The following is a 72,089-nucleotide window of genomic DNA, read 5'->3' on the forward strand; positions in this document are numbered from 1 at the left end:
GAGCCAACCCTGTTAAGGTTTACATACACATTTTTAAGATGTAAACCTATTAGGGAGTTTTCACCAAAGATCATCTAGACCTTTTCACCCTTCAATGAATGGCCTATATAAAGGACTTGCAAACATTCAATGAAACATTACCTTACAAAAGAATTTACAAATAGAACTATTAAGTCCACTCCATTAAGGTAGTTTCTACTACAATAGTTAAAGAGAAATAGAGAAATCATCGGATAAATATGTAACTACTTCTTTCTTGTTCAAATATCCATTCCACTCATATCATTCATTACTAAATTTCCATTACATCAACTTTTCACACCACTTCACTTTGCACTTCAGATTTTCTCGATATGAACTCCGTTAGCAACTTTTCCACCAACTCAATTAACAAATAAACTAGTAGCATTTGCCTTCTTGTATTGTCCTTATATAAAATTCATTTTTCTACTTCATCCTATTACTTAGGTTTTCATGAATTCCTCTCATCCACATGATCAATAACCAACTTAGGTTCATTGCATCTAGCACTAGGTAAAACATTTTTCAAATCTTTCTAGTAGTATCTTTACCTTGGAACTTGAACTTTTCTTGGATCTCAAAACACATCTCAAATATTCACTATAATATTTTACCTTGTTTTTCTAATCTATTGATCTTTCTAACTAACTTTGTCCTTATCTTAGAATCTTCTAGAATAGTCTAGATATTTTCTTAATGTTGTTCTTTACTCAATCTTACAAAAATTGTTCTTCTTTACCAAGTTGTATTCTTCCTTCATCGAACACCTCTATCACTCAGTTAATACTATTCTTAGTTAACACTAAAGCTCTCTTGATAACTATATTTTATCGATTATAAATTGTGTTATTACTTAACCTTTCTCTATCTTCTTTTACTAACCACCATTTATAGCTTGTAACTCAATGATTCCTTTTCTTTTCACTTTTTAACTTTACTCCTTTATTTCCAACCTAACTAACTTATTTGTGCTCCATCTCAACACTTCATCAATTCATGTAACAATTAAATCAATATTATCTTTCCATTTACTAGATCATTAGTTTCCCAATTAAATTCACATACTTGGCATCACTTTTGCATCTCATCTTCTATCTTTTCCATGCATTCTCTATTCAACATCACATCCTTCATATGATTTGAAACTTCCATGAATTGGTATTGTCAATAAACTTGACATCAATGACAACATAACAACTGATCTAACTCTTCTGCATACACTTCATAGCTCGATTATGATCTTGTTCCTCATCAACATCACTTATGTCCAATAATATGTAGTAATTCCAAAATATGTTTAGTTGATGGAAGAAAGTTTCTAAAAGATATGAAGCATGATCATATGTGCTCTTCTTTAATTTAAAAAGTTGATAAAGAGGAAGTAGAAGATGTTCCTTTGGAAGTTAAAAAATTATTGGATGAGTTTTAGGATATTGTGTATGATAATATACATGATCGATTTCCACCTGTGAGAAAGGTCACTCATTAAATGGACTTTTTTTCAAAATAAGGTGACACATAGAATGAAACAAGAAAAAAGTGAAGAGTTGAAAAAATAAGTTCAAAAATTGTTGCAAAAAGGGCTTGATTTGAGAGAGTTTGAGTCCATGTGCTATACTAGAATTATTAGCACTAGAGGAAGATGGAGAATAGATTATTGTATAGAATATGTATCTATCAAAAATGTCACTATCAAATACAAATCTCCCTTTCCGAGGATTGATGATATTAAGAATTTTTTAAGTGTATCTATGGATTTCACAAAGATAGATATGAAGAGTGGATATCACCAAATCTATATTAGATAATGATATTAATGGAAGACAACCTTTAATTTAGAGGAGGGAGTCTATGAGTGGTTATCCATGCCCTTTTGGCTAACCAATACACTAAGCACATTTATACAACTCATTAATGAGGTATTGAAAGATTTTATAGATAAGTTTGGCATTTCTTAGCTAGATGATATTTTGATCTTAAATTAGAAATTAGAGGAGCATATAATGAATATTCATAGGGTCTTTGAAAAGGTTAAGGGAGGAAAATTTTTTGATTAATCTGAAGAAGTGCAAATTTGTGAGTATATTTGGGATTTATAGTTTTAGCTAAAGCTCTTAAAATAAATCTAGATAAGGTTAAGGTTATCCTCTAATGCTCTACTCTAAAGAGTGGTAGTGAGGTAAGATCTTTTCATTGTTTGGCTAGCTTTAATAGAAATTTTATCGAGTTTTAGTAGTGTCTGTGAACCCTTAAGTGAAACAATGGGAAGAGATAGGAAAGATTTTAAGTGGACTATAGGAGGAGAGAAGAGTTTTGAATTGTTGAAAAAGAAAGTTAAGGAACATCCTATTTTAGTATTTATAGATTTCAATACATTGTTTCAAGTAGATTGTGATGCTGGTGGTAATCCCATTGGATCTTTTTTGAGTCAAGAAGGTAGACTTGTTACTTATTTTAGTGAGAACTTAAATGATTCCAAAAGAAAATATTATGTTTATGATCATGATTTCTATGTTATAGTTCAAAAATTGAACAAATGGAGACATTATCTTTTACCTAATCATTATGTTTTATTCATTGATCATCAATCTTTGCAATATTTTAATAATCAAGGAAAGTTGAATTAGAGACATTTGAAATGGGTTGAGTTTTTATATAGTTACATATTTCTTTTTGAAAAAAAATGAGTTGAAAGTCTAATAGGATTCATATGCTCTTAGTAGGAGATAAATGTGGCTGACAAATTTGTAGATTGAAGTCATATAATCTCAAAAAAAAAACTCAAAAGTTTTATATAGAGGATCATGATTTTGGTGAAAACTAGAAATATTTTACAAAACCTATTATTCTAGCTAGACAGAACCAGATGGATAGAATTTATAATCCAGGATGGTATGTTATTCAGAGGTAGACAATTGAGCATTATAAGGGGTTATATGACGGAAAATATCATCAAAGATAAGAATGGTAGAGGGTTGGTTGAACATTTTGGTCAAGATAAAACCATTTTTTCTACAGTTACAAAAAAATGTTAAGAAATTTGTATGGGGTTATAGAATATGTCATATGGTTAAAGGTGTCAGGATGAATACATGGTTATATCAGCCACTTTTTAAAATAAAAAAAAATGGGGGTATTAATATGGATTATATTATTGGCTTACCAAGGAATCAAAGAGGGCATGATTTATTTTTTGTGGTAATAGATAAGTTTTCAAAGATAACACATTTCATTCTTTGCAAGATGACTAATGATGTTGTTCTTATGGCAGAATTGTCTTTTTAGAGAAGTAGTGAGACTATATGGTCTACCAAAGAGCATAGTTTCATATTTAGATACCAAGTTCATCTGATATTTTTAGAGAATATTATGTAATAAGTTAGAGACAAATTTTAAGTTCAACTCATTACATCATCCATAAATTGATGGACGGATAAAAGTAGTAAACAGGAGTTTGGAAAACCTATTAAGATGCATGGTTGGGGATAAACCAAAGGAATTATATTTTATTTTACCACAAGCCATATTTGTATACAATAATTTTTTCAAGAGGAGAAACTAGTAAGTCACTATTCTAGGTAGTTTATGGTAGTCACATAAATACTTTCAAATTAAGCCATTTGGCCAAAGGGGAGAAAAGTAGTGTTGAAGATAAATATTTTGCAAAACACTTGAAGAACTTGGATGAGGAGGTGAAGAAGCACATTATTAATGAACACATAGTACAAAAAATAAGGTGGGTGAGAAAAGGAGGCATAAGAACTTTTATATTAAAGATGCAATCGTAATTCATTTGAGGAAGGAGAGATTTCCAATGGGAATATAATAATTTTAAGATAAAGAATTTTAGACCATGTAGGATACTGAAGAAGCATGATTCAAGAAATGCCTATGAGGTACAGTTTTCTAGTGAACTAAATATTTCACCACTATTTAACATTTTGGTTTTGTAAAGTAACATGAAAGAGATGTTAAAGATGAGGTCACAAAAATATAATAGTGTATTCCAAAAATTTATTCAGCTACAAAATAAATTAAAGATATTTTGGATAGTCATGTTGGTAGAAGCACAAGAAACGGTATATATAACTAATATCTAGTCAAATAGAAAGGCATACCTATAGAAGATTCATGATTGATAAACAAGGAGGAGGTTAACCATTTTTGTTTTCCTCTAAAAACTTGAGATGTGACAAGATCACTTCTCAAATTACCTTAGGTGTCTGATGCATGAGCATCCTCGATGTAAGAGCAATCTCGTGGCATCCAAAAATATTTCTAGTTTTTCTTGTTAATAAGGAGTATCCTAGTGTAGCATTTATATTTCTAGAAGATTACTATTTCTATTAATTTGATCATTTGTGCTAAGAAAGTTTTAATTTATTCTCTGGAGGTTTACTTTGAATATGTCATCCTGCTAGTAAATATTATTTGCAAGACCCGATCTAGTTTTGAAGATATTGAGACTTTTTGGCACTAGCAATATGATACAAAAACTTTGAACTCAATTTTGAAGGATTTAGAGGCCCCAAATATGGGGTAAAAAAATGGATAATTAGAGCTTTCATGAGTTAGTAATTGTAGATCAATTCATGTGATTTCTAAAATAGAATCAAAATAGTCAATCAAATCAACTAGCAATGAAATATGGTCTCCAAAAGATATGCCACCTGAAATGGACAAAAATGAAATTATTTCAAAATTTATTTAATTTCCAAAAAAATTTGGGGCCTACTCTAATTTAATAATATCTCAGTGTTGGTTAGCCTTAAGGTTTAAGGTTAAAATTTCTAGAACCTTCATAGGTAGTTAATAATTGCATGTATAAACAAGGCCCATAGGGTTGTCTAGGATATAACTAGGGATATAAATGGTGGCTCTAGCTTGTAGAATATCGTAAGAAAATCACCCATGTGGATTTTCATGTCATACTTATGAATATTATAATTCTATTTTATTAGAGATAATAAGAAGCCAACTTTGTGTTGTTATAAATTATTAATATTTTTCTATTATGTTGTGTGTATTTGTGTTAATAAGGGGAGTACCCTTCATCAAGTGATATTAGAGTAGAAGTTATAAATTATGTAGATATATTACCAAACATAAGGTAATTTTCACCAAGATTTAGTTGTGGGCTTAAGTGATGAGAGCAAAAATGCCCCCACAAAGGAACCATGGCAGAATAATCGAAGGTTTAACAAAAGAGGGTTTTAGAACCTCCAAAGAAAAGTAAAAGAATTGAAATGGGAGCTTTGTAGAGGAATGAATATTTTGGAAAGAGATGAAACTAAGAAGATATTTGAATAAGAACCACATATAAAGAAAGAAGCACTAGAAGAAAATTCTAGGGAGGATAGACATTTGAAGGCTACTTCTGGGATTGGACAAATGCCCAAGATTGAAGTCCCCTCTTTTTCAAGTAATGTTAACATAAAATAATTGATTAACTAGATCAATGATCTAAAAGAATGTTTTGATTATTAATATATCAAAAATCCTAAGAGGGTCAAATTTGTGAAGGTCAAACTGAAAGGTTATGTAAAAATTTGGTGGCAGGAAATCCAATTGGAGAGAAAGAAAAGAGGAAAGGGGAAAATAAAAAGATAAAATTGAATGGTGGAGAAATTAAATAGAAAATCCATTCCCATCCATTATGATCTTTATTAATGAAGAAAATTCAAGGACTAAAGTAATCAAGTAGATCTATTCAAGATTATATAGAAAACTCTCATTGAGTCCTCTTCAAGATAGGCCATGTGAAAGTTGACAAGGAGAAATTTGTCCATTTCCTTAATGGATCTGGGCCAAGTATTTGCAAGGATTTGAGGATGGTTAGAATGACCAATATTGAAGAGTCATACTAGTTTTTTTTAAGAGTGGAAAAGAAGTTTAAAATCAAGCAAGGTGGAATAGGTTGTGGTGAAAGATTCAATGAACGATCTTATGGATGTACAAATGAAAATCAAAGGTAGAATTATTAAGAAAGTAGAAGTATGAATTAGAGGTAAAATAATTTTAATCATTTTAATCAACAAAATAATAGAGATCGGAGAGGAAGAGAAAGAGGGGAAGGACCAAGAAGAGGAGATTTTTGGAGAACATGTTTCCATTACAGGAAAGGACATAGAGCTTATTAGTGTACTCAACATTAAGGTAGAAATAATAAAAGACCTAAGGGTAATACATGAGTTACAAATGTAAATGAAGATTACAATCCATCACATTTCAAATATTTTTGAAGAGGATAAATCTTACTTACCAGAAGAACCTTGTTGAGTAATGAGAATAAACTTGAGAAAAGAAAGAATTTATTCTACACAATGGTTAAGTGTAATTGTAAAGTATGAAATACCAAATTTTATAGTGGTAGTATAGATAATGTTGTTTCTAATGAAATAGTTAATAAGTTAAATTTGAAAATAAAGCATCCAAATCCCTACATAATCATTTGGTTGCAGAAGGATCATAAGGCTTTGGTCAATGAACAATGTTGATTAAAATTTAAGATTGAGAATTATTGATAAGGTATTGTATGATATTATTTCTATTAATGTTTGTCATTTTTTACTAGAGAGGTCATTGACAATTTGATCATCATGCAATGTATCATGGGTATGAAAATATCTATTCTTTGATAAAGGATAGAGTATGATAGAAGCTAAATCCATTGAAAGAAATAGAAGAAAGGATATGTAGTAATGTCATAATATGATAAGTTAATGGAAGGAAGTCTCTAGAAGGTATTAGACATAGAATGTGTGTTTTCTTTAAATTTTAAAAGTTGGTAAAGAAGAATTAGAAGATGTACCCATAGAAGTTACATATTTTTCGTAATGGCTTCATAGTATTGTATCTCATAATGTGCATGATGGATTTCCACTTGTAAGAAATATTAGTCATTAGATGGACTTGATTCTAGGAGTCATATTTTCAAATAATAAAGCACATATAATGACACCAATAATAAGTGAAGATTTGAATAGACAAGCATTGGAATTGTTATAGAATATGTTAATTTGAGAGAGCTTGAGTCCATGTGTTGCACTTGGAGTATTAGAAAAAAAGAAAAAATAGAGAATCGAGAATGTGTATAAACTCTCAATCTATAACTGAGATTGTTATTAAGCATAGGTTTCCCTTGCTAAAGATTAATGATATTGTGCATTTCTGGGGTGGGTCTGTGTATTTCACAAAGATAGATAAAAAAAAAAAAGTGGATATCACCATATCAGGATCAAAGAAGGAGATGAATGAAAGAAATCATTTAATATGAAGGAAGGATTGTATGAATGGTTATGCATGGCCTTTGAGATAACCAATGTACAGAGAACATTCATGTGTCTCATAAATGAGGTATTGAAAGAGTTTCTAGATAGATTTGTCATTGTTTACATGGATGACATTTTGATCTTTAGTAAGACGTTGGAGGGGCATATAATGCATATTCATAGGGTCTTTATGAGGTAAAGGGGGGAAAAGTTGTTGATTAATCTACATAACTAAAACTTGTATGCACCCTAAAATGGTCACCTAGACTATGGGCCCCCATTATTCAATTTATCAATTTATCAATTTCCTAAATCAATGGTTTGCAATATTTTATTAAATCAATTCAAATCAATTTTCTTGATCAAAATCGATTATTTCAATATTTTTTAAGGTTGATCATTTTATCCTAAGTCTTATTTAATTAAAAAAATATATCCCTTTTAATTAAATAAAATAAGTCCCCATTTAATTAAAAGAAAATCTCTCTTTTAATTAAATAATTAATCCACATTTAATTAATTAAGAGAAAAAACCCTCTTTTAATTTAATTAAATATTTTATATTTAATTAAAAGAACTTGCTCCCTTTTAGTTAAATAAATTCTCACTTAAAAAGGAAATAAAATAATTAAAAATTAAAAATTCCTCTACACTTAAATGCACATATTTCTAAGTGGGATTCCATTTAATTATTTTCTTATTTTCTCATTGGTGGATCTTTATTTCACATGGATCATTTTTTCTCCACCCTTGATTAAATTTTTTTGTCTCTTAATTTTGATCATCCAATCTTCTTTATAAGGGAGAGCCCTCTCCTCATTTTACATATACACACTCTATGCTATTGTTATGCTACAGGTTTGGAGAGCGATTTTTGAAGGAGTTTGAATACTAAAGATTTTTATGGAGAACTTTTATCTTCTAGTCTTCTTCTCTCATGTATCCATGGCTTCCATTATCATATCTCATCTATGCATTTTCATATTAGCTCAGATCTTGCTTTCATAGATTAGATCTTGCATTGATAGATTAGATCTTGCATTGTTTTACTATTATCATATAGATTAACTTTCATCTCCATTTGCATGCATATTGGATCTTTGAATCTCTCATTTTATGGTGTATTGCACAGGCACAAACTAGGTCAAAATTGAGGGCCTTCATTACAAATCCTTGCACTCCATGAATAGAGACTTATGAGCCACCATTTGAGACCTTATTCTTGAGAAATCTTGGATATAATGACTCATAGAAGTGTGTTCACATTTTAAGCACTCATCTTTGGCACCCAACATGGGGCAACTCACCTTTACTTGTTGATTTTGGACATTTTTAGGTCTAACCCCCTTGTACGGATTTGTTTGGAGATGAAAAACCCTAAATCTGAATTTGTTTTTGTAGGTTGGTGACACATCAAAAAGGTCTAAATTTTTTTTTGCAGGTTGGCGACACATCAAAGAAGTTTTAATAAAATTTTCAAATTTTTTAGAGATATTTTCTATTTTTTATAATTTTTTCTTTATTTTTTATGAAAAATCATTTGAGGACACAAATTAGAACTTTTTTATAAAAAAAAATTATTTTTGGAAAGGTCTTTGAATTCTAAATAGGGTTGGTTCTTTGTGTTTTGATTTTAGAGATCATATTAAGGCTCAATAATTCGATTTGCAAAAAAAGTCTATTTTGACAAAATGGCTCCCTAGGGCACAAATTTAAAAAAAAATTCTAAATTCTAAAAAAATTAGAAAGCTCCTTGACTTTTGACAAGGGTCTCTTTTTTACATTTAGAGTTTTGGATCTGAATTCATATCATATATGTCCAATCTTGATGACTAGGTAAAAAATCAATATTAAAAAAGGGCATCTAATGAATAGATTGCATTTAATTTTCACAATGGATCAATGCATGATGTGTGCCTTCTTTTGAGTTATTTTCTAATTATTGTCACTCTTAAAAATTATATTTTCATATCCAACCCTAGTTTTGCATAAGTTGGATATATATTGCATATTTTGTGTTTGCTTGTTTTGCTTGTTGCTTTGTTCGTTGTGAGCGAGCATTCAAGCGTAAACAAAAGGTACAACAACAAAAAAGATGCATTGCAAGGATTATCAAGTATTTTTTAAGATCTCTATAACATTTGGATTTGGAACTAAAATGAGCATCTCATATGTTTGGCTTGAGTTCTTATACATGCTTTCATAAAAAAATTTACATGCTTTCATAAATTCACACTTCATTTGGTGTTCTAAAATTGGATCTAGATTTTCTTTCACACATCTGTGTTTTACATAGTAATTAGACCCTATGAACACTATTTGAGAGATCTTGAGAGACTAAGCTTCATTCACTTGCTTTACATGTGAAGCTCCTCTTGATAACAGAGCCCCTTGTAGGTAGGGAAGGATATTTGTTATTATCTCACTATTCCACTTGAATTTTTCTTCAACATCCATTAGTACTTTCTCTTTTGAGATTGGTGGTGTTTGTCACTAGATTTTTCAAAAATTTGGTGAGGTGATTTCAAATTAGCATGTCAAAGAATCTTGTTTGCTATGTTTGGTTAAGATGAAGAGGCTAGAGGAGTATGCTTTGTTCCCTTTTGAGCACATTAGAAACTTGGAAGCTTTGAATCCAAGCCAAGTCCTTGTGTGGTACAACTTTGTGAGTCTTCCTTGATTAGAGAGGGTTAATCATAGTGGACATTCTCTTTATTGAGTCAACCACATAGATGGAACCTCAAGCAGTAATAGTCATTTTTGACATGATAGTAGCAACCACTATATAAATGTCCTTGTGGGGGAAATCCTCATAGGTGTAGTCTTTTGTTGGGCTATCAAATAATATATCTGATTGATTAAATTCTTAAAATATGTCAAAACCTTGGTGCACCGAGATTGGATTTCACCCACTCCAGATTACAAAAGTTGTAGAGTTGAACATTATTAAGAACCATAGTGTTGCCAAAATTTCTTTTCTAGGAACAGTGTGATTGGAAAAAATTTTGAGAACATATAGAGTAGTGGTCCTAGGGATTAGATTGATACTCGACACTATTCGTGTTCATGTGTAAAGTTTCTTTGTCCCTTGCTCAATGTTTGAAGATATTTACTTGAAATCCCTGATTGTTGTCTTGTGTGTCTAGTTCATGATTAAAAATCTATTGATAAACCTAGTTGGACATTTAAAATGAATAAAATCTGAGTTCTTGAGTCAAGACTTTACAATCAAACTGTTTTGTTGTCCTATTATTTCCAATCTCCCTAAGTTGATCTGGTTTAGATTAGGCTACTTACCCCATTGTTAGAACCTTGTTTACACCTTGGGTTATTGTGCTTTGATCTCTTGAATTAGTAATCATTAATTTCACAAGTGACCTTGTTTGGAGTTGGTGAGTTAGAGACCGTCCTTGTTGAGAAAGATATACCTTGAATTTTTTGATATTACGCTTGGAGAGTCTTAGTAATCTCTTGTCCATGCACTTTCATCAAAATTCAATTTCAATTAATTAAAATTTGGGTAAATCATCCTCCTAGTCCATATGTGCTAGGTTATTCACTAAAATTTGTGGGCACCTCTGTGGTAGTTTTGGTTTATGCCTATTGCAATATTTTATATTATCATTTCTCTTTTGGACAAGTGAGTACTTTTTCTATCCTAGTTTGGTCCCAATATTTCTTAGGGTTATCTTATCAACTAGTACCTTTTATTTCATGTTGGTTACAAGTGCTATTACATGTTGCTCAACATTCAAATGAGCTCAAATGGTATCAAATTTCACAAAATGACTCTTGGTCTTCTTTCTTCTTCATTTTCCATGTCTTTCTAGTCTCCCATTTCCATTCTTCCTCTTCTTCATGTCTTCTTGATTCTTTTCCTCCTATTATCATATAGTCTACCTTCTTCTAATCATCATTTCTCTTCTTCCATGCTTGATTCTTCTTCTAGAACCATGGATGTTGAATATCTTGTTAGGAACCCTCATTTGAGCACAAATGAACTCAACCTCCTTATTGAATTTGAAAAGTGTTGTTACTCGAATAGATATATGGATGCTAACCTTGTGACAAAAATGATGGAAAAAGGGAAGAAATGAGATGTTCTTGCTAGGATCATACACAAGATCATATCATGATATCCTTCTTCCAAATATTCCTTATCTTCCAAGTCTCACCATGATTCTTCTAGATATCATTCACATTTCTCATCTTCTAAGTCTTATCATGATTCTTCTAAATATCATTCACATTCTTCATCTTGTAAGTCTTATCATGATTCTTCTAAATATCATTCACATTCTTCATATTCTAAGTCTTACCATGATTCTTCTAAATATCATTTGTTTAGGTCTTCACCTACCTCTTTTTCATGATACCATTCTTCTTCTACTTCCAAGAGCCTTATTCCTCTTATTGAGACATATCATAATGAACAACATGAAAAGTCTTGCAATATGCCTATCTATAATTCTTATAGTGACAATGATTATGATGGCAATGACTATTATATTCCTACAAGTCCTAAAAGTCCTCCTAGTCCTATGCTTGTGCTTAAAGGGGATGAGTCAAAGATAGATATTTATAGTAATCCATATGACTCAAATTTTGAAAACAACATTGATAAATTTTGTGAACAATACCTAAATGATAAATCTGAATTTTTTGAGGAAGAGAGTATTTTTTTGCACTAAAATAAAACATCAATTCCATAAGAGTTCCTCTTCTAAGAACCCTCATGCTGAAAATAAAGATTACACTCTTGAGCAAGATCATGTTAATGTTGAACCTTTTTCTTCTGATGCTCCCCTTCCATCTTCTACTTCTTCCACTATCGATACATCCCCTAAAGATTTTGAGTCTCTCAAATCTTCTACAAATCCTTCATCCAACATAGATCCTAATGCTTTTCATGTGGTTCCCTATAGTTATCCTCAAAGGCTACCTTTTAAAGAAACTCAAGCTAACCTTCACTTGACTGCAAATACTTTTGATAATGCTAGGCCTAAAGAGCCTAAGCCTTCATGTGTTATAATTCCTACTTTAGCTAGTTCTTCATCATCTATTTCAAAGTCTTCCATACAATTCTAACATGCTTCCTTCTCCTTAGGAGTGGCTTCATGACAAGAGGACTCTAAAAATTATAAAGAAAATAATATAAAGAAAGATCAAGATCAAGAACCCTCCATGTCATCCAATTTTTTTCATGATGTCTCTAATCCATTTCATGGTTCTTTTGATCCTCTATTCCCTTTCTCATTCATTCCACCATGTCTTAAGTCTTATGCTAAGCAAGATCAAGCTACTACTTACACCACTGAGCTTATTGACAATCAAAATGACTTTAATATAGTTGCACCTTCCAAAGATGATACTTCCATTAAGATTATTAAAAATAGTTTTGTTACTTCCAATGTTGAGCCTATTAAAAATCAAGAGAAAAACTCTACACTTATGCTATCCAAAGATCCTTGTCAGAATCAAAGTCTTCCATCTTCTTGTTCTACCACTCCATGTTCTCTTCCACTTTCTACTCTTCCTAAGTCTCCTCAAGCTTCAAGTACTCCTATCAAAGAAGTTGCTCCTATTCAAGATGTTCATGGTCCTATTGAAAATACTAATTCTCACTCTAAAGATGTTGATGTCCTTGATTGTCATATAGATGTTGATGAACTTATTGATTACCCTTTTGCATCTTCCACATCCATCCTTGGACCTCCCCCGCCAATACTAAATGCTTTATGTCTTTCTTCCATCTTGGGTCCTTATGTCCCTTCACTTTCCCCTCCTAATTCATCATCCATCTTGGGTCCTTACATCCCTCCCTCTCCTATCTTTTCTCAAGATCAACGTAGATGCATATCCTTGAATCCTTTTCATCCACCCACTCACCTAAACTAGTCATATCATCCTTCTTCTTCCATAAGTCCCAAGTCTTTTAGAAGTAACCTAAATGTTCAATACAAGAAAAAGAAGAAATTCAAGAATCCATATATAAAAAAAGACCACCATGTCTCCTCTAATCAACATAGGGGCATAAAGTCAAAAGAGATATCTAAGAAAAAAATTATAAAACAAGTATGGGTTCCAAAATCTATCATTGAAGATATTATCTCTAAATCGTTAAAAAGAAATGAAAAGAGGCCTATGGCTATATGGATTCCAAAGTCTCTCTTGAGAGAGTCTAATGTTGAACAACAATTGAAGTTGACATTCAAGCTTCCAAAGAATTTCACTTCATCTTCTTCCAAAAGCATTCTTCCATTCCATGTGCCTAAACCGCAACCTCTTCTATCCACTCACCATATTCCTTCACGTATTCCTTCATTCACATTTTCTCCATCCTCTCGCCACCCTTCAAGGTGTGTGTTGATGTTGATCTTGCCTTCATTTCTATCTTCAATCTCACTCGCTTTGCATAAAGCCATATCCTCCATTTTTGTCTTCCATCTTCCTTTCCCTATTAGCATCTTTGAGCATATCATTTCAACTCCTTTACATGTCATGGTTTAAATTTTCAAGGAGAATTATCTAAAAAGCTTGACTTCTTCCAAAAAAATTGATTTTTTTTTTAAAAAAAATTTAAAAATGAAAGAAAAAAATGAAAATTTTGAAAATGTGCTTTGGTGAAAACCTAGTAATTAGGCACCTTAGTAGAAAAAGTAAAGAGAAATAAATTCATCATATGGTGAAAATCACTCCCTTGTGGTGCCTTGGATAAGTACCATGATGAAAACTTAACAATCAAGCATCATGCATAGTTCTTCTACATCTTTCACCCATTCTGTCTTCTCTCTTTGATCTTGACAATGTTGACCTATACACAAACATTTTGGCTATCTTATGAGCTATCTTATGATGATCTTGTTTTCATTCTTTTCATTTTTAGCCTTCATATTTATTTTTCTCCATTCATTCTAGCCTTTCACTATCCTTTTCTCATTTACCCATTTCATCTTAATCTAATAAGAAAGAGTAAAATATGATGCTATGAAGCCTCTTGACATGTCTACTCCTTGAGATTGCATATTTCCCACTTTTACATTATGCTTTTGTGAATTATCCTATGTTTTTGTTCATTTCTTGTCCAAATGTGTTTTACATGACAATTTTTCTCTAGCTTGGGTACTATTGAGGAGTTTTCCCTTGAGGATTTTTTCCCTTTATTCTTCATTCTCTTGTCTTTTATTTCTTCCACCACCTTGCTAATCACTCTTGTCCTCCACCTTGCTAGACATTGGGACTGCATGATGTGATCTTTCTTGTGAGTTTGGTCCTTGTTTTTGTCTAGGGGCATTGTTTATTATTTGTATATATTTATTGATCCTAAAAAAATTCAAAAAAATCATATATATTAAAAATTCAAAAAAAAAAGATATATTGTAAAAATTGGAAATTGTCCTGAAAAAATGATCTTAGTGAAAACCTAGCAATAGGTGCTTTGATGTATCTCCAAAAAAATTATATATTCCAAAAATACAAAAAAAAAATCAAAAATTCAAAAATTCAAAAAAAAAGAAAAAGTGCCTTGGTGAAAACCTTGAAATAGGCGTCTTGGTAGCAAAAATACAAAACAAATTATAAAGAGTCCTGAAAAAAATAAAAAATTTAAAAATAAAAAATAAATAAATATAAATCCAAGTGGTGAAAACTTGGAAATAGGTGCTACTTGAGGCCTTTGCACTCCTATTTCTTAGCGTGCATCCTTGACACTTAGCCTTTCTCCATCATGCCTTGTCCTTATTGCCTTGGTTTGGAATTGGTCTTTGTCTAGGGTGCATAATTGTGTTAGCTTTAGTCTCTTGGATGCATTAGTCTTTAAGACACCTTGCAAATGGTATTTTTCAATACCACCTCAATTTTATTTTTCAATACAACCCTTGACATCAAGTGTTTTTCAACAGTTATTGGTTTGGTCTTACCTAGTTTTGTCATGTAATCTTACCTATTTGCAAGAATTTGATCCTTATCTTCAGAACTTGATATCAGTTAACACACTTAAATTTTTTAACATAAACACTTAATGCTTGAGCTATGTCATGATTTTTTCTTTGTGTGTTGACTGTTATTGATTTTTGTTGAGTGTCATTGTTCCTAAGTCTCTCTAGGATGCATAGGTAGAGGACTTGGGGCATGAGGCATATGTTTGATTTTCCACATTAAATTGGGTAAGCTAACATCAAAGTCATCTTGACCTTTATGTAGTTGATGCTTATGTTGGAATCTTTCCACATTCCAATTCAATATAAATCACATTCATATCTTCATAGTTGCGCTTGTAACTAGTGATGGTTGTGTATTTTTTGATGTCCATTAATAATGGCCCAATGATGAAAATAAGTTCCTTTACATTCTCTAATGAATGATGAACACAAAATCTTATGTTACAATTGTTCTATTGCAAGTATACCTTTGCATTTTCATGTATCTTGCATTGTTAGGCTTCATGTTAGTTTGCAATTTTTAGGCTGCATTATGAGTTTGAGAGGGTTTTCTCTTCATCTTTCTTCTAGACTTTTAATCAACTATGGTCATGTTTTGATCTTCATTTCCTTACCTTCTTTTGTGATCTCAATTGAAATTTTCTATCTTAAATAGTTGATTGATTTTGGAGCATTCTCTTTTTTCAGCAAATTCTCTTTCTTCTTTCCATTTCTTTCCATCTCTTCCAAATTTCTATCTTCCATTTACTTTCACCCCATATCTTTTCTTCTGATTCAACTTTAGGGCATAATATTTCATGCTTGATGATCTACCTTAGTTGTGTGATTCTTATATCTTTCATCTTACACCAAGAACCTTATCTTTAGTTTGATTTGATCAATTTTATCAATTTGTTGTTTCCCCTCTATCTCATCTCAATTTTGATCATGAGGGGGCAATACCTATAAACTTCAATCCTTGATTCAATTTTATCAATTTTATCCTTAACTTTTTCAAGTCAAAATTTATTTGTATTATTTGTCCTAATGTGTTTCCAAATCGACCACACATATGGGTTGTTTTGTGATCCCAAATCGACCTCACAATTCAATTTCTTTCTTTGACTACATGTGTTCCTGAGTCAACCACACATTAGTCAAAGAGGGGCAAATGTATGCACCCTAAAATGGTCACCTAAACTATGGGCCCCCATTATTCAATTTATCAATTTATCAATTTCCTGAATCAATGGTTTGTAATTTTTTATTAAATCAATTCAAATCAATTTTCTTGATCAAATTCAATTATTTCAATATTTTCTAAGGTTGATCATTTTATCCTAAGTCGTATTTAATTAAAAGAAAATATCTCTTTTAATTAAATAAAATAAGTCTCCATTTAATTAAAATAAAATCTCTCTTTTAACTAAATAATTCATCCACATTTAATTAATTAAGAGAAAAACTCCTCTTTTAATTTAATTAAATATTTTCTATTTAATTAAAAGAACTTGCTCCCTTTTAGTTAAATAAATCCCCACTTAAAGAGGAAATAAAATAATTAAAAAAATTTCTACACTTAAATGCACATATTTCTAAGTGGGATTTCATTTAATTCTTTTCCTATTTTATCATTAGTGGATCTTTATTTCACATGGATTATTTTTTCTAAGTGGGATTTCATTTAATTCTTTTCCTATTTTATCATTAGTGGATCTTTATTTCACATGGATTATTTTTTCTCCACCATTGATTAAATATTTTTGCCTCTTAATCTTGATCATCCAATCTTCTTTATAAGGGAGAGCCCTCTCCTCATTTTACATACACACACTCTATGCAATTGTTATGTTGCAGGTTTGGAGAGCAATTTTTGAAAGAGTTTGAATACTAAAGTTTTTTGTAAAGAATTGTTATCTTCTAGTCTTCTTCTCTCATGTATCCTAGCTTCCATTATCATATCTTATCCATGCATTTTCATATTATCTTAGATCTTGCTTTCATAGATTAGATCTTGCATTGATAGATTAGATCGTGTGTTGATAGATTGAATCATGCATTGTTTTGCATTGTTATCATATAGAATAGCTTTCATCTCCATTTGCATGCATATTAGATTTTTGAATCTCTCATTTTATGGTGTACTTGTATGGGCATAAACTAGATCAAAACTAAGGGCCTTCATTACAAACCTTTGCACTCCATGAATAGAGAGATATGAGCTGTCATTTGAGACCTCATTCTTGAGCAATCTTGGATATAATGACTCATAGAAGTGTGCTCATATTTTAAGCACACAGTTTTGTAAAGGAGTTATTGTATATAGGATTTGTAGTTTCAGCAAAAGGTCTTAAAATGGACCAAAGAAGGGAGAAGGTTATCCTTAAATGGCCTCCTCCAAGGAGTGCTAGTAAGGTGAGATGTTTTCATGGTTTGGATATCTTTTACAAAAATTTTATAAAAACTAGCACCAGTGTCTATAAGCCCTTAATTGAAATAATTATAGGGGATATGAAAGCGTTTAAGTGCACTACAAGAAAATATAAGATTTTTTAATTGTTGAAAATTTAAATTAAAGACCAACCTATTGTATCACTTCCAAACTTAAATGAGGTGTTTCAAGTATACTGTGATGCTAGAAGTAATTCTAGACTTATTTCTTATTTTAGTGAGAATTTGAATGATGCTAAAAGAAAATATTATGTTTATGATCAAGAATTTTTTGTTATAATTTAAGCATTGAAGAAATAAAATCATTCCCTTTTACATAAAGAAATTTTTTTGTTCATTGATCATCAAGATTTGTAATCTTTGAATAGACAAGAAAAATTGAACTAGAGGTATTTGAAATGGGTTGAGTTTTTTTAGAGTCATACATTTGTTTCAAAACATGGGAGTAGGAAGCCTAATATATTTGAAGATGCTCTTAGTAGAAGATAGATTTTGGTGATGGGCATGTAGATTTAGTTTGTTAGATTTAAGGAACTCAAGATTTTTTATCTAGAGGATCCTTATTTTGGTAAATCTTGGAATGTTTGGACATGACATGTTACCCTAGATTGAACCATATGGTTAGGCTTCATAATCTAGGATGGTATGTTATTCATAGGTATTCAATTGTGCATTCCAAGGGGTTATATGAGCGAGAATCTCATCAAAGAGAAGCATAGTAGAGGTATGGATAAATATTTTGGTCAAGATAAAACCATTATTCTTATTAGTGAGAATTATTTTTTGATAAAATTATAGAAAAAAAAATTTAATAATTTACATAGAGTTATAGAGTATGTCAAATAAAATTTTAAAAAACCAAGAAGAATACAAAGTTATATCATCCACTACATGTAACAAAGAAACTATGGGAGGATATAATACGGACTTTTTTCTGATCTTATCAAGGAGTTGGAGAGGGCATGATTTAATTTGTATAATGATAGATAGGTTTCAAAAGATGGCACGTTTCATTTCTTGTAATAAGACTAATGATGTTGTTCACATGGAAGAATTTGTTTTCTAGAGAAGTGAGACTACATGGCCTACCAAAGAGCATAGTTTCATATCGAGATACCAATTTTATTGGATAATTTTGGAGAATATTCTATAATTTAAAGATATATTTAAATTTTAGCTCAACACATCTAATGGATGGGTAGAAATAGCGAATAGGAGTTTGAGAAACCTATTAAGATGCTTGGAGATAAACCAAAGGGATGAGATTTTTTACTTTACCATAGACCAAATTTGGATACAATAATCCTGTCAATAGGAGAAATTAGAAAAATATCATTTTAGATAGTATATGGAAGTAGTTCTAGAAATGATTCTGAATTTGGAAATCGAACAAAGGAGAGACAAGTGGTTCTAAAGTTGAAGATCTTACAAAATTCTTGAAGAACTTGCATGAGGAGGTAAAGATGTGAATTAATAAAATGAACACATAGTACAACGATAAGGTAGATGAAAAAATGATGCATAAGGAATTTCACATTTGAGATGAACTCATGGTTAATTTGAGGAAGCAATTATTTCCAATGAAGATATATAATAAGTTGGAAAAGACAAAGTTCGGTCCATGCAGGATACTAAGAAGCATGATTCAGGAAATTCCTATGAAGTGGGATTTCCCAATGAAGATTCACTATGGATGACAAGAGAGGAGGTTAATCATCTTGATTTTTCCTCATAACACTTGAGATGTGATAAGGTTACCTCTAAAACTACTTCAAGTGTCTGATGCAAGAGCATCCTAGGTTTAAGGGGAATCTTGCACCACCCAAAAAAAAAAAGGTTTATCTTATTAATACGGGTTATCTCATTGCAGAGTTATTATTTCTAAAATATTTATATTTTTAATAAGTTAGTTTTTGAATCTTATGATGTCCTAATTTACTCCCTTTATGTTCACTTTGGATAGATCATCTTGGTAGTAAATTTGTATCGCTAGACCAAGTCTAGTTATGAAGATATTGATTTTTTTATGTATTGGCAGTAAGGTATAGAAATTGTAAACTCTTTGAAGGCTTTATAGGCTCTAAAAATGGGTCACACCTCAAATTCCTAGAGCATGTTTAAGTCAGGAATTATAGCTTAGTTCTTGTCATTTCTAAAATGGGTTCATAATAGTCAATTGGAGCAACTAGCAATGAGTTATGTCAATCTAAAAGTTGTGCTATGTAAAATGGATGAAAATGTAATTCTTTCAAAATTTCTATTTAGTTCCAAAGTTTTTTTGGGCCTACTATGATGTAATAAATATAAATAATAATCTCTTACAGTTGGTTGACCTCAAATTTTAGGACTAAAATTTCTTAAACCTTCTTGGGCAGTTAAAAATTGTCTAAATAAAGAAGGCTTATAGGGTTGTCTTGTATAGTTCTAGGGATGTGAACAGTTGCTCTAGCTTGTAGACTATTGTAAGGAAAATTCCACGTATCTTTTCATGTCATATTTCTACAAATTTTAAATTTATTTTATTAGAGATAATAAGAATCCAATTTCATGATCTCGTAAATTATTCTTATTTCTATATTTTTTGTGTACTATGTTTGTGTTAAGAGGATCTTGTTCTTTTCTTGGATTATTTCTTGGTGTAGGAATTCTATTTTTCTTTTCTGGTCTCCTCCTGTATCTCCTTTAGAGGTGGAAATGCCTTATATTAAGGTGGAGACCTTTGTTTTGGAAAATATTGAGGATGTGTTTTTATGATAGTTGATTGCTTCCATTATTTATCTCATTAAGGTGGATGCTTCTCCTTGAGTTAGAGAATGTTAGGGTGGGAGATATGGAATATTACTCTATCATTAAGGTTATGGGAGCCTTTTTAAAATCTATATCTCAAGGGAGGTTTGAGAAACCATTGGGATTGATGTAAGGCTCTTTGTCCTATTGATAGAGTAGCATGAGATTTATCTTAGTTTTTTTCCAGGTTGTTGATGATTTTATGAAGGTTAGGTTATTATTTTTTTCTTTATTTGTTACAATTATTCATCTAAGGGTTACAGATCTCTAAAAAATACATTTGTATAGGGTTTTAGGGTCCCTTCAAAACGTATTTTATCCATAATGAAAATAATAAAATATAAGGTTGATTATTTTGACAATTAAGATGTACTAGGATGCCTATATTTAAAAACTCTATGTTAAATATTTGATGTGTTGAACTGTGATTGCCTTCATATTATTTTTGTGTGAATGATTAAAGAGTAATAAGTTCCTGCAACTAGGTACCTTATCTTTGTGCATCCATGTGATAAATTTGTGTTTATTAGAGCTTCAATATAATTTATTTTTCCCTTAACCCTCATTGCAGAAATAGGTCAACAAGGAAAAAAAATAAACAATAATTTTTAAATGACTTTATCAACTACTCAAACCAAGTCATACCATCATGGACAAGGAGAATAAAGACAACATGCAATGTTGGAAACTACAATTAGAACAATTGTTATGTTGTCATTGATGTCAAACCTTATTGGTAAGACAATTTTCTATCTAATTTGAGTGTCATATATAGATGATTGATGAAGAGGATTTAAGAAGTTGGTCATAACAAAAGCACCTAGAGGAAAGGTTGAGTTATGAAAATGAAACTACAATGGACATTTGATTAGTTAGACTTTGACAAGAAAAAGTGATTTTTTAAATCATGCTACAAATGAAGAACACAATTGTGTTGAAGCCTTAAAGAAGTGGTCAAAGATAGACCAAATGCATAGGCTTGATTGAGCAATAGAGTAAAAGACTAAGGAACTTGAAGTATATGTTGAGTGATGCTAGTGTTGACCAAGCACCAGTATTTGTCAAGAAGAAGTAGTATTAACCGAGAATCGGTATTGACCAAGCATTAGTATATGTGCTAAACAAGAATGTTGGTAGTGACTGAGTAACCCGATGATGACTAAGTGTTAGAACACAGTGTTAGCCAAGGGACAACATTTAATAGTTTATGAGAAAATCATGATTTCCAGCCGACAAATTTGATTTCTTGGAATATGTAAAGTGTGTTGAAGATAAAGATGGATGACCTAGAACATTTAAATCAAAGGAAATAGTGTTTACACATTTCTATGCAAGGATTCAAGGAGAAGTTTGGAGAAGTTTCTAGAAGAGAAAAGAGGAGATTAAAGGTTGGAAAGATTTAATTAATCTAACCTAAACCTAATATCTGCAGTGGTGTTTAAGTGAAAAAAGAATAAAATTACCTATGTAAGGAGGTAGAAGAGATAACCTAGTAAGGTTGGAACACTTTTTGATGTTATTGATTGGTGAACTTGAGCAGGAGGTGAAGAAGAGTCTTGAACAAATTAAGAGTGATTGCTTGAAGGGTTGCCAACTAGATTAGAGATAAAGATGACAATGAATGTCAGTTAGTGGACCGCCATGTGAGTTGAACTATGATCTATATTTACAAAGTGAGTTGTATTTATTAGATAAAAATCCTATTTTTACTTTCTAACCATTGTATTATTATTAAAATTATTTAAGGTTGACCTAACAGTCATATGTAAATCCTTTAATCAAGGTGACATTCTAATGGAATGTTTTAAAGTCCTCTAACAAGGCCACTCTTAACTAGATGATTAAATCCTTTAATCGTGTGTTTTGTAATCATTAACAAGGTTGGCTCCTAATAAAGCTCATTTCAGAAGAGTGAAGAATTGGTGACATGTTACTATTGGTTTTTTCCAAATTAGGTTTCGATGTTAAATTCTAGTGTCAAACTTGTGTGAATGTTATTTGTGATAATTTAATATTAAATTTGTACATTCTGCAAGTCTATTATATATATAGGATAGTAGACTACTAGTTTATGTTACTAAAAATTTGTTATAGAGGTCAAGTTAATGAATGTTAAGATCTGAAGTAGTTGAAGTGTTTGTCTATTCAATTAGTACATCTAGACCTTGGAATAACTGATTCACCCCCTCTCTTAGTTATTCTAAATATTCTAACAATTGGTATCATAGAATTGGTGCTTGTAGAGAAAATTTTAAAGGTACTTGAAGCTAAAGATCAAGATATACAAAAAGGAGGTGCCAAAGATGAACAAAGAGAACTTCCTTGCATGGTAGAGTTTGATGAAGTTGTATTTAAATAGAATTGGATATGGTGTAATTTACTATACATAAAATGTATATGTGACAATTACAACAATTTCTTTGCAAACTCAATAGATGAAAGAGAAGCAAGTACATAACCAGGCTATGTTGGAGATTGCATCATCCCTAAGTTGTGTCAAGTTTGATGACATAAAAGATTGCAAAACTACCAAGGAATTATTGGATACAGTATAGACCATCTATGGAGGAGACAAAAATGTCTTGAGGGAAAAATCAGAAAGCTTGAGAGATAAGTTTGATGAAATAAGAATGATGGAAGATGAGAATATTGTCTAGTATTGTGAAAGAATCAAAGGGGTTTTTTATTATATAAGAGGAGCAAATGGAACAATTGATGATGAGACTATGATCAACAAGGTATTGAGAAATCTACTTCCTATTTATGTTGTTAAGGTTTCTATAATACAAGAATTGAGATGCACTCCTCATAATAACCTAACTTTAGAAGGTGTGGTTGGTAGGCTTACTAATTTGAGATGTCAAATTTTGATAACTTCAGCCCTACCACTGTTGAATTTACTTTCAAATCGTAATTAGCTCTTAGTAAGAAAGTAAAATAAAAATATGTTAAAAGTGATAATGATGTTTTTGATGATGAACTTTATGAGCTTGAAGCACTGATGGCAAGGAAACTTTCAAGAGGCAAAGGAAAATACAAAGGTAAACTTCCCATAATATCTTTTTCATGCAACAAAGTTGGTCATATTGTTGCAAGATGTCCTAACAAAGAAGACAAGGATGAAAGAAAGGAACGCAAGTACAAAGAGGGAAGAGATGACTGAGAGGATAGGAGAAACAAGGAGTACAAATTAAAATGTAAGAAATCATATTACATGGTTGAAGATGAAACCGATAATGAATCTGAAAGTAATGATGAAGAAGTTGTTTATGTTGATATGAAAGATGATTCTGATGAAGATGAGAAAATCGCATTAATCTCTTATAAGAGTAAATTTGATAGATGGATAGTTGATAGTGGTTTTTCACATCATATGACTGGTGATAAAAGTAAATTTGAAACCATAGAACCATACAAGGGTAGTTGTGTTAAGTTTTCTAATGATGAATCAAATCTTGTGAAAGGTAAAGGATCAATACAATTGACTGATAAGATCAAGTGTGACAATGTTTATTTAGTTGAAGGACTTAATTCTAAATTTTTGAGTGTTTCATATTTGAAAAAATCAATATGTATAGTTGAATTCCATCACACGAAGGCCAAGATATTTGATGCTAGTGGTGAACTAATTGGAAGTCATGATCAAACAAGAGGTAACTTGTTATATCTAGATTTATCTAATGAAACATGTTTGTCTGTATATTATGAAGATATATGGTTATGGCATAAGAGGTTATGTCATGTAAACTTTGACAATTTGGTGAGCATTAGTAAGATGAAAAGAGTAAAAGGTTTTCCAAAATTGAAGAAACCTGATAATGCTATGTGTAAACAATGTCAACTGGGAAAAATGACAAAGTCTAGTTTCAAGAGCAAGACATATTCATTTAATGATATTTTGGAATTGGTTCATATTGACCTTTTTGGACCTATTAGTGTTCAAAGCTATTGTGGAGACAAATATTTCATTCTATTTGTTGATGACGATTCTAGAGTGACGACTGTGATGTTTCTTAAAGAAAAATCTAATGCAATCTAGTTTCAAGAGCAAGACATATTCATCTAATGATATTTTGGAATTGGTTCATACTGACCTTTGTGGACCTATTGGTGGTCAAAGCTATTGTGGAGACAAATATTTCATTCTCTTTGTTGATGATGATTCTAGAGTGATGAATGTGATGTTTCTTAAAGAAAAAGTTGATGCCTTTTAGTTTTTTAAGTGGTATTTGGCCAGATTTGAAAAGGAAATAGGTAAAAGTTTGAAGTGCTTGAGACCTGATAGAAGTGGAGAGTTAATCTCTAATAAATTCAATATATTTTGTAATGATAGAGGAATCAAAAGGAATATGTCAGCACCTATGACTTCTCCCCAAAATGGAATTGTTGAAAGGAGAAATAGATCAATCATGGATTATGCTAGAACATTGGTGATGGAGAAAAATGTGTTACAAAAGTACTAAAGAGAAGTTGTAAGTACCATAGTTTATATTTTGAATAGAGTGCAAGTCATGAAAGTTAAAAATGCTACACCCTTTGAATTGTGATATGGATATGCACCTAATGTGAATTATTTTTAAGTTTTTGTAAAAAAATGTTATATACTAAAGGATAATAGAAATGAAAAATTTGATGGTAAGAGTGATGAAGGAATATTCCTAGGATATTCCACTAAGAGCAAAGCTTATAAGTGTTTTAATTCTAACACTAACAAATTTGTTGAAAGTGCAAATGTGAAAGTTGATGAATAAGTAGAAAAGAATAAAATTTAATGCAAAAAGGAACCTAAATATTATAGCATATTCATATATGTGAATGGAAGTCCTCCCTGCACCCTACCCGACTAAGAGAACAAAGTTGGAAATCAACAACAAAATGTGAATGTCAAGCTATAATAGCCAATTGCCGAGCAATAGACTATGGGTGTTGAGCAACAACAAAATGAAGCCAAGGTACATGTAGAAGATGTCAAACATCAAGAACACAATTTCAAGTAAGTAGAACCTAAACTAGAGAGACAAAATGAACTTGAAATCATTTTTCAAGTTGAACTTGTAGAAGTAGAAAGAAGGAAAGAACCTATACTAGAAAAATATGTGAGAATACATCATGCACCTAAGAAAATAATTGGTAATAATGAATCTAGAGTTATGACAAGGAAAAGACTCAAAAGTGAGACATGTTTATTTTGTGAATTTGAGCCCAAATTAGTAATAAAATGCTTTGGACAATGAGGATTGGATTCAAGAAATGAATGAAGAAATTGAGCAGATAGAGAAGAAAAAATATGGACATTGGTACTTAGACCTAAGGATAAGAATGTTATTGGAACAAAGTGGGTATTTAGGAACAAGCTAAATGAAAAAGGTGAAGTCGCAAGGAACAAGGCTTTAAGGCTAGATTGGTCTGCAAAAGATATGCACAAGAAGAAGGACTAAACTATGGGGAAACATGTGCCCCTATTGCAAGATTAGGAAGTGTTAGAAAACTACTTGCATATTCTTCTTATAAAGGATTTAAGGTATATCAAATCGATGTCAAAAATGCATTTTTGAATGGAATATTGGAAGAATAAGTTTACATTGAGTAGCCTAAAAGATTTGTAGATCCTAGCAAGAAGAGCATGGTATGGAAACTATACAAGGCTTTATATGATTTGAAACAAGCCCCTAGAGCATGGTATGAAAGACTGCACAATTATTTGGTGAAGATTGGATTTGCAAGAAGTAATGATGACAACAATCTATATTTGAAGACTGGTAGTAACAATGGGATATTGTTATCTGAAATATTTGTTGATGATATCATATTTGGAGGAAAAGATGCATTATGTAAATCATTTGCAGATGAAATGAAGAAGGAATTTGAAATGTCTATGTTTGGTTAGATCAAACTCTTTGTTGGTTTACAAGTATATCAAATGAAGCAAGGTATCTACCTTAATTAAAATAAATCAAAGAGATATTTAAGACTTTTGGAATGGAAGATTCAAGACCAGTTAGTAAATCCATGGCCATGAGACATAAGTTATCTAAGAATGATGATTCAACCAATGTGAACTAGACATTGTATAGATCAACTATTGGAAAACTATAATATGTTGTTCATAGAAGACCTAATATTGCAATAGTAATTGGGATAGTTGCAAGATTTTTTGCAATTCCTAAGGAGAATCATATGATGGCAGTGAAAGAATATTCAGATATCTGAAAGGAATAAAAGACTATGGATTGCATTACAAGAAGAATGACATGTTTGAATTGAAAGTGTACATAGATGTTGATTGGGTTGGAAATGTTGATGATAGAAAGAGTAAAAGTGGAGGAGAATTCTTTATAGGAAAGAGATTATTTTTATGTACAAGCAAGAAGCAGAACTGTATTTCTCAATCAACAACTAAAGTTGAATATGCAACAATAGCAATGAATTTTTCAAACATCATATAGATCAAGCAATTATTGAAAGGGATAAAGGAAGAAGTCACTGATCTAGTTGTTGTCTATTGTGATAACACTAGTGCTATAAACATATCAAAAATTCTTGTGATGCACACAAAGAAGAAGCATATTGCTATCAAGTATCATTACTTGACAGAGCTAGTTCATGATAAAGAAGTGAGATTGGAGTATGTGAACACTAAGAAGCAAATAATTGATATTTTCACTAAAGATTTACTTAAGGATGCACATGAATATCTAAGAGATAAATTAGGAGCGATTCCCCTAGAAAAGGCTACTTAAGTTGAGATGGAGCTCTGCATAAAATGTGTTAAATTTAGGGCATGACATTCCAGTATTAGAGCATTTGGTTCAACACTAGGAGCCTAACCCATTATGTCTAAGCTATGAATTGCAACTTTGTGTAGGATTCCTACAGCCACCTGTAATGGTCATCAGAGGGCTAGAGGCTCTAGGGATGCATGAGAAGCCCCTAGAGGAGTAGGACATGGAATTGCTGAGCCACCACCTGAGCAACCCCAAAACATTAATCAACTTTTTACAGCCATTCAGAACCTTATCAAGGTAGTATAGGATAGGATTCCACCTGTAGTCCCACAGCCCAAACAATAAGGAATAGGGGAATAGAGAGTTGATAATAGGGAAAGAAGTAGGAGTCCCCCACCTAGAGTTGCAGAGGGACAAGGTGACCAGGAAGAAGCCTCTATTTATCATATTGCTCCACCACTAGTAGAGAGAGCACCTTAGGATATAGGGAATGAGATTATGGATTTGATCCGACTCAAACCACTTCTCTTCACTAGAACAATAGATGGTACATAGGTAGAGGCATGGCTACAGAGCTTAGAGAGGTGCTTCAGGTTATGGCCATATGGAAGCAATTTGAAGGCTCAACTTGCAATCCACTTATTATGGGATAGTGCTTCCACTTGGTGGAAGCAAGAGGAGACCTTGGGCAAAGTCAGAATAGACACACTTACCTGGAAGGCTTTTGAGGCCAAATTTTGACACAGGTATCTCTCAGAGCATTTTAGACAAAGGCAAATTAAGGAATTCCATGACTTCCAACAGAGGGGCCTTACTGAAGCCCAGTATGAGAGCAAGTTCTTAGAGCTACTTCCTTACGTGGAATATATGAGAGATGCTAAACATCCATCGGTTCATTAAGGGCCTTAACCCATCTCTCCAAGGATCAGTACGGTTGGCATTCCCTACCACCTTTAGAGAAGCAATAGAGACAACATTGGTTACCAAGGATATTTTTACTAGGCAAGATTCATGGGATAGGTCCCATAATCGAAACCCCTCCCATCAGTCGGCACAACCAAAACCCTCTTGGAGGGGTAATTAGAGTCATTCAGTGTGATCCTCAAAGGGGTCACAGACTTAGCAGAGGGGTCAGCAGGACTCTAGAAAAAGATCACCTCAGGGTTACCAAGGCTCTAAGCCCAAACAGTGGTAGACACAGGGCCCTAAATGTGATCAGAGGCCATAGAACCAGTAGACACAACCTACCAAGACTCAGCAGTCCTCTAGGGGAGGCTTTAGTGGATCAAGTAGGACCAGGAGTCGATAGTAGTCCAGGCCACAAGGAGTGCAGATTCAGACTGGTGTGCCATGCTATGGTTGAAGTGGCATGGGTCATATTGTGAGGAACTGTCCATAGGGTCCCACAGCAAGTAGTCAACAAGGAGCCACCTCTAAGTCCAGAGTTGGTGATATGGGTAGGTCCCATAGGGTATTTGCAGTGGTTGACAACTACCAGGCTGAGCATCAGGCCATAGTGATAGAGGCTACAGGTATGATTAGAGGTAGTAAGGTTACTATACTTTTTGACTCCAGAGCTACAGATTCTTTTATATCTCCATTTGTAGTGGAGTGTTGCAGGCTAGTGGCAACTAGATAAGATGTTGATTGGGAGGTTGAGTTAGCTTCAAAGGCTAGGGTGTTAGTTGATTCCTTGATCCATGAATGTCCAAACTAGATCAAAGACATGTTCACTACACTAGACTTGCGCATTACTCCCTTGGGATCCTATGATGTAGTCCTTGGCATGGATTGTCTTAGTGCCCACAATGCCAAGATGGATTGTAGACAGAAGAGGATTGAGTGTGTAGTGTAATACCCCAAAATTGGCTCATTGCCATGATACCAATTCTGGTCTATTTCTGATCAATCCTAAGTCCTATTTCACTAGGAAAATTCTTATTCTGCTACTCGGTACTTGACTTAAATGTCAAATGCAAAAAACCCTAATCTGCATTCATCATGCTTATTATTTGATTCCTATAGTATTTACTCATATTAGTTACATTAAACCTATTGATTAATATTTAATTTAATTAATAAGTATTTATACTCTAATTAAATTAAATTATATCCTAAGATTAATGTACTATGGAATTAAATTTATTTAATTTAATAAATATGCCTATTTTAATTAATTAAATGGAGAACTTATTTCTAATTAATTAAACAAAGTTATTTAATTAAATGGGAAGTCATTTCTAATTAATTAAATGAAGTTATTTAATTAAATAAGAAAAGTGCCTCTAATTAATTAAATAGAATTATTTAATTAAATGAAAAAGGTAATTATGAGAACATATCTCATTTTATTAAATTAAATTATATCCTAAGACTAATGTACTATGAGATTAAATTTATTTAATTTAATAAATATGCCTATTTTAATTAATTAAACAAAATTATTTAATTAAATGGAGAACTTACTTCTAATTAATTAAACAAAGTTATTTAATTAAATGGGAAGTCATTCCTAATTAGATCCTCAGAAAAAGCCCAGCATATCCAAACAAGTATATCATTTTTGAGTTCATTTTTTGGATTGATGTCAAGTGTCAATGTCTAGAACATGTTTGAAAGAAATCTCTTTAGTAGGGTGATGACAATAGGCAGACGCAGCCAGAACGACTGGTGACTGAGGTCAAAGAGGAATCTTCACGATGAAGAACCTAAGAAGGACTGAGCGATAATAGACAGACACAGCCAGGATGACTGGTGACTAATGCAAAAGAGATCTTCCATAAAGGAATTTGGAGACACAGTTGAAACAACTAGTGACTATTGCAGAAGAGATTCTATGAGGAGAATCTTGAAGAGAGTGTCACAAGCGACAGTAGGTAGATGCAGTGAGGACCACTGGTGACTGTCACAAAGGAGATTCTCTGAGGAGAATCTCAAAAATAGTGGCACTAGCGATAGTAGGCAGATGCAGTGAGAACCACTGGTGACTGTCGCGAAGGAGATTATGTGAGGAGAATCTCAAAAATAGTGACACTAGCGACAGTAGGCAGACGCAGTGAGAACCACTGGTGACTATCACGAAGGAGATTCTATGAGGAGAATCTCAAAAATAGTGACACTAAAGGGGGAATGCCCCCGAGCTATGACAAGACTCAATCCATGGATACATGAGTGGAAAGTACAAAAAGCAAGAAAGCAAAAGCATGGAAGCGACTATACAGAGTAGCCAGAAGATGCGCTACAAGATGAAGCATTGGGAACAAGAGGCGCCTGTTTACCAAGTTTTTACCTTCTTGGCAAGATTCTCTTTTTTTGCTACCATGATGCCTATTTCTAGGTTTTCACCAATGGCACTTTTTTTTTTTCAAATTTTTTTTGTATTTTTCTCTTTTTTTATTTTTTATTTTTTTGAATTTTTGAGATTTTTCATTTTTTTTGGTGTTACGAAGGCGCCTATTGCTAGGTTTTCACCAGGGTAACAATTTTTTTAGGACTTTTTCTAATTTTTATGATTTTTTCAAAGATTACTAGCTCTCAAGAAGGATCACCTTGATTTTGTTTCAATGTCTAGCAAGGTGTAGGACAAGATGTAGTAGCAAGCAAGTGGATAAGCAGAGATGGATAGGCAAGGAGTATGAAGTGGTGAATGTTACCCTCAACGAAAGCCTTCACAAGATTACCCAAGCTAGGGAAAAGGATATAAGCTCATGGTGTAATGAAGGGTATCGTGTAAGTAATCAAAGAAAATAACCATGTCAAGAGATTGCTAAGAACTGAGTTTTCTTCTTTCTTTCATTGATCAAGACCAAAGGGTTAACTGAATAGGACCAAAAAAAATTTATGGAGGTTATGAGTGAATGACTTCAGGAATGAGGACATCTGAAGGATAAGCAAGATCATGATAGGATGTCATGGATGGAAGAATTATGCATGATGCTTGTTTGTCAATTTTTCATCATGGTACTTGTCCAAGGTGCCACAAGAAGCGGTTTTCACCATAGGAAGGATTTATTTATCTTTACTTTTGCTACCAAGGTGCTACAAGAAGTGGTTTTCATCAAGGCACTTTTTCATTTTTCATTTTTTCTTTTTTTTTTTTTCCTTTTTTTTTGGATTTTTAGAGTTTTTGGAAAGAATTCAAGCCTTTCTCAAGTTAGATACCACTCCTATAATGTAAGTTATGATAAGCCAAGGCCATAGCAAGGTACGCTCAAAGATGTTGATAAGGTAATGGAGGGAGATAGTAGAAAAGATATATGGAGGACAAGGTTTTAGGCTATGGATGAGATAAATGGGATTGAAGGATAAAAGAGGGAGTATAGAAGGTGGAGTGGATAGGGTATTGAAAGGGATGTGCAAGGGTAAAAGAAAAAGTGGGCAAGATCAACATTGACACACACCTTGAAGGGTAGTGGAATAATGGAGGAAATATGGATGAAATAAATTGAAGCTTAGACATATGAGGTAGCAGAGCCATTTTGGAGGAAGGTGGAGTAGAAGGTTTTGAAACCTTTTTAGGAAGATGTTGGGAAGAAGGTGGAGTGAAAGCCTTTGGAAGCTTGAATGTCAACTTTGATTTGTTTTCAATATTCAAGTCCTTCAAAAGAGACTTGGGAATCCATATAGCTTTTTATTTTTCATTAGACGCTTTCAAACGCATTTCTTCAATAACATATTTAAGAACCCATACTTTCTTTGGTTGAGCTCTTTGAATAGTGGACCTTTGCGGTCTCTTTTGCATATTTTTCTTCTTGACATTCACATGTTGATTAGAGTAGACAATGTGAACTTTTGAGGATGGATTCATGCACTTGTATTTGAGTTGATCATCCAAATTTCTTCTAAAGGACTTGGGATTTATGGATGAATGAGGCCAATATGACTGGTTTATATGGAAAGGTGGATGTGAAGAGTTCAAGTATGTGTATCTTTTTTTATCTTGGGGTAGGGTAGGAGGAATGTGTAATGAGCTAGTAGTGGCAATAGGAGATAGAGGAACTTAAGGTCCCAATATGGATGGAAGACTTGAAGGTTTTAGCTTAGATGGGTAGGGACCAAGGATAGATTTAGAAGATGTGAATGAACCATGAGTATGGATATCATCATCTTTAGAGTGATCAATATGACCAAAGTCATCAATAGATTTATGAGTAACTGTTATAGGAGCAATACCTTTGACAGGAGTATTTAAAGCTTGAGCATAGCTTGGAAGTGAATGTAGCGAGGTAGAATAAGAGAGTGAGGGAACACTTTTCTCTTCAAAAGGAATTTTGGGTAACATAGGAAAATTATCCTTCTCTTGGTCTTTTGTAATCTCCTTAAGGATGGTGGAAGGAATATCTTGATCTTTCTTAGTAGAGGTGCATGACATGGGAGATGGAGGACTATGTAGCTCTTGAGATGGAGGCACGAGATCTTGGAAGACTTGAAAGGGGATGAAGGAATCTTGGTCTTGATCAACACTTGTTTCTTCATCATTTAAGTAGTCCTCTTGACATGAAACCAATTTCAAGGATGAGGGAGTATTTGAATCTGTATTCGAATCTATTTCTGGAGTCTCCATATAGGCTCTTGAAGGGACAATGGAGGAATAGCTAGAGTGGGGCTAATAGGAGAAGCAACACATGGAGGTTTTGGATCTTTGGTTTGATTAGTATGGGAGAGGTTTGCAGCTAAGTCAAGATTAGCTTGAGTTTCCTTCAGAGGCAGCCTTTGAGGGTACACATAGTCAACTGAGGGAGTAGTGAGTTCTTTTGGTGAATATGTGTTGGAAAGATTGGACAATTTGGAAGGTGAATGTATGTTGGAAGAAGTAGAAGTTTCTTTTGAACCATTACTAGACATGGTTTCATGAGGTTGATCCTTCTTGAGAGTAGAATCTTTAGTAGCTGAGAGCTTAGATTTTTGAATTATGTCATTATCAAAGAGATCTTGGATCTTGTTTTTCAGCTCCTTGCAATGTAAAGTTTTATGTAAATTATGTCTGTGATAGGCACAATAGTTACTCATAAAGGAAACTCCCGCCAAAGTGACCTTAGGTAACACAATGAGTTTCTTTTGAAGAAGTTCTTCCAAAGTTGATTCGTAATATTTTACCAAAGGTGTGAAATCACACTTTGGTTTAAATTCCCAAGGTTTGTTTTCAAAGATATTCCTAGATTTCTTGGGTGTTTGTGAAGTGTTCTCAAATATCTTGGATTCAAGATCACAAGAATTTGATTTTTGGTTATCATAGGAGGAAGGGAAAATTTCTCTCAAGGAGAATTTTCTTGATGATGTGTTTTCCTCTTGTTTTAGTCTTTGAAGTTGAGCACTCATTGATTGGATTTGTTGCTTCATGTTTGCAATAAGTAGCTTTTCTTCCTCACTAGGAATATTGGATTTGGCACATTTGTTGTTAGCCATTTTGATGTTCTATGTTTGAAGTAATGACAGCCAAGTTTTAGAACATAAGTCAAGTTGCCACAGTCATAGACAATGACAAAAAGCAAAAGCTTAGACAAGGGCCACACTAGAACGTAGTCTTAGAAAAGCAAGATAAGAGTGCAGTATACTAAGGTATGAATAGTCTGATTTGAAGGCTAGAATAGCCAAAGATTATGACTATCATGACACAGAGTACAACAAGCACTAAAGGACAAGAGCAAGATAACTGAGAGACAAGACTAGTTAAAGTATGGATCACAAATCATTAGCAAAGCAAAGTGCCACTGTTTGGGACTGTTTTTAGACAGAGAAACAGTGAACTAATGCAAGAAACAGACTTGGTACAGAGCACAAATAGCTCTAACAGACTAACTGGATAGTTCAGACTCAAGATTTCACATAAAGATCCTCTAAGAGGTGCATGAGAAAGTACACAAGGCCATGCAAAGACTCAGGATACCATAAAGATTTCACATGAGAATGTGCTTCAGGCAATAATAAGAAGTGCAGGAAATGACCAATTTTAACAAGTTTTTAAGTAGTGAAAAGTTGAATTGTTTTGATAGTTTCAATTTAACAGGCAAAATGTTTTGACAAATTTTGATCGTTTCACTAACTAGGTAGATAAAATGGAATGTAGAATAGCGAGCACGTGATTTCAAGTACGTTTGAAAACAATGAGCAAGGTCAAAAGCAACCTTGCGCATGAACAATCAAGTGACTTAATTTGTGCTAATCCCTAGGAGAGCTAATTGTGTATGTTTTCAAAAGTTTTTGCAATCATTGCACACATTCTTAAAAAATAAAAGTTGGCCTCTCTAAGGTTTTTAGCAATGTTTTGACTCTATAACTTTTATAACTCACAGGGGTGACCTCCAATCCCGGCGCACCGAGGTTTTGACACAGTCTGAGAACTTAATCTTCAAGAGCCGCTAGGGAGATCTGACAATCCACAATGAACCACACCCATGGAGATTTCTTCCACAAGGACATTTATATAGCGGTTTTCACTACCACATCAAAAATGGCTATTACTGCTTGAGGTTTCGTAAGCGCAATTTTCCCTGTAGAGGAATTGTCTACTACGGTTAACCCTCTCTAAAGGTGACCGACTCACAATAGTGTACCACAAGGGGACTTGCCTTCCAGATTCAAGGTTTTGATACCTTTTCACTTTTAGCCCAATCAAAGCAGACAGATTAATCTGACACGCTAAACTAAGAGTATCTCTTAAAGATCTATGATATCAACTCTTAGTGATCTATCAACCTCTCTGGAGAAAGGATGCCTCAATCAACAAGTTGAAGATTCATCTATCTGCGAGATGCTCAAAGTATCCTCCCCACCTACAAGGGATCCGTTGTAGAGAGGAGTTTCGCTAGGAACCAACTCTCTCAAGATCCACAAATAGTGTTCATGGGAGTCTAATTACTATGTGTGTATAGATGTTAATTCCCGAAAGCAAATCTATTCGAAAGCAATCAAAGAGCACAAGGTAGTACACTTAACACTTTAACTAATGCAAGGTGAGTCCAAAGATGTGGAACATTTAACCCCTCACACAAGCCAAAACGAGTCCACAACTCAGAAACTACTGAGTTCTAAAAAGCACAAAAGGGTTGCCTAGTGGAGCATTTAACGCTTCTTTCCTGTAGACCCCTCCCCTTTGATGTGGCGCTGATCTTGCAACCACGGGGCAGAAATGAGGGGCCACGGATTAGTGAGTCCAATAACCCAAGATAGCTAATTAGATCTATCACTAGTAACTAAGCCTGCTAAATGAAAACTAATGGAGATCACAACCTAGTATCAAATTATGCATGTGTTGTAAAATGAGAACATGAAAGGAAACACACACAAGCTTGACACGAGAGATGTTCATTTTAGGCCCAAATAAAGTGTTATCAGTAAAAGAGAATTACCTGGTAATCCTCACAACGTGCTTAGTAGATTTTACCTGATTTTTAAAAATTCTTGTGTTGTTTTTGAAGCTAGCAAAAGCGAGATACATTTTAATTTTTTTTAATTTTTGCTTTCTTGTGTCATATTTGGAGGGCCTTTCTTTCTTCCTTGCTGTTTTCCAAAAAAAAAATCTGCAATAAAAATTATTGATTAAAATTCCAAGATTTGCATCATGAGTTAATAAAAAAAAAATTTATGAAAATACATAGAAAAAAAATTTAAAATAGAATTATGATCCAAAAAATCTGAAATTTTTACTGTAGTCTAAAAAAAAGTGTCCCAAATTGGCAATTAAAATTTCAGATCAAAATGTTGAGATTTATTTGATAAATTAATTTTTTTATGGAAAACCATAAAAGAATTAATAAAAATATATTTTAAGTCAAAAGATTATAAATTTTTTATTACAATATTCGGACATCATCCTAATAAAAATTTCAGATTTTAATTCGATGATTTGCTATGTAAATTAATTTTTCAATAAAAAACCATTAATGAATTATTAAAAATCCAATTTTGATCCAAAAATTTTGTATGTTTTATTGTACATGCCAGATATTATCTTGAATCTATAGAAAAAAAAATAGATCAAAATGTGTTATTTCACTAGCTTAAATAATTCTCATATGAAAAAATCATTAAAATTATATATATAATAATGCTTTAATCAAAAAAATCAAAAAAATTTCATGTGATTTTTCCCTATTGTCTAGAACCTTCAGTAAAAATTTCAGACGAAAATTCATCAATTTGGTCTACTTTTTATGATTTTTATGAAAAATCATAAAAAGGATTAAAAAAAGAATTTTGATCAATTTTTTTTATTTAAAACTTTAGAACATGAGAAGGAAGAAAAAGAAGAAGAAGAAGAGAAATAGAAAAAGATTAAGAGGAGAAGAGGAAGAGGTTTCTCAAATGCTCATTTTCTCATCATTGTTGGATGCCTTCTTGAAATGTCTTCAAACCTGCAACAAATCAAATCTGCAAAACAGGATATAAACAAAAAACTAAAATGCAAAATAAAAAGAATGAGGCCAAAAAATTGATTTCTCAGCCCCACGGTGGGCACCATAAATGTATGCATGAATATGCGGCCTCTGCTAACACACACATTTCAACATGGTCTTTATTTGCGGATTCATCCCGGAATGAACATTGGATTGTTCATCCGAAAATCAGTCGGCAAGGCGACCTGTTGCCTTCTATCTAAAGAGAATTGCTTGTTAGATATCCTCAGATTTGAGGTGTTAAGCAACCAGGCCCTCTAAGAATGAAGGATTTAAGAAATGAAATTTAAGCTATATGAATGTGCAAGTAATCTAGATGAAGTGCAAGCAATTAATCTAAGAAATAAAAGACATTAAGCTAAAATGTATGCATTATTAGGCTAGATGAATTTAAACTAAGAATGCAAGATGTATGTAAAATATGAGAAAATCTGAGTATGAATTCCAACAGCAATTCAATGCAAATTCTCATTCATCCTCCTCTCAAAATGAAAAGATGAGGGTCTCTTAAATAGACTTTCCTGGAATCCATCAACGGTTGAGATCGATTTCAATCAATGGTCAGGATTAAAGGTGAAGTTCAATCATAAAGGAAGATTTTCAGACTATTCAGACTTGTATTCAACAATTATTATGCAAAATATCAAAATTTGACAGAAGAAACCTGGAATTAGTGGCCGTAGTATTTTGCAGATGTAGTCGGCCAGCCCTCCAAACTTCTAATCAGCCGAAAAAATAAGTAAACTTGATACCAACACTATTCACGCCGTACTGTAGCAAAATACTGTTCATGCCGACTGTAGCAAAATATTGTTCATGCGGCACTATAGCAATAACTAACTTCAGATCTGCACCTCAAACCCTTATAAATCTCTTTACGCAAACGCCCCAAATGAAACCCAGTGTGTTTCCTGAAGTGAAAACACCCTTGATCCTCCTGACTGTGTCTTCCAATAGCGAAGAGAATGCTAGCAAAGAGGGATTCCGTCCTCCAAGCCCGATAATCAGATATCCAGCAACATAACATTAATCTTCATCCAAGCATACAAAAAAAAAGCTCTTCCATTTCTTTTATAGTGTTCTCACAAGAGCTCAATCCTTCGTTTTCTCAATGTGGGATAAAACATAACTCCCTTTATGTACCTTATGTCTCCAATGTGTTATAAAAATAAAGGGGACTCTTTTAATTTAAATATTTCCCACAAACTATAGTCTATGCATTAATAAAGTTAAATATTTAAATTTAACTTTATAAAATGGCTTTATCAATGCATAACAAATCTTATCAATGATAAATAAGTTTTCCTGTTGATTTTAAACAATTACCATCGACATACCACTATGACTGAATGTCCGGACATGTCCAAGATGACTTACTATAAATAGTAAGTATGCCCAAAGTTGCCCCAGAACCCCTCAGAAAGACCTGCAACTGAAACTGTCTAGGCCAAATGGCCTCTAAGCCCCTTTAATGTCCTAGTTAGCCTACAGGACTGTGGGAAAATAGGCTAACGACAACATCATGCTATGAATGTTAGAAAGGGGACATTACAGTCCGCCCTTCCCAAAATTGCTTGTCCTCAAGCAATTTTAGCTCTGGATGCTGCGATATCTGCTCATTTTCCCAAGTAGCATCCTCGACAAGTAGGTTCCTCCACTTCACTAGATACTCCCTGATAGTCCTCTTGCGAAGCACCCTCTCCTTGGAGTCAAGTATGGCCTCGGGAACCAAGATAAGCTTTCCCTCATCATCAAGAGGTGGCAATACTACTGAAGGCACCACATTGTGACCCAATGCCTTCTTAAGGCGTGACACATGGAACACATTATGCACTTTACTGTCTGCAGGCAACTCCAACTCATAAGCTACTTCGCCCACTCTCATGATTACTTTGAACGGTCCATAGTAGCGTGGTTTCAATTTCTCTGCTCCACTCTTCTTGAGAGAGGACTGTCTATACGGCTGTAACATGAGGTACACCATATCTCCCACCTCAAAAGACCTCTCAACCCTGTGCTGATCAGCATATTGCTTCTGCTGATTTTGTGCTTTTTGCAAATTTTTCTTCAAGGATCAAATAATGTCCTAGCACTCCTGCAAAGTATCCTTGGCCTTAGGCACCCTGCTGTCCCCAAATAACAAATCCAAAAAATTAGGAGCATCATACCCATACAGTGCCATAAAAGGGGACATTTGAATAGACATATGGAAAGAGGTATTATAGCAGTACTCCCTTAGATGTCGCCACTTCACCCAAGCCTTCTGCTCTCTTGCAATGTAGTTTCGAAGGTACCCCTCAACCCATTTGTTCACTATCTCTGTCTGCCCATCAGTTTGGGGGTGGTAGCTGGTACTCGGAGTGAGCCCTGTTCCACATAACCTAAACAACTCCTACCAAAAGTGGCTCATAAATTTGTTGTCTCTGTCACTGACTATGCTCTGTGGTATCCCATGTAGTCTGAATACCTCTCGAAAAAATAGTTCTGCTGTTTGTTCTGCTGAATATGTAGATGAAATTGCAAAGAAATGTGCAAATTTTGTCAATCTGTCTACCACAACAAAGATACAATCCCGACCCTGTGCCTTGGGGAGGCATGTGATAAAATCCATGGAAATGCTATCCCACTTCTTCTCTGGTAAGGGTAGGGGCTGTAGTAAACCACCCGGAAAAGAATGTTCTTGTTTGTTCTGCTGACACACAGGGCATTCCCTCACAAACTGAAGCACCTCTGATTTGAGTCCTTTCCAAGTGAAGTGTTCTCTCACCTGCCGATATGTCTTAAAGAATCTGGGATGTCCTGCCATTGGTGAATCATGAAATGCCCTCAAAATCTTCTGCTTCATAGCAGACCCAAGTACTAAATAAATCCTTTCCTTGTAGATGATCAGATCATTTATGACAGTGTATCGACTATCTTGAATAGCTCCCTCAATAATGCTAGATGCCCAACTATCCTTAGCATATTCTTCCAAGATCATCTCTCTCCAATCATCCATGACTATCCCAACAGCAAGCAAATGAGGCCTTCTAGATAAAGCATCTGCAACAATATTTTTCTTCCCTTTGACATAGGCTATGTCGAAATCATAGGCCTGTAATTTACTCACCCATTTCTGTTGCCTATCATTAAGGTCCTTCTATCCAAGGAAATGTTTCAAGCTATTATGATCTATTTTTACTGTGAACCGACTTCCCACTAAGTACTGCCTGAACTTAGCTAGCGCGTGCATGATTGCTAGCATCTCTTTGTCGTAGATGTTGTAGGTTCTCTCCACACCTCATAATTTTCTACTCACATATGCGATGGGATGTTTGTCTTGCATGAGAACAGCTCCTATGCCCTCTCCCGAGGCATCACACTGTAGCTCAAAGGGCCTGGTGAAATCTAGAATGGCTAAAACAGGACATGTACTCATCAGCTCCTTAAACCTGTCAAAACAATCCTGAGCCCTCTCTGACCACTTGAAACTATCTTTCTGTGTCAAATCTGTAAGTGGTGCTGCTATCTGTGAAAATCCCTTCACAAATCTGCGGTAGAACCAACAAAGCTCGAGAAATCCCTTGAGTTGTGAAGTGTTCCTCAGTGGTGGCCAATCCAGAATGGCCCTGATCTTGTCTGGGTCAACCCGAACACTTTCTGCACTAATAATATGCCCTAGATAGAGCAACTCTGTCATCCCAAACTCACATTTACTCATCTTGGCATATAATGACTCCCTCTCTAGAATACTAAGCACTGTATCAATATGCTTCAAATGTTCCTCCCAAGTACGGCTGTATATCAGTATATCATCAAAAAATATCAACACAAACTTCCTCAACTAATCTCTGAACACTCTATTCATATAGGACTGGAAAGTGGCAGGGGCATTTGTCAACCCAAAGGGCATGACTAAGAACTCAAAATGTCCATAGTGGCATCTAAAAGCTGTCTTCTCCACATCCACCTCTCTAACCCGTATCTGATGGTAACCGGATCTCAAATCAATCTTGGAGAAGTAGCATGCACCATGCAATTCATCAATAAGCTCATCGATGCGCGGGATAGGGTATCGGTTCTTAATTGTCTTCTTGTTTAGCTCCCTATAATCAATGCACATCCTCATTGTACCATCCTTCTTCTTCACCAATACTATTGAAGAAGCGAAAGGACTTTTTCTTGGCCGTATGTGTCCCATGTCAATCAACTCCTTAATTGCCTTTTCTATTTCATCCTTACATCTCTTCAGATGGCGGTAAGGTGTGATAATAACTGGCTTAGCCCCTTCCTCTAATTCAATAACATGCTCAATTCCCCTATCCAGGGGTCTCCCTGGAGGTATCTCACCAAACACCTTAGTATGTTTGGTTATTATTTTTTGTACATCAGGTGGATACTCTTGTTTATGTTGCTCTGTCATCTTAGGCATTACTCTAAACTCTGTTGCCCACTGCACCTAATCATGTCAAAAGAAACTCTGCATCCGCTTGAGTGACACCACTCGAAGTCTCCCATCTGACAAACCTCTGAGCACTATCTTCTTACCATTTTCCTCAAACCTCATTTCCATTTTCTCAAGGTTAAATGTAAACTCTACCAGAGACTTCATCCAGTTCATCCCAAGCACCATATCCTGATCACCAATGTTGACCACAAAGAAATCTCCTGTCATGTCATAATCTCCCAAACGAAGCTGCAAGTTGGAGATTTTCTTGGTACATTCAATTTTGAAGCCATCGGCAACCATCACCTTAAATCCCCTATGTTCCTCTGTATGTAGCCCTCTGCGTGTCACAAACTTCTCATCAATGAAGTTATGTGTCGCCCCTGTATCAATGAGTGCCACAACTCTCTGTCCATCCAAGGTTCCCCTAACTCTGAAAGTGACGGCCTCCTGTATACTTGACAACTGAGCTATCATGCTATCACTACGTGCTTCCTCCTGTGAAGAACTATCATCATCTCCATCTGATTCGGATGACTGCTTTGAATCTCCATCTACTGACTCTTCGGCTGAAAAGTACTCCATCTGCTTAGCTTTTGCTTTCAATGGACACTTATGTGACAAATCCCAAGGCTCCCTACAATGAAAAAAAAGCTTCTTCTTCCTGAGATCATTAAGTGTCTCATTGTCCAACCTCTTACTTTCCTCCTTAGCTGGTTGAACCTCTTTATGAAAAGGTTTCCTATCCTTATCTTTCCTTGAAGGGAAACTCTTTGCCTGAAATTTATTTTTTGAAGATGAAGAGGAATCCATGTCAAGAGCTTTCCTAATGGCTTCCTGCAAAGTGGGAGGGTTGAGAGCTTTAATCCACCCTCTCAACGGATCAGCTAACCCATCCATAAATAGAACTAGTATCCTCCATTCAGATACATCTGTTACTAACACTGCAAGTTTTTGAAACTCTGAAATGTATGTTTCCAATGATCCCCACTGTTTAAGCTGAGCTAACTCCTTGAAATGGAGTTCTGGATCCTTCCTATCAAAACGTTCAATCAGCCTCTCTATATACTCCACATATGAGGTAATGTGTGCATGTCCCATAGTGACCATACCATGATGCCACCACTCGTGTGCTAACCCATCCAGATGAATTTTTGCGTACTTAATAGCTTCTTCCTTGGGCATAGGGTTCAATTGAAAGTATGTGTCAAGCTTTTGAACCCAAGCTCTTGCTGTAGACTTTCCTGAGCCATCATAATATGGTAACTCAAGTCTCCCTACTTTCTTCCGTAGCTCATAGCTCTAGTTCCTGTCATGTCCACGTGGCATATGTTTCATCCGCACATCCATATACTCCCTAAAGGAAATTACAGCAGTAAAATCTGGCCCTCCAGCTTCCCAATCTCTCCTCAACTAGTCCTGTATATCAATAATCTGGGGCTCTGGTACGAGCTGCTCTGGAGCTCTAGGAGGAAATGTAGGAATCGTGGGCCTTGAACTCACTATCCTAGCTCGTTGGGCTGCATGACCGAAATTGTTCCCAACTTGTTCATCTCCACTATGTGTCCCATCCTGATCATTTCCATTCTGATTGTTACCATTCTGATTATTTCCTCCACCCATGTTAGCATTCAACCCCATTTGACGAGCCATCATCTGCATCATAAGATCCAATCTCTGATTCTGTTCCTATGCCCTTTGTTCTGCTACTCGTTGTCCTTGTACCAAGGTCTCTAATAACTGTAAGAATCTTTCCTCTCCAGGCTCTGGACCGGCATTCCCGCCTCCACCTAATCTTGTTTTCTTGTCATCTCGGTCACCCATATTGCTGTCTTGATCAAAGAATACCTTCGCTGTGTCTATATGACTGGATTCTATACCCCCCTGTACGGATGAACTAGACTGTTTGCTTTGCAGGTCTGACCTCCTATTTTGTCTTGCTCTGGTATTGTGGAAATTATAAGGCCCCTATCGCATGCTCAAACATAAATGCTCTGATTTTAGTGTTTTGACATTTCATCAAACACTTTCCCCTCTATCCGCCAGTTCCAAATTTCCTATAAGACCTCCACAGGATGGCAGGACTTATAGCTCTGATACCACTGTAATATCCTCCCCTGATTTGAACTTTGACTTGCAGAAATTTAAGGAATATTGTCAAACACTTTGTATGAAAACTCATAAAGCTGATTTCCTCAATAAATTGCTTTCCAATGAGTAGATTTATGAACAACTATGAAGTGACATTAAAATGCATAATACACATCATAACATTTTCACAAACACTTGGCACACATTCAATAGTATATGAAAAATCTGGAAACTCTTTCAATCTGCTAATAAAGGGTGATTTTTAAATGTAGATGTGCACTTACAGCTGCCTTAAAGGTTGCAACAACTATTCAGACTTGTATTCAACAATTATTATGCAAAATATCAAAATTTGACAGAAGAAACCTGGAATTAGTGGCCGTAGTATTTTGCAGATGTAGTCGACCAGCCCTCCAAACTTCTAATCAGCCAAAAAAATAAGTAAACTTGATACCAACACTGTTCACGCCGTACTGTAGCAAAATACTGTTCATGCCGACTGTAGCAAAATATTGTTCATGCGGCACTATAGCAATAACTAACTTCAGATCTGCACCTCAAACCCTTATAAATTTCTTTGTGCAAACGCCCCAAATGAAACCCAGTGTGTTTCCTGAAGTGAAAACACCCTTGATCCTCCTGACTGTGTCTTCCAATAGCGAAGAGAATGCTAGCAAAGAGGGATTCCGTCCTCCAAGCCCGATAATCAGATATCCAGCAACATAACATTAATCTTCATCCAAGCATACAAAAAAAAAGCTCTTCCATTTCTTTTATAGTGTTCTCACAAGAGCTCAATCCTTCATTTTCTCAATGTGGGATAAAACATAACTCCCTTTATGTACCTTATGTCTCCAATGTGTTATAAAAATAAAGGGGACTCTTTTAATTTAAATATTTCCCACAAACTATAGTCTATGCATTAATAAAGTTAAATATTTAAATTTAACTTTATAAAATGGTTTTATCAATGCATAACAAATCTTATCAATGATAAATAAGTTTTCCTCTCGGTTTTAAACAATTACCATCGACATACCACTATGACTGAATGTCCGGCTATGTCCAAGATGACTTACTATAAATAGTAAGTATGCCCAAAGTTGCCCCAGAACCCCTCAGAAAGACCTGCAACTGAAACTGTCTAGGCCAAATGGCCTCTAAGCCCCTTTAATGTCCTAGTTAGCCTACGGGACTGTGGGGAAATAGGCTAACGACAACATCATGCTATGAATGTTAGAAAGGGGACATTACAAATGGGAAGATCCAAATGTGAAAGAAAGCTCAATGTTTATGTTACCTCAATGTTCATGATTTTGAGGATCTCTTATGTAGTCTCAATGTGATGTAAAAGGAGTTGTGCTTTTGTTACCATGTGAGTAGGTGGAAAGATGTATTTGAGAATGTTGTACATATATGTCTCCTTGTAAAGAAAATATCATTTGAAGTTTTATGCATTAGGAAAGCATTAGAATGAGTTGTAGAATGCAATTAGTATCATTATTATCATTTGAAAGTTGTGGAAGGAAGGTTTAGAAGATTGTACACTTAAATTTTATACTTGTATTGAAAATCTTATTTGTTAAATTGCATATATTATGAAGTAAGATTGTTGTGAATTCTTCTCCTTGATGTAATTGTAGATATGTATTTCATAAATGGCATGTAGAAGGAACTTATTGTGAAATAGTATATAATTTCACTTGCAAGAAAATATTAGTTGTGAAAGTTGATGTTTTAGGAGAAAACCATGTATGAAATCTTTCTGCTCAGTTTAATATAATTGGAAGATAAATGTATTGTGAAAGAAAATGGGTATTGTTGGTGAATCCATGCCATAGCATTGTTTTACAATTTATATGTACTTAATAAGATAGAAGAAAGTTGTCACGTTGAATGATTCTTGGGTATATGCATAATTACTAATTCCTTGGAATCCAAGCTCAAATAACATCCTAGTAGATTCCACCACCCTTATCATCCTTCATGCTCACTAAAATACTAAGGTGAAGTCAAGAGAGAATTTGTTAGAGAAAAGCTTGTTGTAGATGTCTATTTTACTCCTCTGGAAAATGTAGGAGGAATGACAAAAAAATTCATCCTCATTACAGTCTAATATTTTATTCAAAAAGAATATTCCTAGAATCCTTGAACATAAAATATTAATTGATGAATACCTTGTATTATAAAGGGGCTAAAACAAAATAACATAGCTCATCCTAAATCATCATCTAGATGAGTCTCTAAAAAACAAAAACAAAAAAGAACCGGTGACATTATGCAAAATAAAATAATAATAAAGGACTTTATAGTAGTCATGAGTTAGACTAGGGAGTAAGGACCCTGGCATCTTCTTCCTAGGAACTTTCCCACTATCCCCAAATAGACTAATAAGAAAGAAAAAAAAAATCAAATAAATAATAATAACGCACATCAATTAAAAGCAAGCAAAAAAAATTTAAAACTCAACACAATGCAAATAGGAAAACGTCTATAAAGCCATGAAAATACACTTCCACACGAAGGAGAGGACTTGGTTTATTTTTTAAAAAGTTCAAAAAAGCAATGTAAAGGAAGTGCATTTTCATGGTTGTATAGCCATAGGCTGCAAATAGACTCTCCCTACTCCATATCCCAAGACATGGGCCTTGGTCGCCTATCCTTTTAATATCCCCTTGATGTACGTGGAGCAAATAAGGGGGACATGTTCTGACATAGCTTCCTCCCTGTTAAAGAAAAACAGCAATCTGCATAAATTACCTTGCATGACACCATGGTAGCAATCGATGACTTTTTGGGATCTTTGAAAATGCATTGAAAAAAGGGAAATGTCATACATTTGTCCCTAAGTCTAAACCACCTTCACCTTGGGTGCCATACCTAGGAAGTGGAGTACGCCAACCTAGGAGATAATGACGCCTAGAGGAGTAGGAAGTGACATAGGGTGGTGGAGGGAAAGATTTGACATGTGGGTAGTAGAATGTTAAAGGATTTGCTAGCTTAGTGTTTAAAAAGGGTATTAGTGAGTAATGAAAAGAATGTAGATTAAGATGTGTAAGTATTCTAATTTGTTGAAATTAAATTATATTGTTAATCACACCATTGTGGGATGTAAGGTGGGAGTAATATTTTAGAAATAATATAGTTGTTAGGATTAAGTTAAATTTTTAAGGAGTAGTTACTATTTAAGACATATAGGAGAGCAAGTTAGATTAAGAGTTAAGGATGGAGAAAATTAAGATGTGGAACTAAGATCATTTCCATAATACAAACTTAGTAGTTTTAAGTGATTTTGGAATTTTATATATATATATATATATATATATATATATATATATATATATATATATATATATATATATATATATTTGTTTGTTTGTTTGTTTAAAGGAAAATATGAATAATTCTAATAAACTAAGTACAGAGTGGTACGTAGTAATAATAAATATAAATAAAATAATAATAAAAATAACAATGATGACAAATAAAAGTATTGTATCACAATTACTTGATAACAAATACTTAAATGTATCACCCATAACAATGCCTTTGGTATATACATGAAATTAATATATGAAGTAATATTAGTTGTAGGGGGACGCATAAAGAGGTATGTAGGTCCTTAATAATTATGTTCAGAGCAAATGTAGAATTAACTTAAAATGTCGATGTAATTAATTATGTTTTGACCAATTAATTATATTTATATATATATGGGGGTACAATATTTATTATTTAAAAAAAAAAAATTGGTTGCATTTTGTCAGGTTAAATTTAGGGCATGACACTTTGGCATTGTTGCCAAAGAGGGGGAGATTGTTTTGAGGGAGAAAATGGTAGTTACCATAGAGTAATAATAAGAAAGAGGGAGAGCATATGAAGATGGAGTAATACTATTCATTATGAAGATATTTCAAAGAAGGAGAATGTGTGCAAGGTGTTGTTAGCAGTACAAAAACTTTGATTGGTTTCATGATCTAATATGATATAGGGAGCTTATGTATTGCATATTAGAGCTGCATTGATGAGAATCAAAATAAAACAAAGGATATTGATGAAGATATGATACTAAACATAGAGGGAGTTTGCTCGATGCAGTGCATATTTTGGATTGCATGGTAACTAGAGGTGTGGTCTTCAATGCCAAAGAGGGAGATTGTTAGAAACTATAATTGGAATAATTGCTATATTTTCATTGATGTCAAACCTTATCAATAAGATATTTTTCTATTTGATTTAAGTGCCACATCTAAATGATTGATGAAGAGGATTTGAAAAGTTGATCATAACAAGAGCACCTAGAGGAAAGGTTGAGTTATGGAAAAAAAACTACAATGGACACTTAATTAGTTAGACTTTAACAAGATAAAGTGATTGTCTAAATCATGCTACAAATGAAGAAGATAGTTGTACTAAAGCCTTAAAGAAGTGATCAAAGATTGACCAAATCCGTAGGCTTGACCAAGCAACAAAGTAGAAGATTAAGGAACTTGAACTATATGACGAGTGATGCTAGTGTTGATCAAGCACTAGTATGTGCCAAGAAGAAGTAGTATTGACTGAGCATTAGTATTGACTGAGCATCAAGATATCTATTGAACAATAATATTGGTAGTGACTATGTAACCTAGTGATGACTGAGCATCAAAACACAGTGTTGGCTAAGGGACAACATTTAACAGTTTATGAGAAAATCATGATTTCTAGTCGACAAAGTTGATTTCTTAGAATATGTAAATCATGTTCAAGACAAGGATGGATGACCTAAAACATTTAAATCAAGGGAAACCATGTTTATGCAATTCTATGAAAGGATTCAAAGAGAATTTTGGAGAAGTTTCTAGAAGAGAAAAGAGGAGGTAAATTGTTGGAAGGATTCAATGAATCTAATCTAAACCTAAGATCTACAATGGTGTTTAAGAGGCAAAAGATCATAACTACCTATTTAAGGGGGTACAAGGGCTAACCTAGTAAGGTTGGACCATTTTTGATGCTATTGATTGGTAAACTTGATCAGGAGGCTAAGAAGAGTTGTGAAGAGATGAAGAGTGATTTCTTGAGAGTTTTCCAAGTAGATTAGAGATAGAGATGACAATGAAAACTAGTCATTGGATCAACATGTGAGCTGAACTATAATCTGTATTTGAAAAGTGAGTTGTATTTGTCAGATCAAAACCCTACTGTTACTTTCTAACCATTGTATCAGTATTGAAATCCTTTAATCAAGTTTGACCTAACATGCATATGTAAATCCTTTAATAAAGGTGGCATTCTAATGGAATATTCTAAAATCCTCTAACAAGGCCACTCCTAATAGGGTGATTAAATCCCTTTAAAAGGTCACATTTAAAAGTGTATTTTGTATCCTTTAATAGGGTTGGCTCCTAATAAAGCTCACTTCAGAAGAGTGAAAAAACTGGTGGTTTTTCCCAAATTGGGTTTCCAAATTAAATCATAGTGTCAAACTTGTGGAGAAATTATTTGTGATGATTTATTGTTAAAGTGTTACATTTTGTAAGTCTTATATATATATATATATATATATGACAATGGACCGCTAGTTTAAGTTACTAAAAGTTTTCTATAGAGGTTGAGCTAATGAATGTTCAGATCTGAAGTAGTTGAAGTGTTTTTCCATTAAATTGGTTCATCTAGACCTTGGATAACTGATTCAACCCCCCCCCCCCCCCAACACCACAATCATTCTAAACATTTTAACAATTAAAAATAATTGATTTGCCTAATTGGATGAATAAGTTTGGAATGTTTATATGAACAAAAAATCTATTTTTTAATTATCCTATATTCTCCCCTATAGCTATGTGGAAGACTATTTTTTTCTTGTTGAGAAAGTTTCTCAATGTTTCTTTAATATAATAATTGTCACCACTTAACTTGTTAGAAGTGCTCAGTACAATGGAGTTAGTTAGTTGTAATATTCTAAATAAATAAGTTGTTGAAGTCCTCTTCAAGAGGATAGTAGAAGAGAGATCAACCATTATTGAGTTGATGTAATCATGTTTCAGCAATATAGTTTTCTAATTTCTAGCTATCATGTGTAATACATTTCAATTATATGAAGAAATGAGCAATGATCACTTTGAGCCAATATCATGCTAAATTTTTTGGATTCACTCATCTAATGGGGCCCACTTGGTGACTAAACCTTTGAATTTTTCATTTTTGTAATTATTTTTCAAATCCTTGTACATTTTTGTAACCATGCACAAATAATTCTTGTGTTTGTTCTCGTAGCCAAGGTGGGCAAAGTAGTCCCTACCTAAAACTATAAATTTACTTAGTTTAATATTCAACTATTCTTTGTTAAATATTTCTTAGATAGATTTCATTCCATGTACTTACTATCCTGCAATTTTATTTCCAAGTAATAGTAGCTTAAGCTAATAGATACTTAGTGTATATACTATGCAGATCCATTTCAAGTATATGTCCTTAGGTTGATGGTTAAATGAACCTTGTCATAGGTAGGCAACTTCTCATTAAGATGTCTAACCTTTGAGCATGAGAAATGTACCTAGTTATTAGTACATTTCAAAAGGCCTACATTTTATGTGACATTATTGGAGATGGTGTCAAGATATGAACAAATTGAAATCATTAGAAGAGTTCTTAGTCAAACTTTTTTCAACATTTCTTCAATTTATTTTAGTCAATATTTCTTTAAGAAAACCATTCCAACCTAAGTTAGTGATAAATGATATTATCTTTGTTAACTCAAACACAGACAACATAATGGAGAAATAACAACAATTTGCAAGAACAATAAATTGACTTCTTATTATCTCCAATAAAATGAAATTACAATGTTCATAATAATAATAGACAAAGCCACATGGACATAATTCTTACAATTTAATATGTAGGTCATAGTTATCATGTGCATCCCCATAATTTTCGTGGACAACCTTGAAAACCTTCATTAGATAAGTAGTTTTCCACATGCCAAGAAGGTTCTAGAAACTTTAACCCTAAGCTTTGAACAACCCTAAGATTTTATTTTTTATTTTTTATTACATTAGAGTAGGCCCCAACAACTTGTGGAACTCAAAATGAATTTTGGATTATTTTCATTTTCTTTGATTTCAAGTAGCACAACTTTTAAAGATCATAACTCATTGCGAATCACTCCAATTGGTTGCATGACCCTTAGGACCCTTTTGAGAGCCTCTAAAGCCTTCAAATTTGAGTTTGAAATTTTCATACCTTATTGATAATAATTTAAAAAAATTAATATCTTCAAAAATGATCTTGGTCTTGCAATTAACCTTTACTGGAGAGTTGATATATCCAAAGTGAACCTCTAGGGAAGAAATTGGAATATTTTGAGCTCTAATGCTAGCTTACTAAAAATAGAAATATTCTAGAAATAAGAACTGTGCACTTAAATAGTCCTTATTAAAAAAGACAAGTCAAAAATATTTGTGGGTGATGCAAGATTGTCCTTACGCCATGAATGACCATGTATCAAACACCTAAGGTAATTTGAGAAGTGACCTTGTGAATCTAGGTGAATCCTTTACCTGAAACCAAAAATTGAGAGAGAATGTATGGAATTTAATAATTATTATTATATCTTGCACCCATTCCAAAATTATCAAGGATTGAGGTCCATATCTGGATAGTGTAAGATGTACATGAATAAATCAATGAAGTTTAAAATAATACATATTCTCACCAAATTGGTCACTAATTGGTTGTGTTATAGTAACCGAGTGAGTAAAGCTTTGAGCAAAGTTGATATATTTGTCGAGATAGAGAATTTAAGCTAGAATTCCAAGCACTAAATGAAAGACTAAGTGATTGAGTTGTATATGGTGAACCAGTACACTATACAAAGCAATTAATATGCCCTAATGCACATTAACGGCTACTTTTTGGCATAGATAAGGGAAAAACCATTCATTTGGCTATTCTACATTTACAAGAGCTATAGAGAGATTAGCAAAAATTTGAGAAAGAGATTGAGAAGAGAGATTTGTGATTGTAAACGCACGAAAGAATCCAAGTGCAGAAGCAGATTCAGGAGTAACTGAGAAAATTGAGAGAAATTATTTATTGAAACCCTAGCTCACATCGATAGCTTCAAGCTCCACATAAATGATTAAATATAAGGTAAATTTAGTAAAATTAATTAGAGATGATGCATGGATGAGACCAAGTACAAACTTCACTCAAAAATTTCTATGCAAATAGATAAGGTAGGCATATTATTTGTCGTTCCACCTAGGTTTTACTTGTGAGTGATATTCAATCATTTTATCATTACAAGATTGGGGAAATTGGTGATTATGAACTAAGGGAAGCTTATGAGAAACTGTGTGAAGATCAAAATTTGAAGGATGAATTTAAGCATCTACAGACTAAGGGTCATACTCATACCCTTCATTTCCCAAAGGCTTTCAAAGCTAACTAGATATGCATTGTGCTTAGTCAAGTAAATGATATGAAGATGTGGTTAGATGAACCCATCAAGATCACTTGAGATGTTATCCACATGTTCATTGGGTATCCTATAATTGGCAGGATCAAGACCTTTTGTATGGCATCCAAGAATGAAATTGAGTAGAACACCAAAGCAAAATAGGATGGAAGAGGTCTAAAATTGGATGATATAATAGATAGAGAAATAAAATTTGGAGTATTTTTCGATGCATACAAAATCTTCCAATCAATAGACATAATAGTGTACCATGCATGGTGATAGATATGGCATATAAGTTAGTGAAGAAATATCATAAGTATGATCTTACCGAGTTGAAGTTGCAACAATTTTTAGAAATTTTTGAAAATAATTAGGGTGACCAAAACAAACATTGGTACGAACCATTGCACCAAAATCGTGAGGTGCTAGTGAAGTTCGCCCCCCAAGATCATAACATCCCACCATGCTCTACAATCTAGACTATAGGCCAGATGTGTGCCCATATGGTAGGCCCTCCCTTGGTCGTATGAGCCTCGGATGAACACGGCAATGTTAGTGTTGCCATCCACTCTAAAACTTGAACCTGGGTGGAGGCTTTGATACCACATGGTATGAACCATTACACCAAAACCCTAAGGTGCTAGTGAAGGCCACCTACCAAGATCATAACAAACATGTGTAAGTTTGGATCATTAATAGTTTGTATTTTCTTCTACATGAAAAATTATTTCCCAAGTATTGGTTCAATAAATTGGAAGTCAGATACCCCCATCATTTACCAGATAGATGAATATTTTAGAACTCTTGGGGATAATTTCAATAGTGTTATGACCGATTACTTTGAAAATTTCAAGGAAAGGATGAACTAGAGATATCGAATTCCTCCACAATTGGCGAGAAAATATCATGATGATGTGTGCTTCCTGGTTGACTTTGACCACACTCTTGTCAAGGTAGTTATTCCTAAGGTTGCATGGCTTGCACCCATGGATTATGAAATCAATATTGATCAAGCCACTGAGCCATAGAAGCATTGCTAAAAGAACCTGCTAAGGTAGGTGCTCCCAAGTTTGGCACATATGAGAAGTCCAAAGAGAAAATTACTATTTCCTAAAACTAAAATGAAAGCAAAGAAAATTATCAAGAAGCTAGAGGGTGCACTCGGTGTGAGAAAAAATGATCAACCCCAGAAGAAAAAGGTGAAGATGAAGATGATGATGAAGAAAACGTGAAATGTATAGTAGTTTTAGATTCACAAGGAAAGAAAAGGAAGAATAAGCCACCTACAACACCTACAAGCCCCAAACTCACCAAGTTAAAGATATGTGTTGCACAAAGCTGGTGAACCATCATTAGAGAAAGGCATAGTAAAAATAATCAATCCTACACAAGCTAAAGTAAGGATATATTAGAACAAGAAACAGGCTCCTAGGAAATCTAGCAACCTACTACCAAGCCCACACAAAGGAGAAGAAAGATCTTGAAGATGATGAAGATGTTGAAGATAGTGAGAGAACCAACTCATATGAGTTGGGACATTTTTGTGTTGTTGTAAATGTTAAGCTTGAATATGTAGATGAAATGGAAAAATCATTAAGAGAGAATGGAGGATTAAGTGGTTTTCAATACATAAATTATGAGGAAATCCACGATGATGATCAAATAAAAATAGAAGATGTTGTTATAGATATTATAGTTAAATTCAAGTATAGTTCAATTCAAATTGGAAACTTGATTCCCAAAGATTTTTATATAAAATTTGAACATAGATGGCAATATGTTATGATTACTGAGAAACATATGAGGGAGAGATCTTTAGCCACAATGTTGTCCCGATCTCCACATACTTGAAATAAAAGAAGCATTGGCAGTGCATAATAAACGATTCATACACAAGTACAAAGCCTTGAAACTTCTATCTAGATGAATGCAAGATGTTGAAGCTAAAGGTCAAACCATTTGAAGAAAAAAATTTCTAGTTCAAGGAGGCTAATGAAATTGCTACTTATACCAAGTTATAGAAAAATGTGGAGTCAATTAATCAAAAGGATGACATTGGTCATAGAATAGAACTCAGAGTACAAGATGCTATAACAGTAGAAGATGCACCTGAGGAAGATCCTGCAAAGAATTTAAAAGAAGATGAGGACCGTGTATTAGCTAAAACTGAGAAGAAAGACAAAGGTCCTATATCAATCGAGACATCATTTTCTCATGTACCATGGTTTGCACTAGTAATTGAACATAGTATACCTTGCCCCCCAACTGAAGAAAAAAAAAGAAGGAACTAGAGAAGAAAGAAAAACACATATATATTAGCTCATTACATACTCTAGCAGAGAGTATACCAATGGTTACAAATGCATTAAAAAGGACACTAACATTGAGAATTAGGCTTAAAATGTATAAGGGGATATCGAGCAAGACCAAGTCAATAAATGAGAAAATGAGAGTGGAATTGATAATAGTGCAAAAATACAAAGAGATTCCACTAAATCTCAAGCAATTAAATTTGCAATATGTCAAGAAATACCAGCCCATGGACCTCCAAGAAAGGAAAATATTGGGAAAGGAAAACTAAAATTGTAAAGGTAATAAAAAGTGAAGACCTATCACTTTGTGCATATACACCCAATTTTGTGTATAATTCTACATTGTTATATCCATTATTTGTCAAACAAATAGAAGAAGCTAGAAGAACAAAAGGTTGCTAAACTAAGTCAATCTCAGGAGAAGCCTCATGTGTCACCCATGCAAATAGGAACTACTCAAAGTGTTAAACAAGGTAAACAGAAGAAAAATAAAGGAGTTATCTAGCTAGAAGCTAAAATAGTAAATGATGCAGGAGCATCTTGGTTCTTGAGAAATATTGCTTCAACTAAAAATATTGCATGTTTTTTGTACTAGTCAGTTGATCATGAAATAGTCATTGTTTCTTTTAGTTTCTTGTTGTGCACAGTTTTCATAATGTCAAGGACCTATCTTGAATCATTGTCCTAAGTTTGCAAGTTCTAATATTACATATTTCTTGAGTTCTACATCATTCTTTGTGGTCCATGCTTCATACTATTTTTATCCAATGAGACATGTTGTTTCGATTGGCATAGTTTCCAATGCTTACGTGGCATCTTGTGCAATTGGGAGCCAATTCTTAACACAAATGTGGACGTACTATTAACTGTGTTGGCTCTTGATTTAACAGTTTTAGAATTAACCAAGAAACCAAACCAATACATCTAAGGCTAGCAAATTCCTATGACAGATGCACTTGACTACAATCTTGGGCCAACTATAAGGCATAACTCCTTCTTCACTTCAGGCTCTACAAAACCTAGGTGAATTAACCTTGAAGTTATAATAAATGGTACCAGTGCAATTAAACATATAATATGAACCTAATAATAGCAAATGAAACCCTTTTGTCTTCTAGTACTTATGCAATAACATAAGAATGAAATAGCTACAAATCATAAACTATGAACCCATAAGCTAAGTGAGGGTTAATTCCTTTCAAGCCACTACAAAACATGAAAAATTGATTTGATTTGATTAAAAGATTTGTGCAAATAGCCTTCATATTAGCTTGCATCTAATTTAGTGATCAGTGCCTTATCCATTTCAACATAGAGTCATTACCAATAGGATGACCTAACCTGATTGCCTTACAATTAAGTTTATCAACTGAAATCTCCAAATTTCATTCTTATGAAATATCCCCTCCATACACCTAGAAACCTTATCAAATCATTGAAGCATTTACTTAACTTCTTGAGTTAAAAGAAACAAAAAATTTGATATACAACTCATCCAAGCTACCTTAGATTCAATGAACCTTATTCATTTAATCACAAAATTAATAACATATGAAGAATTAGGAGACAGAATAAGAGAACACGGATAATTTATTGTACATCCCTTTTTTTATTTATCCTTGGAAAGACCAAATACATTAAACTAGTAACACTAAATGCAACTCAAAATATGTCACATGATCTGTCATCAATATCCATTATCTCAGATAAAATAAGACATAAAATGAAACTAAAACTTGCACAAGAGTGGATGTATGGCCTTCACTACTAGAGCTCTACTCAATTAGACAGGAAGTAAAACTAGCAACAACCTTGGTATGACAGTAATGAGAAAACTTCTTCAAAAACTAGAACCCCTACAATGAATGAGAGAAAGAAAGATATAGAAGAGGATGATTCCCGAATCTATTTTGTGTCTGACATGTGTCCACTTGGTAAACCTCCTCAAGAAGTTAAAAGAATCTCTCTAATTTATCCCCTCAACTGGTAAATCAAATCCTCCTTATTTTTCCTCCCAAAAGGATAAAGTATCTTTAGCATTTGATGGAAATCATAACTGATTGCAAAAGACAAAAATCTTTGAGAAGTTCCATCAAAAAGCAAGCAAAATGTAAAATACTAGATGCAAAATACATCATTATGTATCCAATTTCGAACATAATGAGCCAACCAAGCAAATCAAATGTATCCCAACTGAATTCTGTAACTACACTGATGAAATCATTTCGTACAACTAAACATTCCATTAAAAATACAAAACCCATGTAGCGTGCACTAGTGACCACCTATGCAAAAACAAACTCCAAGAATGGATAGTTTGTCTTCTCCCAATTCCAGCGATATATAATATGTCTATATTTGCTTATCAAGAACTTCCAGAATCTTGGTTTGAAGAATCAACTCCTACTATGCCTTAGACTGCACTTCATTTTTTTGGCATATATTTAACCAGTTTCCTAAAGTTTCAACATTAGCTTTAATTCAAACTTTAGTTAAAACTGATATGCACATATTTTTAAGAGGAAATATTAAAAAGAATTAATTTTTTATACATTTTGAAATTTTCTCCTTTTTCACTCTAAGTCAAATTTGGTTGACCAACTAGTGACACATGTCAATTCTTGATTCATCCACCTCACTGCCAACTAGCACCAACTCATTGCCACATGTCAATTGTTGGTTGGTCAGTAGGTCCACATGTTTTGCTAACATCATCGGTCACCATGTCAAGTGGTTAACCTCCTTGCAACTTTCCTTTGGCAACATGGTGACTATCATCAGATCTGCCATGTGGCATGCTTTGGTGCCTTCTAATCTTAGATTGCCATATCACCTTTTGATTCATGAGCCTACTTGCCACATCCTACCACTTGTTAGATTATGGTTTGTGCCACACCTTGCTAACAGACCCCCCAACTCCTCACTGGATTTTAAGTTTTTTGAGAGATCACCATGTCACTTACCAACAGAACCTCCCATTTTCTAGTGGCAACATGGCAACCACCAGAATTTGGCAAGTCTTTTTCAACACCTACTTAAGCTCCATGCTTGGTCAAATTTTATATAGTTACGTCCAGCTGGTCATCCATGGGATCCACCATGCAGGCCACGGCTTCCAAGACCCTTTGTCTTAAAGACATTAATATGATATATTGTTTCTTCATTTAAACATATAAAGAACCCACCTCAAAACTAATGTAGGACAAAAGGATTGAGTTAAAACCTCTAAAATAAAACTTCTCCTTTGCTACCCATGGAAACAACTTGATAATGTGTCGCACAGAAAATTTTGAGCTTTTGGTTATATTTGCATTGAAATGCACAAGAACAACACACAGCCACCAAAAACTATAAAGTGCTACATGACCGCCATAGGAGAGTTAGGGCCTGGGCAAAAAGACGTTTCAAGTGAATACAATAGGTTCAAAAGAAAAGTAAATTGGCATCTGCTTCTTTTTAGCATCCTCTATGTATATCCTATACTTGCCATGGGATACTGCCTTGTGATGGAAAATGATTTAGTACCTCCTACAGTTCTCCCTCTTCTAAACTTTGCCACTAAAATATCATCTAAGACATCTCCTGAAGCAAATGTCATGTATCACCAACTGTTGAAGCATCGCAAACATTTTAAGTGGCAATAGGGTGTGATAATGAGATCTTAACAAAGTGACAAATGGAAAAATGTATTAAGAAGTGTAATACTAGGGATTCCTACAGGGTTCACGGCATCATTTGTATTGTGATTTTGAAATGATTCAAGCGCAAAGGACTTCCGATCCGTGAGGTTGGTTTCCATCCACTTTGGGCAAGCAATATGCACTTGAGATAAAAGGATTCATGCATCTCAGAAACACGCAAAAATAAAGCCTAGAATCCAGTTCATATTATAGATTATGAGAGGATAGGGGTCAACTATGGAATGGATGCAAACTATCTACCAAGCCTAGGCGATATTGTCTCTTTGTTGAAGAACAATGGCATGGACATTGCTATCTATGGTGTTTCCCATGTGGCTTTTACTCTTCTATCGCTTACTTGTGGGTTTCCTACTAGTTTTCCTATTCAGACATCAAAGGAGGTGACCTACAGCTTTAATCATCAATAGGATGCTCACTAACAGTTGGTGGGAATCAAGTCCATCTACCACTATTGCACCTTTTGAAATACACAGTGATGTGTAATTAAAAATTATTTTCAATAGTGTTATGAGCTTCTACTAGGAATTGTTGTTGCATCTAGCCTCACATACTTGTAGAAATAGTGTGGACAATAATGTTGATTACCATAGCCCACTCTAGTAATTCCTCTATTTCCAATTTCAACATTACCCTTTCCATTCTGCCCTTTATCATCTCCATTTTTTTAATTTTGTGAGGTCTTTTCATCAAGATTAGAAACAAGGCCATCTAATGGTAATTGTGTTACAACTCTCCATTCTTGTTCTTCAATAGGATGATCATCACCGGCAATGATCACCAAATCATCCCCATCTTCATCCTCACTTCCTTCTTCAAAATTCTTATCCCCTCTCTCTAAAGTCTAATATATTGCTCAATGATCGTTGAGGACAATCTATAAATCATCCTCACTGTCACTATCCCATTCGTCCCTCATTTGCACATCTTGATTTTGGGTACCAACCATTTATTCATTCAGGAAAACACATGTTCACACAAAACACACAATGATGACAACCATTATAATCCTCTCATGGAAAATTTTTAAACCCCAATGTCTTATCATTCTATAGCAATGAGTTAGAATCAATAGGGCCCCAAAGTGGGTCCGACTAAAAAAAAAAAAGTGTTTTTGAACACCTAATTCTTCAAATGGGCTTACTGAACATCCTGCACTAATCGGATTCAAATTTGAGCACTGATTTGTCATTGAAAACTTATTTCACCTTTTTTTTGCAAACTGTGATTTTCTGCTAATAGAGCTTGTCAGTTGGCTTTAAAAACTTATTCAGATAGGTAATTGGGCTCTAAAATCAAACCTATTGATTCTTTGTTCTGCATATCCTTACCCTATTGAATCACGTCTCACTAGGAATTCTTAGTCAAAAGATATTAACTGTCAAAGTTTCCCTCTCAGAATCATCCACAAGAAAACATGTCAAAAATCACAAAACATGTTCGGATTTGGCTTTGAAAATTGAGCAAACTGACACTTGGGGAAACAAAATTTGGGGTATTGGTTTACTGTCATGAGGACAATATAAATCTGTGATTAGGGCTCATGATGAATAATGAGACGCATTTGGAAAATGGTCAAAGAGGGCTACTCAAATTTGCAAACTAGAAGCAATGTCAGAAAGGTAATTTTTGCAAACAGAATGGACCTAGGAAAGTGTGCAAACAAATTCATTAAGATTCAAAATTTGGCACACTTAAGTATTTTCAAAGAAGAACACAGTAGTACAATCCATTCAATCTCACCTATCATGGATTTTGAGATATGACATCACAAACAGGAGTATCGACCAATCTACAATTATTGACACCAGTAAAACTTCACAAATTGCTTTTGGAATCATGTTTGAAAACTGATCAAACGGATTCGTCATAAGCTCAAAATTGAAACATAGCAAGTATCTGACCCCTAGAATGCAATGCGAAATATTTTTTCTTATTTTGGTCAACTGGTTCAAATTTATGACAAGTCAAATAGGTCCTTCTAGAATTCTAAACAATTCACATCAGCATGACAACAATAAATGACCAACTTTGTGGGGTTCAAAACCTATTCAAATGGATTTGAAATGACTTGAAATATGAAACATAGGTTCTTGGGTATGGACACTAAACACTCCCAAAGTGGTGATTCATGAAACATTATTGGGTGCAAGATATTCAATTGCAAACAAGGGCTCTTATCACTATTTGACTCAGGCAAAAATGCAGATTTGGACATTGCTCAAAATAGGACTTCACGAAATGGCTCAAAATGGAAATTTATCTTTATGGAACACATAGATGCACTGAATGCAAGGTGTTAGAAACATTAAACACCTCTTAAGCCTCACAAGTACAACCAAGTATGCATGCATCAAAAAGCATTTATAGGGCTTGATTTTCTATGGTACTCAAAATTGGGGCTTCAATTTTGAGTCCCACCAAACTGCATGTGATTTTATATTGTCCTTTGCTTGGATTTTGGTTTACTCTTCCAAGTTTGGACCTATATTATAATTAAATTCTTGACTAGCTAACTTGTGGCTTAGTTGGCTATACAAGAAGCTTGGTTAGATGTATGAAGGTATCATTCTTAGAGGATAGAAGATAGAAGATGCAAGCTTGGACTCTCATTTCATAGTTTTATTTGTAAATGGTTGCAACTCAAAAAGGACTCATAGCTAGGCATGTTGAGGTTTCTTTACATGTGAAGTTAAATAATTACACCTATGAATATATTGCATCTAGCCTTGTGTTATATGTGGTTTATCTTATTTGTGTATAGCTTCCATGTATAACTCTAAGCAATGGAGTGTTGGTAGGTTTAAGCTGATTTTATACTCTCTTATTCTTCACATATTACTCCTTCCTACATCAGATGGTATTAGAGAAAATTTCTTTCTTGTGGTTTGGATTGTAGAGAACTTTATTGAATTTGGTTGTAGGGTGACAGATTTAATATGTGGCCTATTACTTGCAAAAGGTTTTCATCTTGCAGGAACTATTGTCAAAATGGTTCGAGCTAAAGGAAATGTTGATAATGTTATAATGGATATGTTGAGGCAGATTAGGGCAAGGCTTGAAATTGTTGAGGCAGTTCAGAGAAAAGGCGTGCATCTTGAGGATGTTAGTAATTATGAAGAAGCAACCCCTAATCCTAACCTTGAACTTGAGGTTGAACAAGATGAAGAAAGGATTCTAACATTTTTTTCTAGGGTCAATTCTAGACCTATTGTTTAAGTTTCTTTCTATGATAGAAGACTTGAAACTAATGTAGTATTAGGTTAGATCATTGAGACAAATAAATACTTTGAGTATGAAAGCACTCTTGATAACAAGAAAGTCAAGATAATTGTCACAAAGTTGAAGGCTCATGCTTCACTTTGGTGGGATCATTTGCAACTTGTGAGATAGAAAAGGGGAAAAGAAAAGATCAAGACATGGGTGAAGATGATTGGAAAGATAATAAAGAAGTTTCTCCCTGTAGATTACCAAGCTATTTTATTAAGGAAAATACAAGATTTGAGGCAAAAAAACATGAGTGTGAAAGAATATATTGAGGAATTTGACAAGTTGGATATCAGATTTGGACATGTGGATGACGAAGTTGATAAGTGGCTAGATACCTGAATGGTTTGAAAACATCAATTCAAGATGAGATCAGTTATGTTAAGATGGATAGTGTGGAAGAAGCATAACAATAGGCTCTGAAGGTTGAAGAAAGATTGGCAGAGAGACATGATCAAAGACAAAGATGATGAGGTGGCAAATTTTTAAAAAGTAGATGCAAACATATGGAGACAGTAACAGATATGAAAGCACAATGCAAGATAAAGGAAAACCAGAATGGAAGGAAGAAATTTTTGGTTAAAGAGGTAATTACACTAGAGGTGGCTATACTAGTTACTCTAAATAATTAATAATAATGGAAAAAGAGAAGAAAGATCATGTTTTAAATATACTTATTTAAAATGTGATGAAGAAGGACATGGAGCTTTTGAATGTACTAACTTTGGAAAGAAGACTGGAGGTCGTAACAGAAGCAATTTGGATTGCAAAGAAGTTGCTAAAAAATCTAATGAATCCGAAAGAGGTGAAAATCTAATGTTGAGAATAATCTTGTGGAATGAAGAAGTTGATGGAGAACCTATTATGAGAAGAAGTTCATTCAAGACCAAAGGTAAGATCACCAAAAAATATTGTAAGGTAATCATTGAAGTAGAAGTCTTGATAATTTGGCATCTAAGGAGATGAATTTTATAATGTTTCCAATATCCATTTTGAAATACATGAATTTTTGGATTCAATTGTGTATATAATTTTTAGCATCAACGTTTCGGATCACACCCTATGATCCATCATCAAGATGAGAGAATGCAAGAATACAATGGTAAAATGTGCAAACTAAGCCTTACTCATGAAGAATAAAAGATGGATAAGGTAAGCACACAAACTGAGAGGAAGACAAAGTTATACAATAGAGGGATAATATGTAAATAAGGGAACACAAAGAAAAGGCGACAAGAAACTAAGTTGAAATTTTGACAATGCCAAATAACCAAGCAAATAGGATACAATAACTTTGAAAAATTAACCAAAGTAATAAACAGAAGAATAACAAAACCAAGTGACTAAGTGAACAAAAAAAGGGGTTGTGAGTGTCAAATTATATTAATGGCAAAACAATAAATAACAAACAAAAGAAACCAAAAAAAAATCCATACAAAGATCCGTGCCTATGGATGAATAGCTACTATATTTAAAACTCGTATATATTTGTATATGAGTTTTAAATAAAGTATATAACCTATATGTGCATTAAGCCTATATGATTTAAAATTATATATGCATCGATTGACATATAATATAAAACTTATTAAGGTTTTATATATTATGAGTATATATAATACACTTACCTATATAGTATAATTTAAATTTATTATATTTAATTATTAGTGGATATAATAAATTTTACAAGATAATATATGTATATAATAAGTAAATATAATTAGTTTTGCAAGATTTTATATATATATATATATATATATAATTACCAACTTATTATGTGTATATAATAAGTTTTAAATAATGTGTGTGTAACTTCTAAATAAAGAATCTAATATTTTAAAGGTTATATTCTTTATTTAGAACTTTAATATATATGAATCTCTATGTGTGTGAGAAAGTAGGTCTATAAATGTGTATGTTTGTATATATATATATACCAATATATATACACTTATATATGTATACATACATACATACATACATACATGTATAATATATACAAACATACATACATACATGTATAATATATAAAATGTGTGTGTGTGCGTGCAGCATGTGTGTGTGTGTGTGTGTAACTATATGTGAACTTCATGTATGAGTATCTATAGGCGTGAGTTTATACGTGCAATTAAATATATTGAAAGGACAATAAAAGAAAAAAACTAGAAGATAAGAGGATAGGGAAGTAAAAAATAATGCAAACATGACAAATCAAAACAATCACCAAAACAAAAACTATAGAATGATGAAAGAGAGAGAAGGATAAGAAAGGGACACAAGAGAAAGCGATAAAATGGACCCATGAACAAGATGTGAAAAGAACAACAAAACTAAAGAGGAAAAGATATATGGTTAATATATTATAGTTACATAGATTGAAATATCCTAAGCCTTATTGTGTTGCTTGGATCCAAAAGGAGCATAAATTACTTGTAAGTGAACAATGCCTTGTTAAATTCACAATTGTGAATTGTCATGATGAAGTCTTGTGTGATATTATACCTATAGATTATTGTCATATTCTTTTGGGTAGACCTTTGTAGTATGATAGAAAAGATTTAAAAGATGGTAGATTGAATTAGTATACTATTTGGGCTGATGAAAAGAAGCAAACCTTGTTGCCTTTGGTAGAAAAACTTGATGACAAAAACTATACCACAATCATGGAATGTTTGGTTGAAGGTTACCAATTTTCTAAAGAGGTGAAAGAAAAAAATGTTTATTTTTCTTTGATTCCTAGAAAAGGTGAGAAATGATGTGAGTTAGAACATGTACCTAAGATTGAGTCTGATGGTATACCACTTGTGAGGAGCATAAGTCATTGTATGGATTTGATACATGGAGCTAGTTTGCCTAATAAAGCACTGCATAGGCTTGCACCTAATGAAAAGGATAAATTGAATAGGAAAGTATAAGAATTTGTTGAGAGAGGTTTGATTAGAGAAAGTTTAAGTCCTTGTATAGTACATGTCATGTTAGCACCTAAAAATAATGGATAATGGAGAATGTGCACTGATTCTAGAGCCATTCACAATATAATATTGAAATATAGATTTCCTTTGTGTAGGATGGATGATATAATGGATAGCTTGAGTCGAGAAAAGTATTTTACAAAGGTTTATTTGAAAAGTGGATATCATCATATCATAATTAGAGAAGGAGATAAATGCACAACTACTTTTAAGACTAATGAAGAGTTGTATGAGTGGTTGGCTATGCCTTTTGGTTTAACTAATGTAGATATTATTTTAATGAAGTTGATGAATGAAGTTTTGAATAAATTCTTGGGTAAATTTGTCTTGATGATATTCTGATATTCAACTTAACTAAAGAAGAACATCTTAAGCATGCCAAACAAGTATTGCTAAGGTTGAAGGAAAAGAATTTTTTTATTAATATGAAGAAATGCTCATTCATGAAGGAAGAGATTGTGTATCTTGGTTTTTTTGTTTCAACTGATGGTTTGAGGATGGACCCTGAAAAAGTAAAAAGTATTCTTGATTGGCCTACACCTGAGAGTGTTGGAGAGGTAAGATCATTTAATGGACTAGCAAGTTTTTATAGGAAGTTTATCAAAATTTCAATTCTATTTGCTATGTTATGTCTGAGACTATGAGAGGAGATAAAAAGGAATTCGAATGGACACATGGAGCACAAAATAGTTTTGAAATGTTCAAACAAAAGATTGTAGAATTCCCTACACCTTTTTTCCCGATTTCAATAAAGTTTTTCAAGTTGAATGTGATACTAGCGGATATAACATTGGAGTTGTTTTGAGTCAAAAAGAAAGACCTGTAGCTTTCTTTAGTGATAAATTGAATAATTCTAAGAGAAAATATTTAGTTTATGATCAAGAATTCTAAGCTATTATTCAAGCTTTGAAGATATGGAGACATTATTTGATGCCTAAAGACTATGTGTTGTATACTAATCATAAATATTTGTGGTATTTGAAAAGTCAAAATATGTTGAATCAAAGACACATGAAGTGGGTTGAGTTTTTGCAAAACTTTTCTTTTTCATTGAAACATAAAAGTGGATAAACAAAACAAACAAGGTTGTTGATGCTTTGAGTAAAAGAAGGAATTTGCTGATAGAAATGAGAGTTGAGGTACTTAATTTTAATGATTTAAAGTATTTATATGAACTGATCTTGATTTTGCAGAACCTTGGAAAACTTGTAAAGATCAAATAGTGAGAGATAAGTGGACTAATTATTTCATTTAGGAAGATATTTTGTTTAACGGAACTCAATTGTGTATACCTAGAGGATCGATGAGAGAGAGTGTCATAAAGGAGAAGCATAGTGGTGGACTTGCAAGACATTTTGGGATTGATAAGACAATAAAGTTGATTTTAGATAGGTACAAAAGGTTGCAGATTTATAAGGATGTGCTAAAGATGGTGAAAAGTTGTAAAATTTGTCAAACAGCAAAAGGAACTAGTCAAAATTTGGGATTATATTCACCATTGCCTATATCAAATAAGCCTTGGGAAGATATTAGTATGGATTTTGTTCTTGGTTTACCTAGAGCTTAGAGAGGTAATGATTTTATTTTGGTAGTAGTTTTTATATTTTCAAAAATGGCTAATTTAATACCTTGTAAGAAGAGATCTAATGCAATGCATGTAGCTGATTTATTCTTTAAGGAAATGGACAAATTGCATGGTTTTTCTAAGACTATTCTTTCAGATAGAGATACTAATTTTACTGGCTATTTGCAGAGAATACTTTGGAAGAAGCTAAATACAGAATTAAATTTTAGTTCTACATTTCATCTGTAGACAGATGGAAAAACTGAAGTTGTGAATAGAAGTTTAGGTAACTTGTCGAGGTATTTGGTTGGAGATAAACCTACTAATTGGGATTTGATTTTGACACAAGCAGAATTTGCATATAATAATTATGTGAATAGGAGTACTAAGAAAATACCTTTTAAGATTGTTACTAGAATGAATCCTAAAGGAGCTATTGAGTTGAATGATTTGAATCTTGAGACAAAAAGAAGTTTTGAAGTTGGGGAATTTATAGATTTCATGAAGAAGTGAAAATAAACTTGGAGGATGCTAATTTGGAATACAAATAGAGAGCATATAAAAGGAAGAGACACAAATCTTTTGAAATTGGTGATGAGGTTATGATTCAGTTGAAGAAGAAAATATTTCTAGTTGGTACCTATAGTAAGCTAAAAATGAAGAAATTATGTCCTTCTCATATTGTGAGAAATTTTGCTAATGGAAATGCCTTAGAAGCTAAGTTAACAAATGACATGGATATTTCACCTATATTCAACATTCCAAATGTCTTTGAGTATTTTGAATCAGATGATGAGCTGAAAAATAACTTGGATTACCCTAAGAAGAAGACAGGTAGCATTGAAAGGATATTTGATAGCAGAAAAAATAAAAGAACTAAAGGAAAATACTACATGAAATACCTAGTTCAATAGAAAGACAAACTAGTCAAATATAATTCATGGATTACACAAAGATAAGTTCAATCTTTATGATTTAGGTTAGGACACTAGTAATGCATGAAGTTGACATCATATCTTTATTAATCCCAAGTGTTTGATGCAGGAGTTGTTGGATATAACTATCTAATTGTGTGTTGTCTTTGATGTCACAAAAATGTCATATCAGTTCTCAGTTAGTGCTTACCGAGCTCACTTGGTCAGCAAGACAGTTTTTCTTGTCTATCGAGCATTCCTAAAGTTTATTCTGCAAAGATAGTGTCTATCGAGCTCACTCGGGCATCAAGGAAATTATGGAAAAAATATTGTTAATCGAGTTCACTTGGTTAACAAAGGAAAGTTGGATAGAGTTAGGGCTAATCAAGTTCACTCAGTTACCAAAAGATTTTTACAAGTTTACGGTGTTAATTGAGCTTCTGTTTGTTAACACAAGAAATCATCTCAGAACCAATGTTTATCAAGCAGGGTCGGCTAATGAAGGATTTTGTTATTTTGGCATATGAAACTTAACTATTTCAAGTATTGGTTCTAGCCGACTATGGTAATGATTATTGGTCACTCTAATTTGTAATAAGCTGAATTGACAATTTGGATGATATAAATATAAGGTCATGATGTGATTTTCAAATGTGTGCAAGTGTCTTGATTGAATTGAGAAAGGAAAGAGAGGGAGTGAACTTGAAGGATAAGCAAGTATCCTTCTAGAGTAGAAAAGTAATATTCAATCAGGAAGGATCAAATTTTAAGAAAAAAAGAGATATGAATTCAGCAATTCAATTGCATCAAAATCAGTTCATTTCATTGTTACTTTCTAAGCATTGTAGCAGTGATCTAAAATCTCTTAACAGAGTTGGTTTAACAGCCAATTGTAAATCCTCTAACAAGGTGGCAATTCTATTGAATTGTTTTAAGACCTCTTGCAAGGCCACTCCTAGTAGGGTGATTAAATTCTCTAATAAGGTCACACCTAACAGTGTGTTTTGTAACTTTTAATAGGGTTGGCTCCTAACAAGGCTCACTTTAGAAGAATGAAAACAATAACTAGTTACATTGGTAGTTTTTCCCAAATTAGATTTCTACGTTAAATCCTGGTGTCTCATGTGTTCATGTTATTTCTCTTATGCTTGCAAATTAATTACTATTAATGTTTTAAGATCTGCTAAAAGTAATTCACACTCTGCATATACCAAATTACAACATTTTCTATGTGTTTACCGAGTGACAGCAGCAATCAATTTTCTCAATGTAAATTTTATTATTGACATCTAAGGGATCTGAGATTTATTTTAGTGGTAACTGATTCACCACCCCCCCCCCCCCCCCCCCGCCTTGCCCTCAGTTACTCCTATATTACCAACAATTGGTATCAGAGCTTTTAGTGCTTGCAGGAAGGTTTCAAGGACCTAAGCTAAAGATCAGCATGTCTTACAAGAGAGAAATTCCAAAGTTAAATAGAGACAACTTTTCAGCATGGCAGGGACTCATGAGACTTCATCTGGCCACTATTAGTGATTCAGGTTACAAATACCTTGATGAAGAATACAAGACTCCTACAGATACATTATCTGTTGGAGATCTTTCTGAGAAAAAGAATCATAACATCATGATGATTGATATTGCATTTGCTTTTAGCTATGATGAATTTGATGAGATCAGAGACTGTAAAACTACTTTTGATATGTGGAACAAGATAAAGTACATCTATGGTGGTGATGACAATGTAAGGAGAGCCAAAGCAAAAAGCCTTAGAGGACAGTCTAATCATATAAGAATGAGAGAAGATGAAAATGTTGCCAAATATGTGGAAAGAATCAAAGCTAGTGTCAATGCAATCAGAGCTTCTCGAGGAGAAATCTAGGAAGAAATTGTTGTAAGTAAAGTTCTCAGAACATTGCTTCCTATCTATGCAATTAGAGTATTTTTTATCCAAGAAAAAAGATGTGACCCAAATCACAAATTAAGTTTGGATGCCTTAGTAGGAAGATTGATAGTTTTTGAGTTAGACAACTTTGACAATTATGTTCCAGCTTCCAAAAATGTTGAGTCTACATTTGGAGCTAAACTTTCACTCAAATAAAAAGGCAAGAAAAAAAAGGACATTTAGTCAAAAAGTGAAGAGGAAATAGAGGAAATTTTAGATAGTGATCTTAAAGTTGTTGAAGCTTTACTTGCAAATAAATATTCTAGAGGAAGAGGAAAGTACAAAGATAAGGTTCCTTTAATCTACTTTTCATGTGAAGAAATTGGTCATATTGCTACCAGGTGCCCAAACAGAGAAAGAAAGGATGAGAAGAAGAGCCACAAGTACAAAAGCAAGAAGGAATCCAAAAGTCACAAATCCTTCAAAGACAAACATAAGAAGACTTGTTTTATGGCTAAAGATTCTGATAACAGTGAAAATGAGATAGTATACATTGTTGTAAAAGATGAATCTAGTAAAGAAGAAGATAATATGGCACTTATCTCTCATGTTAGTAAAAATGGCACATGGATCATAGATAATGGATGTTCACATCATATGGTTAGAGAAAAAAAAAAAATTTGAACACTATGATGGAGGTACTGTAAGGTTTGGAAACAATGAACCTTGTTGCATAAAAGGGAAAGGTCGCATATCATTAACCAATGAACTTGTATGTGACAATGCCTATTGGGTTGAAGGACTAAAATATATCCAAGTGTAGCATAGCTAATCAACATTGGATTTAAGGTAAAATTCATGCATGGAAAGGCAAGATTGCTAGATGACAAAGGGAATCTGATTGGATCAGGCAAACAAACAAGAAGTAACCTATTTTATCGTGATCTTGGTCATTGCTCACGTTTTATTGCTCAAATGGAAGAAAGTTGGTTATGGCATAGAAGACTATGTCATGTAAATTTTGATAATATGATCAAGATAAGAAAATTCAACAAAGTAAGAGGTATCCCTAGTTTGAAGAAACCAGATGTTGGATTATGCAAAAATTGTCAGATTGGCAAAATGGGAAAGACTAGTTTTAAGAGCAAAAACTATCAATCTGAAGATATCTTGGAAATTGTGCATACTGATTTGTGTGGACTCATCGGAATAGAAAGTTATAGTGGAAAAAAATTATTTATTCTTTTTGTTGATGACTACTATAGAATGATGACTATTATGTATCTAAGAGAAAAGTTAGAAGCATTTGAGAAATTCAAATGGTATCTAGCAAGAGTAGAAAAAGAAACAAGAAAAAGATTGAAATGCTTAAGATCAGACAAAGGTGGTGAATTCATCTCCAATGATTTCAATAATTTTTGCGTTGAAAGAGGAATCAAAAGGCAAGTATCAGCCCCTAGTACTCCTGACCAGAATGGACTAGCTGAAAGAAGAAACAGATCCATCATGGATTCTAGAAGGGCTCTAATGATTGAAAAGAATGTTGCTATCAAATACTAGAAGGAAGCCATCAGCACTGCAGTTCATACTTTGAACTATGTTCAATTGAAGAAGGACTCACATAAAACTCCCTATGAATTATGGTATGGCTACAAACCCAATATAAGTTACCTGAAAGTATTTGGCAGTAAATGTTATATCTTGAAAGAGTCTAGAAAAGGAAAGTTTGATGTAAAAGGTGAAGAAGGCATATTCTTAAGATATTCTTGCAAAAGTAAGGCATATAAATGCTTGAATTTGTCTACTCATAAAATCAAAAAAGGTGCACATGTGAGAATTGATGAGTTTGTAGAAAAGACTAAAGAAGAAAGCAAAAGGGAACCAAAAGATTACAAAAGATTTGTTTACTTTGAACCTAATACATTGTCAAGCACATCTAATAATAAGGAGACTTCACCTCACAAGTCTTCCATAGCTACCAAGTTGCAAGAAGTACAAACTAAGTCACAAGGACTTGAGTCACATTCTGAAGCTACTGAGCCAATGCCTACCGAGTCTAAACAACTTGAGCCTAAGGTTGAGATTCAAAATGAAGATAGTGCAATTCATTCAAAAGGCAAAGAACTTGTATTGGCCAAATATGTTAGAAGGCATCAGGCACCTAATCAAATTATTGGAGATAAATCAGAAGGTACTATGGCAAGAAGTAAATTGAAAGTACATGTTTACTTGCTAATTTTGAACCTAGAAGTGTTAAGGATGCTATAGAAAATAAAATTTGGATTGAGGCAATGAACAAAGAAATAGAACAGATAGAAAAAAAACAAAACTTGGACTCTTGTTCCTAGGCCTAAAGATAAAAAAATGTGATTGGAACAAAATGGGTATTTAGAAATAAGCTGAATGAAGATGGACAAGTATCAAGAAATAAAGTTAGATTATTATGTAAAGGCTATTCTCAAGAAGAAGGAATTGATTATGGTGAGACAGTTACTCCTGTTGCAAGGTTAGAAGGTGTTAGAACCCTACTTCCATATGCAGCTCACAGAGGATTCAAAGCATATCAAATGGATGTCAAATCTGTATTTTTGAATGAAATTCTTGATGAAGTCTACATTGAACAACCAGAAGGTTTTGTTGATCCTAAAAAAAGGCATATGGTCTGTTAATTACACAAAGCACTATATGGCATCAAAAAAGCTCCTAGAGCATGGTATGAAAAGCTACATAACTACTTGATACATATTGTTTTTCAGAGAACAAATGATAATAGTAGTTTGTACATCAAGGAAGGACCAAATAACAAAATTGTGTTGGAAGAGATATTTGTGAATGATACTCTATTTACAGGAAATGATGATCTATGCAAAGCATTTTCAGAACAAATGAACAAAGAGTTTGAGATGTCCATGTTTGGTGAAATAAAAATAAAAAAATTGGATTGCAAATACGGCAGAACAAGAATGGTATCTATATCACCCAATCCAAGTATGTAAGAGAGATAAAGAAGTTCGGTATGGAAGATTCTAAACTAGTTGCTACCCCCATGTGTTCTGGACTCAAGCTTACCAAAGATGATGATTCCAAAGAAGTAGATCAGACCTTATACAAATCAATGATTGGAAAATTACAGTATGTAGTTCACAAGGCCTGATATGGCCTTAGTAGTTGGGATAGTGGAAAGATTATTAGCTAAACCCAAAGAAAATCATATGATGGCAATCAAAAGAATTTTGAGATATCTAAAAGGTACTGAGGACTATGGCTTATGGTACAAACTTGGAGGAAGCCTAGACCTAAAGGTATTCACTAATGTTGATTGGGAAGGAAATCTTGATTATAGAAAAAGCACAAGCGGTGGAGCTTTCTTTCTTGAAAAAGGTTGGTATCTTGGACAAGTAAGAATCAAAACTATACATCTCAATCCATAGTAGAAGCAGAGTATGTAGCAGCAGTAGTGAATTGTTCTAACATTGTTTGGTTCAAACAATTGCTAGAAGGAATGAAGGTTGAAATCAAAGAGCCAGTAGTCATGTTTTGTGATAGCACTAGCACAATTAACATATCAAAGAACCCAATGATGCACTCCAAAACTAAGAACATTGCATAAAATATCATTTTGTTAGAGAATTGGTGAGGGACAAAGAAATCATATTGGAATATGTCCATACAAAAGAAAAAATTGCAGACATATTTACCAAGCCATTGCATAAGGATGCATTCTTGTATCTAAGAGGTAAGCTAGGGGTCATTCCCCTATCTAAAGCTCACTAAATAAAATTTTAGTGATGCATCAACAGGAACCAAGTTGAAGATCAATTAGTTGATGCAGCATAGTCAAGAGAATATTGCATATGAATAAGTACTCAAGGTACATTGATACTAATTTGTTGTGTGTTGTCTTTGGCATGTGTTGTCAAAGAGGGAGAAGATTACTATCATATCTTT

Source organism: Cupressus sempervirens, chromosome 9, assembly GCF_028749045.1.
Source record: "Cupressus sempervirens isolate cs-2001-9-10 chromosome 9, ASM2874904v1, whole genome shotgun sequence".
NCBI classification, from domain to species: Eukaryota; Viridiplantae; Streptophyta; class Pinopsida; order Cupressales; family Cupressaceae; genus Cupressus; species Cupressus sempervirens.